The sequence below is a fragment of the Populus euphratica genome, unplaced genomic scaffold, assembly GCF_000495115.2.
Source record: "Populus euphratica unplaced genomic scaffold, PopEup_1.0 scaffold103.1, whole genome shotgun sequence".
Taxonomy (NCBI): Eukaryota; Viridiplantae; Streptophyta; class Magnoliopsida; order Malpighiales; family Salicaceae; genus Populus; species Populus euphratica.
The window spans coordinates 635,272-698,115 of NW_011499891.1; the positions used below are offsets into that span (position 1 = coordinate 635,272).

The 62,844-nt window shown below is 33.0% G+C and overlaps 10 protein-coding genes and 1 long non-coding RNA gene across 15 annotated transcripts; 4 read left to right on the forward strand and 7 right to left on the reverse strand.

Moving 5' to 3' along the window:
- Positions 1–299: 299 nt before the first annotated feature.
- Positions 300–2,735, reverse strand: LOC105131213 (probable WRKY transcription factor 39). Its single transcript, XM_011034084.1, has 3 exons — positions 1,382–2,735; positions 1,174–1,299; positions 300–759 (listed from the first exon to the last, which is right to left on the reverse strand). Exons 1-3 carry the CDS (start codon positions 2,170–2,172, stop codon positions 612–614), a joined length of 1,065 nt encoding a protein of 354 aa, XP_011032386.1. The 5' UTR covers positions 2,173–2,735; the 3' UTR covers positions 300–611.
- An 8,151-nt stretch (positions 2,736–10,886) lies between these two features.
- On the reverse strand, positions 10,887–13,802 carry LOC105131214 (receptor-like protein kinase ANXUR1). Its single transcript, XM_011034085.1, has one exon. It carries the CDS (start codon positions 13,800–13,802, stop codon positions 11,190–11,192), a length of 2,613 nt encoding a protein of 870 aa, XP_011032387.1. The 3' UTR covers positions 10,887–11,189.
- Positions 13,803–16,617: 2,815 nt separating this feature from the next.
- Positions 16,618–18,475, forward strand: LOC105131216 (uncharacterized). The gene is made up of 2 exons (XM_011034086.1): positions 16,618–17,636; positions 17,839–18,475. The coding sequence occupies exons 1-2, from the start codon at positions 17,120–17,122 to the stop codon at positions 17,916–17,918; spliced, it is 597 nt and encodes a 198-aa protein (XP_011032388.1). The 5' UTR covers positions 16,618–17,119; the 3' UTR covers positions 17,919–18,475.
- Positions 18,476–19,078: 603 nt separating this feature from the next.
- Positions 19,079–20,425, reverse strand: LOC105131215 (uncharacterized). 3 transcript variants are annotated; one of them, XR_843392.1, is made up of 3 exons: positions 20,318–20,425; positions 19,468–20,154; positions 19,079–19,414 (listed from the first exon to the last, which is right to left on the reverse strand). It is a non-coding gene; the product is annotated as an uncharacterized LOC105131215 (long non-coding RNA). The 3 variants fall into 3 exon arrangements; XR_843391.1 differs by having other exon boundaries at positions 19,468–20,227; positions 20,318–20,422; XR_843393.1 differs by having other exon boundaries at positions 20,289–20,419.
- A 255-nt stretch (positions 20,426–20,680) lies between these two features.
- LOC105131217 (ankyrin-1) lies at positions 20,681–27,940 on the forward strand. Its single transcript, XM_011034087.1, has 13 exons — positions 20,681–20,897; positions 21,086–21,148; positions 21,292–21,462; positions 22,315–22,446; positions 22,629–22,768; positions 23,211–23,297; positions 23,976–24,101; positions 24,508–24,657; positions 25,068–25,139; positions 26,194–26,295; positions 26,825–26,995; positions 27,079–27,158; positions 27,561–27,940. The coding sequence occupies exons 1-13, from the start codon at positions 20,876–20,878 to the stop codon at positions 27,613–27,615; spliced, it is 1,371 nt and encodes a 456-aa protein (XP_011032389.1). The 5' UTR covers positions 20,681–20,875; the 3' UTR covers positions 27,616–27,940.
- Positions 27,941–28,315: 375 nt separating this feature from the next.
- LOC105131219 (PRA1 family protein E-like) lies at positions 28,316–29,596 on the forward strand. The gene has a single exon (XM_011034088.1). It carries the CDS (start codon positions 28,589–28,591, stop codon positions 29,231–29,233), a length of 645 nt encoding a protein of 214 aa, XP_011032390.1. The 5' UTR covers positions 28,316–28,588; the 3' UTR covers positions 29,234–29,596.
- Positions 29,597–31,665: 2,069 nt separating this feature from the next.
- On the forward strand, positions 31,666–33,153 carry LOC105131220 (Acyl-CoA N-acyltransferases (NAT) superfamily protein). The gene is made up of 4 exons (XM_011034089.1): positions 31,666–32,141; positions 32,246–32,298; positions 32,548–32,694; positions 32,785–33,153. The coding sequence occupies exons 1-4, from the start codon at positions 31,725–31,727 to the stop codon at positions 33,005–33,007; spliced, it is 840 nt and encodes a 279-aa protein (XP_011032391.1). The 5' UTR covers positions 31,666–31,724; the 3' UTR covers positions 33,008–33,153.
- An 87-nt stretch (positions 33,154–33,240) lies between these two features.
- On the reverse strand, positions 33,241–36,090 carry LOC105131221 (probable prefoldin subunit 4). The gene is made up of 3 exons (XM_011034090.1): positions 35,908–36,090; positions 35,686–35,796; positions 33,241–33,730 (listed from the first exon to the last, which is right to left on the reverse strand). Exons 1-3 carry the CDS (start codon positions 35,914–35,916, stop codon positions 33,470–33,472), a joined length of 381 nt encoding a protein of 126 aa, XP_011032392.1. The 5' UTR covers positions 35,917–36,090; the 3' UTR covers positions 33,241–33,469.
- Positions 36,091–38,636: 2,546 nt separating this feature from the next.
- LOC105131222 (E3 ubiquitin protein ligase DRIP2-like) lies at positions 38,637–43,908 on the reverse strand. The gene is made up of 7 exons (XM_011034092.1): positions 43,544–43,908; positions 42,214–42,313; positions 41,400–41,718; positions 40,770–41,266; positions 40,607–40,657; positions 39,941–40,013; positions 38,637–38,986 (listed from the first exon to the last, which is right to left on the reverse strand). The coding sequence occupies exons 1-7, from the start codon at positions 43,656–43,658 to the stop codon at positions 38,783–38,785; spliced, it is 1,359 nt and encodes a 452-aa protein (XP_011032394.1). The 5' UTR covers positions 43,659–43,908; the 3' UTR covers positions 38,637–38,782.
- A 4,432-nt stretch (positions 43,909–48,340) lies between these two features.
- On the reverse strand, positions 48,341–51,632 carry LOC105131223 (E3 ubiquitin protein ligase DRIP2-like). 3 transcript variants are annotated; one of them, XM_011034094.1, is made up of 6 exons: positions 51,293–51,632; positions 50,663–50,790; positions 49,924–50,023; positions 49,126–49,396; positions 48,786–49,005; positions 48,341–48,705 (listed from the first exon to the last, which is right to left on the reverse strand). In XM_011034094.1, exons 1-6 carry the CDS (start codon positions 51,493–51,495, stop codon positions 48,674–48,676), a joined length of 954 nt encoding a protein of 317 aa, XP_011032396.1. In that variant the 5' UTR covers positions 51,496–51,632; the 3' UTR covers positions 48,341–48,673. The 3 variants fall into 3 exon arrangements, with proteins under 3 accessions (XP_011032396.1, XP_011032397.1, XP_011032395.1); XM_011034095.1 differs by having other exon boundaries at positions 48,341–49,005; positions 49,156–49,396; XM_011034093.1 differs by having other exon boundaries at positions 48,341–49,005.
- Positions 51,633–56,827: 5,195 nt separating this feature from the next.
- On the reverse strand, positions 56,828–57,885 carry LOC105131224 (pathogenesis-related protein PR-4-like). The gene is made up of 2 exons (XM_011034096.1): positions 57,271–57,885; positions 56,828–57,149 (listed from the first exon to the last, which is right to left on the reverse strand). Exons 1-2 carry the CDS (start codon positions 57,709–57,711, stop codon positions 56,985–56,987), a joined length of 606 nt encoding a protein of 201 aa, XP_011032398.1. The 5' UTR covers positions 57,712–57,885; the 3' UTR covers positions 56,828–56,984.
- Between the last annotated feature and the right edge of the window lie 4,959 nt (positions 57,886–62,844).

Genomic DNA, 62,844 nt, shown 5'->3' on the forward strand with positions numbered 1-62,844 from the left:
TTGATACCAGGAAATTAAGGAAAAGCTTTTAAATTGCCACACTGTTGTTAAACAGGTGAATAGGATCCCTGGTTTTCTCTTTATTTCACTGTAAAGTCAGGAGCAACTCTTCTTTTTATTTCTCTGTACATGTCAAGGGAATGCTTGTCACAGATAAAACAGCATGTATTAAGTTAATTACTTCATAAAAAGAGCCGAGAGACGCTGACATATGAAGATCACCATGCCAATAATATAAGCCAAAATTATACTCGCAAAGCATCCTGTCATGTTTTGCATAAAATTAATGGAAGAAAACCTGGCACGGAAACAAACTTAGATTTGCAAATGCAATGATCAAAATAAAACTTGGATTTTGAAGGAAGTACAGGTTTACAATTTGTGATCCCTATTCTATATAAGAGCAGTTCAAACCAGGCTAACCCTAAAGCTAAATACTTAAAAACCCTGTCAATGAATGACAATCTGTTCCATCATATCCCATCTCAGGTCTGAACAACATGTTATATACATTAGTAATTCACAAAGAAACTCCAAATGGTTCTGGTTGGATTTGAACTATTGGAAGTCGAGTTCTTGAAGTGAGATCAAATGAAGAGATCAGCTATGTTTCATGTATGCGCAGACTGCGATGAGATCAACCTAGAATGGTTATGGTCACCTTCATAGGTTACAATCAGCATTGACGGTTCTTCCAGGCATCTCTCAACGTGCTTCCTCGCTGGGCAACCTCTCAGACTGCTACATTTATAGTATCCCCTGCATTACAAATATTTTTGAATAAACCAGGTAAAACATGCTCATCTAAACTATTCAGACTTTAGCAGCAAACACTGACAATTTCTGATTGCTAACCAAGGCAAATGTAAGTGATGCAAAACATTCAAACTTTTTTAATAGCATAAACTACATGATACTTATTCTGCAATTAATCAGCTACCTAAAAGACAGCAATCTTTGGAATTTATTTATCGGCTGGTTTTTCCAGAGCACATAGTTGTGCCGGATAGCGTTGGCAAGTGAAAGTGAAAAAAATCCTCCGACTCGTCGGAAAGTAAATTGTCATCACATCAAAACAAAGGAAAACTAAGACAATCTAACATAATGATCAACCGCAGATCATAAAGCTAAACAAATAGGAGTATATTAGAGCGAAGCTTAAATCAGATATACCTAGGATGTGGAGAGCCCTTAATTGGCTTTTGTCCATACTTCCTCCATGAATACTCATCAGGAGGAATGTCTGCCACCTTGTTGCTAATTGCAGGAACTTTAATGGATCTCTTCACCCTCAGTTTTCTAAAGAAAAAAGAAAGGTGATTACAATCAAAATCAACAAAAAAATCAATCATAGAATATAACATGGGGATTTTGATCTTACCTCCTCTTTGAGCAATGACATTTACCACCACTAGCACATTTCGCATTCCCATCTTCTCCTTTACCAGAACACTTCCTCCTTGTTTGTTGTGAGATGTGATCAGATGAGTGAGGCATGCCAATCAAATGGAATGAATCTCCATCAAAATTAGACACAGTACCATCCATGCTCAGAGATGAAAGGAATGATCTTGTGGACGACATGGTTGGTGTGCAAGTAGACCCATCAAACTTAAGGTTTATCCCACTATTACTCCTAGAATACACCCTATCAGCCTGATACTTCATTTGTTGCTGCTGTTGCTGAAAGTGCACCCTCTGTATCTGCTGATGTTGTTGGAGAAACTGAAAGTTTGGTGGTGGTTTTGTTTGTGCAATTTGTAGAGGAGGCCTGGTGTTTGAGTTCAATTCAAGTACTGGGTTTTCAAGAAACATTTTCTGGGCAATTTGCACAGGAAGTTTAGACTTAGCATCCATGTCACCAAGTGGGATTTCGAGAAAATTTGGAGGCACCATCTGGAGAGGTTTTGGTGCTAAAATTGTTTTGCAATTAGGACTATCTAGGAAGATGTTTTGAGGCAAAGATGATCTAAACTTCTTCAACTTCCTTACTCTTCCATGACCTAAACCAGTGCTCAAAAGAGATATAACTCTCTTGAACTTAAACACAGTCTCTCCAGCTTCCACCATTAAGTTCCTACCCTGAACTTGATCCTTTGGCTGACACAAAAGGCCAATAACTCTATTGCAGCTCTCGATAGCTGCCTTGTGTGCCTCCTCAACCTCCTCCATACTAACTCAAACTCAAAGAACCAAGATTTATCTGTCAAAACCTCTTAAACCCAAGTTCATCACTTAGTTAAAACAATCACCACAACACAAAATGGCACATACCCAAATAATGAGGTATTGCCAACAAACAAAAGCTCAATACTTGTGCACCATTAAAAAGTTGCTCAAAACACAAGCAACTTGAAGACCAAAGCATCATCGGAGGTACCCGGATTAAAATTAAAACCAGCCATTCTAATTATCGCTAATTCTGGACAGGAACCATGGCTATTCAGGAAAAAAAAAAAAAAACAGGCAACAGCTTCAAAAACAAAAACAAGAAGATCAAACCTTGTCAAATTTGATAAGTGATAGTGTCATTATAGCTTAAAGCCATGTTGATGGTGGTGTGAAAGTGAAGACACTCGAAGTCTCTTTCGTTAAAATGACCCAAAAGAAAACAAAGTCTCTCTTTAACTTGAAAACAACTACTGACTGCTACATAAATAAATCAAAAGAAGGAAAAGGAAAAGAATCTAACAAAGAGAGAGGAGAACAGAACTGTTCAGCGGCAGGGCTCAACATGGAAACAGAAAAAATGAAACTCGTGTCCCCGTCAAAGATCCTAAGCGGGTTCCACTCCAAAAAAAAACATAGTCATTCATTTTTACTAGCTTTTAACTTAGTTTCCGAATTTCCAAGAGAATAACAAGTTAGTCCTTTTTCTTAAAGAAATTCCATTTTTAATTCCAACATTTGTAAGAAAAATTGCAATCCAGGCCCTCCGTTAGTCTTCTTTTTCTAATATTCTATGCTTTTTATTCAGATTTTAATTGATAAACTGATACATCATTAATGATTTGAAGGTTAAGGGATTGGTTTGTGATTTTATAAATTGAGAACACTTTTTTAACAATCGTTAAACATATAGGGACTAAGATATAATTTCGTCTCTCTTTTGTTTTCTTCTTTCAACTTTATTTTATTTCTTTAATAAGAAATTTAACGCCTTTTCTACCTTGAAATTATTGTTATTATTATTTTTTGGTTCTGCAATTCATAGGAATAACCTTTTCTTTTTGTCAAAATGTCTGCCAAAGGTGGGCCCAGAAGTCCACTGTGGACAGTGCATACATGCATCCCAAGATAGCCGTTGGAGGATAGACGTCCGAGATTGTGCCACGTGGATGTACAGGTGACACTTGTCCCAAGAATTTTGATGGATGCAGCCCTTTCGCTGTCTGTAAACCGGTGAGGTTAAGAGAAAAAGAGGTTTCGGAGTTTGTGGTGGGGCCCCTGTCAGGACAAAGTTGACCTCAACAGAGATTCTCTCTGCTCAGCTGGGCCTGAAACCATGGATGATTGGTGCAAGGAAATGAACCTCTCCATACCCTCCACGATGGATAATGGCTGGTTAATGATTAGTCTTTTTGATGCGTCATATTTTATCAAACAAAAAGGGCCTATTTTGGATAAATAAAAGAGAGATGATTATATTTCCATTTCTTGGTTTTTAATCGCAAATTCACCTAACTTTTATATATATATATAGAATCAATTATTGTTGTAAGATCCTCAAAAGTTGACTAGATTTAGGATTGACAGGTCAATTTAAATTATATTTTGTTTTTTTATTAAAATAATGGTGTTTTAATAAAAAATTAAAAATAAAATGATGGGTTTTGAGTTGATAAATTAATAATTGTGCTCAGGATTATTTTATAATTATCATTATAATTATGTGTTTTATTTCTAGGGAGGTTTCTTTCACTCTAGGTGTGCAATATTCAAATAAACTTGAATTTTCAAATTAAAGTTGTTTTGATTAGTTAGAATATGATGTTAATTTTGGAAAAAAAAATATTTTTTTTTAAATTTAAAATCCAATTAGTGTTGCAGTCTATTTTAGTTTTGAAAGTCAAATAATGTTTAGATAAGTTATTATATAAGATACTAACTTTTTTTAAAAAAACAAATGAGTTGATAATTCATATATATATATATATATTAAAAAATTTAGTTTTTTGAATAAAAAATCTAAAACAGTATTATAGTAAAAGATCCGTTCACCCAAAGCCGGGAGCACAACACCTCAGGAATATATCTTCAGTTCTCTCAATAATATACTTGGTATGTTGCTGGAAATTTATTATTCTTTAACTTAGAAGCTCAACTTGAATAGCTCTAAACTCAAATAAACTATGCGCCCACAATGTCTCTCTCAGTTAAATTTTCTTTTTAAAAAAAAACCTAAAGACCTTTTGGGTTTTAATTAAAAAATAGTTAAAATTCATTGGAAAACTAAAGTTGAGGAACAATGTAATGATATTTTTATCTCTTTACTAAAAACACTTAATATTAGCTATTGAAAGTATTGAGATCTTTCCATGAATAAATCTTTTTATAAAACTTAGTTTTATCACAAGACCATTTATCATTATCAAATTAACAGTGAATAAATAACTTTTTTTCTTTCTTGATTGCACAATAAAATGACCAAAACAACTATAAGAGGGATAAAAAAATAAACCTAGCATTAAGAGATATTTTTATAATTTTACAATAGTTTTTTATTACTAGAATTTTAATAGATGAATAATTTGAAATTTGATAAAAAATAAACAATAAATTAAAATGCATTATGAAACTACAAAAATACCTTAAAAAAGAAAAAAAATCAAAACTAATATTAAAAGTCTTTTTTATCCTTTCATAATTTATTTTTTTTACATAATTATTAAGTCTGCCCATAAGCAATTTAGTATCTGACTAAATAAGAAAAACAGACACATGTTACAGACTCATTTGCTTAAAGGAAGTGTTCATGCTCGTTTGACGACATGTGTGACACCTCTCAACATACAAAAATATCTCTCGTTATGTTATTGAAAACATTATCATGTCCTCTTGCATGTGGAGTGAAGCATGTCGATTTTGGTAATCTAGTTTGTCTTCAATGTGTCTTCTTTCTTACTTTTTCTTTAAAATTATTGCCTAACCATCTTAGTTGTTGGAATTTAAATTTTAATCTTTATTCTTTTGATTTTTAATTTTTATTCCTAGCCTTTTTATAAAAATTTTATTTATTTTTAATTTCATCATTCTGTCTTAATTTATAATACCCTTTCAAGATTTATTTATTTTTTTATCTCATTTTTTTTTCAAACTTGGTCCCTACTCTCTTGATTTTTAATTTTATTTTGCATTTTTTTTTAATTTTATTTTTCTTTTTAATTTTTCCATTCAATTCAAAATTTGATGATATTTTAGATTTGATCCTCAATATTTTTATTTTTAATTTTTATTGTTTTTTTTATTAAATTATATATTTTTTTCAATTTCATCCTTGTATCCATGATCTTGATTTTTATTTTTATTTTTGTTGAATTTGGTCCTCATGCTCCCAATTTTGTTGTTCTTTTGTTAATTTGATTTTTTTAAAAAAAGTTTTTCCTTAAATTCAAAATTGAGATTATCCTTTTATTTTTGACTTTAAATGAGGCCTTTATTCTATTAATTATTTTTTTACCCTTAAATTTTTTTTATCTCATCATTCGATATTTGATTTATTGAGATTCGGTTTCTGTGGTTTTTTTTATAGTTTTTATACCTGACTCGGGAGTTGATCCTAAATAAGTACCGAGTTACGAATTAAGTGGGCTGACTTGAGTGAATCCAAGTCAATCAAATCTTTTTATTTTATAAAAAAATAATATTATTTTAAAAAATAAAATAAAATAGTCAACAAGTTTTTAGTGAATTTTTCTTAGTTAAGCGGGGCATGAGTAAACTTTTTGATTGTTTTACACTAGACTAATTCTCCTTCAATTTCTTTTGAAACCTGACCCTACTTAAGCCTTGAATTATGGGTTAACCTGTTAGGTCAAACCGAGCTTTAAAATAGTAGTTTTTTAGATAGGGTACTTCTAGTTTAATCACCATTTAGAGTCACAAGTTTGAAAAAGTCACACTTATTATCACTGTTTTTTTATTGCATTATTCATTTTGAAAAATAAATTACATTATTTTCTTTAATTTTCTTTTAATTAGATTATTCATATCACATAATCTAGGTAGGAGTTTTAGTAAGGTGACTTAAGTTTTTTCTAAATAAATTTTTTATTTTTTTTTATTTTGACTTTCAAAATTCAATTTAAACTTCATCTTTTTATGTTTAGCTTTTTATTAGATTATTTTATTTGCATTATTCTACTTGTAAATTTTAACAACCTCACCTAAGTTTAGTTTATTAGTACTTTGTTTTTTATATATATATTTTTTGTATTTTATCCTTTTATATTTTAATTCTTAAGACTTGTTACTTATATTTTTATTTTTATTTTTATGATACTGGAGTCGTGATTTTTTTTTAATACACTTATAACACTAAGCTGCAACAAAAATCAACCCGACCCCACGATGAATCACGAATCACCCTGTCTAAGTTCCTAGATAGGTAGTGAAGCAAAATGTTCTTCGTCTTGGAATTTATGAAAATGGTAATAAGCTTTTGGTAGAGGCTCTCTTTGGAACTATCAACAGCAACTATCAATTCAAATAAATCGATTAGCCACGAAAGTCAAAACTCGAAGAATATCATAATAGTTCATGATAATAATTGCTGAATTAATTAATTTTATCATGCTTGACCAATAGCATAAATATATTTATACACACACACACATGAATGACTTCCTCTCAAGGGAAAGTCACATTTTCAACCATGCCCATCCACAACCGCTACCAAGATCATGATAGGTTAAAGAAATAGGCAAGCAGCCAAGATCATGAACCCTGCTTTGCTTTTTCCTTGTTAAAAGCTTGTAGCATCCATTTGGGAACTTACAGCTCTTGCAGCCAGAAGATTCAGCATGATCTTGATGGGATTAATTATAAGATGCTTGTGAGTGTGGTAGTAGGTATAATTTAAAGTATTTTTTATTTGAAAATATATTAAAATCATATTTTTAATTTTTAAAAATTATTTTTGACACCAACATAGAAAATAATACAAAAATATATAAAAAATAATTTTAAATAATTTTTTTTTTTAATATAGTTTCAACCACCACGTAACCAGAAGAATTTAGCACAGTCGATGTCAGGTGTAAACACCATTGTTCTTGTTGACGCTTGTCACATTAACAGTGTTCAAGGTTTCTTTAAAAATTCGAGGATAGCAAGCAAAAGCATTAGGATTAGATTCAATCTTTGAGGATTTGGCAGCACTAGCGAGGTCCCAATCCCATATCATGACCCCATTAAGCTTCAATTCTTGATTTGTTGTCAAATGGGTTAATCATTGATCATATATTTATCCAATTGTTTGCGATTAATTTGGAAATCTATGCAGCCTTTAATGATTCCTTCCACTAAACAATGACGAACGACCGAGTTGATGATAAGCATGCTTTACATTTTATAAACTTTCAGCAATTCCATGGACTGCGTGTTCAGCTTATAATATTATTCAAGCTTCTTATCATGCTTCTCTTTTTTTTCTCTAGAACATATTAAGATCATTAAAAAATAATTAAAAAGATGCCAGTTTGATATTTTTCGAATAAAAATCTGTTTAAAAAACAATTTAAACAGCGGGTTGAATGGGAAAAACAATATTCCCAAGTCATTTCGTCATTAAAAATTGTGAATAGTGTGTTCATCTCAAATACTAAATTAGCCATCAATTAATCTAGGGTTTGAGTTCGGTTTAAGTGACATTTGCACTAATAATTCAATTACATGACATGTTTGCCTGACGTTTGATGACTAAATGTCCACTACATTAAGCGAAGATACTATGAACTATCTTGTCTGTTTTTTGGTGCTAATCCAATTGTTCATCTTCTAGAAATATAGAATTCATCATTATAAATAAATAAATAAACATTTAATTATTAAATTTAATTCTACAAAGAACCTAATACGCAACTATGACTTTGCTGGATGCAAGCAATATTTAATACATAAAACATATTTATCAGATAAGATTAATCATATTACTACCAAAAAGTGGGTCCCCAAGATGTTTAATAAGAGATTAAAGCTTGATAATTTCTTCTTAAATCTTTTTGAGAATAATTAATTAACTATGAAGTTTGATTAATTAAATGGCAGTAATTGTGTGCGACACCGTACTTCATGGTAAGCTATTTTTTTTTTTTTATTAACGTGGGTGTTCGGGCCAGCTTACGCGCATCACGACTAATCTCACGGTCCACTGGACATCCTGCAAGCCTCAGTGAACAGGTTAGGCACCGCGGGGGCGACAAGCGTACCACACAGCAAGGAGTTAGCAGAATCAGGAAGGACACCACTAACCAACCCCACTCCTACTGGAACTCGAATCGAGGTTCGAAAGAAGGCGAGCAGCGCCTTACGCTATTGAGCTACAGGCTGCTTGGTTGGTAAGCTAATCTTTGTACAGTTAAGGAGATATTTCGAAGTTTAATACGTCAATGGCATGGCAGGGAAGAAAATGAAATGAAGATATATTTATATATATTCCACTGGTCACCAATTCAATACTTAGAAAGATGTTTTATTTCTTACAGATTTTTTTTATAAAGTGACACATGTTGGGTTGATCTTAAATCAATTATATCTAGTTCTTGGTTAGTTCAATACTAGGGTATGAGTATAATGTGGGCTGACCAAATTTTATCTGAAGTTAAAAAAATATTAAAAGGATACAAGCATTAGAGAAAAAAATAAAAAATTAGAGATTCAGGTCATTAATTATACTAAACTTAATAATCTCTATTAATTTAAATAATACAAATAAAAAATATAACTATAATAAAAAAATAATAACATAAAAAAGTATAAAAAAACAAAATAAACTCATCTAAGTTAGTATACTAAATTTACGACCTGATGGCGATATTAAAATAATCTTATAAAAAATTAAATTAAATTATAAATCTCAATTATAAAACATCTTAATGTTCAAAGAAACGAAAAAAAGTAATTTTAAAAAAGTAATAAATAAAAGATTTATGTTAATCTATGATAACTTGCTAATCCAATAGAAGGAAAAAGAAAAATACAAAAATACAAAAATTAATTCTTAATCAATCAAATATTAAAGGATAAAATTAAAAAATATAATTTAAATTTTTTTAAAAAAAATTAAAGTTAACTCGTGTTAACTTTCAAAACATGTGACTTTAGTTATAATCCTGAAAACAACCCTATAGAAGGTAAAAAAAAAAAGAAGCAAAATTATAAAACAATAAAAAGCTAGAGATGAAATTGAAAAAAAAAGCAATAAAAAAAGTTTATAAAGCAAAAGAAATAACAATTAAAAAATAAAAACTAAATTTGATATAAAAATAATTTGAAATAAAATATTGAAAGGTGAAATTGAAAATAAAATTCAATCAGGAAGGGGTAAAAACAAATAAATAATAAAAAAATAATGATAATCAAATTTAATATACAAATCTAATTAAAACAAATGATGAGAGATGCAATTGATTAAAAAGCTATAAAAATTAAAAAATAGTAATTACAAAATAAAAATCAAATTAAATACATAAAATAAATGAAATGATACATATATTTAAAACTCATGACCATGGTCATGAGCTCAAAATCAACTCTATAAAGAACAAACCCTAAAGAACAACAAAACAAATTATAAAACAATAAAAAGCTAGATATAAAGTTAAAATACAAAATACAATAATGAAGTCTAAAAAACCAAATAAATAACAATTAAAAAAATGAACCAAGCCGTTCATTGGTTGAACCAAGTTTGTGTCTATGTACACAATATTTTCTTTATTTTTTTAAATTTTTTTAATAATCCAATCTAATTTTTTAATCGTAATTTCATGTAAGTTTTTAATAAATTAATTATAAAAATAATTTATATTTTTAAACTGGACCAATTCTAAGTTCAATTCACCTGATCATTAGCTGAACCAAGTTTTAATAATTATAACAAAGAATCATGAAAAAAAGAAATTCAATAATTGGTTAAAAAAATTGAAAGCATGCATGTAGCAAATCCAAGATCAAAGTGTTATAACCAATGGAATCATGTAAATTGAGAAATCCTTCGTTATGAATCAACATTACACATCAACGTTTAATTCAAATTACAATCTACCCCATTGCTTGTAGTTCATAAGTTATGCCAATTTACTGGTTATGACATCTCAAACGACATACCAGTTGGAGCTGTTCAAATGACATGTCGTTTGATTCCTCATAATTCTGATGGCTGCTTGGACGAGGTCTTCTATTACCTCCTCCTGCATAATGCCTGGAATTCTCCTTAGACAAGTTCCGTTTCTGGAGAAAATAACTTGAGTGAATTGGTTCAAGAAGACATGGAATTCGATAAAGAAATCTTCTTGTTACAGTGACAAAAAAAAAAAGTAGCAGAAAAAACAAATTCCCAGGATCATCTTCCTCTAGCCTTCATTTAGTCATGACATGACCTATCAAGTTACATGCTTCGAGGTTGAAACAAATTAACATTAAGAACATAGAGAGGCATGATGTTCCTTTCATCTAATCAGAATGCTATCAGACTTGATAATGAGTTGTTGCAGAACTTGATATGTCAAGAGAATTTACATTGTATGTCAAGTTGTTTTTCCTTCATCATTTTGTTTTCTTGACAAATGTTTCAGCAACATCGATATGAAGCAGAATTCAAGCATAGAGAAAGTCTAGAAACTAAGATAAGGAAAAAAAAAATAGATTCAAAATTTTATGAGATAATACATCTTTAATACACAAGTTAAATGGTAGATTGAGCAAAACATATAGAGTAGCAGGCTGGCTTGGAGATCATGACTCCTTTTCTTGATTCTTTATGTAGAGTACAAGGGCTATGAATTTAAACAAGCCTCACCATTATGTAATAATACTAATAAAACACAAGTAGAGGATATCCACCAAATAGGGAACAAAAAATGATCACCCTCTTAAGTGACCAAGAAAACTGGATTTACATGCTTGAGTTCCATGGCCTCCACTGATCCCCATTCGAGGTAGCTGAGCGGTTCCCAAGAACGTTATGTTCATCGCCCTTTTGGATTGACAATCTGAGAGAAGATATCGCCAGAGTCTTCAGATCCTCCACTCACTTCACTAATGCTTCCGAGGCTGAGATTGTTATAATGCATTTCCAAGTTGCGGTTTCTTATACTTTCTTCAGAAGTTTCACTTCCCTCGCCTTGTGATCTATCATTTGAACCTTCAGGGTTGTCCTGCAATTGGAGGGAAAATTCAAGATTCCATAGGACATCACCCATGTTAGGGCGTTCGGGTCCTGATTCAGCCAAGCACTTATCAGCTGTCTCTGCGAACTTTTTCAGGCATTCAGGGGTAATTTTTCCCTTGATGTGAGGATCAATGATGTCCTCAATAATTCCTTTCTTTTGACAATGAAGAGCCCAATCAGCGAGACTAACTTGTTCTTTTGGTAGGCTAGGATTGAGAGCAGGCCTTCCACACAGAGCCTCGAATAGGACAACTCCAAATGAGTAGACATCAGATTTCTCAGTCAATTGTTGCCTCCTAAAGTATTCAGGATCCAAGTAACCAAAGCTGCCCTTCACCACTGTACTAACATGGCCCTTGTCCATATCAGGACCGGTTTTCGAGAGCCCAAAATCAGAAACCTTGGCAACCCAGTTCTCATCCAACAGAATGTTTGTGCTCTTGACATCCCTGTGAATGATTGTGTACTTAGCCCCAGTGTGAAGGTAGTGAAGTCCCCTTGCTGCTCCAATACAAACCTCCAACCGTTGCTTCCATGACAGACGAGGTTTCTTGGTATTGTAAAGATGCTCCCTCATAGTTCCAAGTGCCATGTAGTCATAAACCAGGCACATCTCACCATCTTCATCACAGAAACCGATCAGTGAGACCAAATGCTTGTGTCTCAACTTCGAAAGCATCTCAATCTCAGTCATGAACTCATTAACTCCTTGTTCTGATTGTGGATTTGATCTTTTAATGGCCACTTTGGTTGCTTGATCTATAACACCTTTATACACCTTACCGAATCCTCCAACACCAATGACATTAGACTCATCAAAATTCTTGGTTGCCCTTTGCATCTCTGGAAGCGTAAAATGGCGACAAAGACCTTGAGCCAGTGTTGAAAGGTGACTGCTTTGAGAACTCTTGCCAGAGATTGATGATTTGCTTACAGTATGGGAATTTCCATAGACTGGTAGCCAGGTGGATGTATGTGAATCAAAGCCAGGAATTCTCTTAGTCCTTTGGTAAACAGCAACGCAAACTACAGCAAACAACAAAGCGCCAACTCCACCAACAGTTCCCATCACAGCTTTACTGTCTGTCTTAAATGCCTTAAGGCTAGCTTTAGCCATGTGATTAGCAAGCATTTCTGATAACACAGGGTTATGACCTGCCAAGTTGTTGTTCCTGTCACTCATCTTGAATATCTCTATTCCATTGAGTGACGCGTCATAAAATTCAGGTTTCGAAGAGGTTGATGGATGCAAGTCCACCCGAATTTCTTCATCGCCTTCCCTGTCCTTGACAAAAACTGCGTAGTCTTTATATGATGGCACTCCCTTTTCTCCTGTCCACCCAATAATATCGGCTGCATTAGGATCAGCCTGGGCAGTTTGATTGTTGATGTAAATGTTAAAGACTTTCTGATTGACTTTGCTTAATTGGAACTCGCAGAAATGCAGCCTCACAACATATGTGAAATTGGCATCAGCCTGAAACAACCATGTCAAATTGAATTTCATGTTGAGGTCCTTGTTATATCCCATACTTCTTGCCGTTCTGTAAACATCAGGTGGTGCTACAGACTCTGCCAATTCTCCATACCGGACTTCAAAGCTTTCATTACTCTGCAAATTAACCCCAGTTGCCGCACTAAATAAATATGGCGCATCATTATACCAGGTTCTTGTAAGATTACCGGAGTCTTTGGTTGGTGAAATATACTGCCCTGCTACATTCAATCTATACATTGTCTGCAAATTTCCATCCGTGGCGTCAAAAGTTTGGTCAGAAAACCCCACCATTGTCCCTGATCCAAAGAGATCAGGGATTGGAACCAACTCTATAGCATTGATAAAAGCAAAAGCCTCAGGCTTATCTGCTGGTTTAAAGGTGAGATTGAGAATATGAGAATTCATGGGAGCTAGAGAATACTCTTTAACGAGGTAAGCCTGAGTGAGAGCCTGCGCTGTAATCGAAGCACTGAAATTGTTCAGGAGAGTAATCCCTCCTGCGACGACAGAGAAATAGGAGTCTGATATATTGAGGCCAGAATATTCAGAAGGATAAAAGGAGAGCCTGAGCCAATAACGCGTTTTCTCTGTGATAGGGAGGTTATAGGTTGCTTCGGATGTGAAAATCCTGGCATCCATGTATGGAACCTCAGAAACAATTGAAGAATCTTGGTATTGAGCTCTGGCTTGTGGATGATTTCCAGTGATGTATTTGACATCCGATTCCCATTTTCTCCCGTCACCATCCGTGCCACCATTTTCTGATCCACAGTTCAAAGACAAGCTCTGTGGCTGAGGCCCAATACCGGACACATAAAGGGCATTGAAAAGAAGAGTGAAACAAGCTAAAGAAAACAAAAAATAAATATTAGCATGCATGGCTGAAAAGAAATGGACAGGGAGGGCATGCATTAGGGCGTACAGGAAAGAAGGAACAGTTTTTTCCTGTACACCGGGACTATTTGTTTTTCTTTCTGAATGTTTATGGAGGGTTAGCTAGCCTAAGCCGTCTTTAATCTCTCATGGAGACTCATGCCTGGATCAGAGGGGATCAAACCAGGCAAGAAGAGGTGATGAAACTTTCTAAGAGTTCTTTTCTTCTCTCTTCCTTTTGGGGCGCTAAACATCCATTGTACGGAACTGGCAGGTTGTTGGAAACTGATGAAGGGGAGAAAGAATCGTTGATTCTATTGCTTTGATTGGTTCTAAGACAATGCTATATTTAGCATTTGTAAGTTGAGTTCTCTAGGGCTTGATGCCCTTGGGACAGTTGTTTCAGGTTGTCGAAAGAGCCACTGAGCTAAATTGCATAAAAATCAGAACCAAGCATATTTTGCTTATAATTCAGACAACTGTCTTGAGTAGCTGACAAGCCCTCAGATTTTCATGCCGCATAAGAATCTGCTGGATTGCCAAATATGTGTCTCTGTAAATATATCAGAAAAATGGCTAGCCTTCTAGCGGGTCTCGACTCTCGAGGTTTAACGACATTGCACAGCAAGAACATAAACAAACCTAAAATGTTATTTAGAAAGATGCATGGATGTGACTCTTAACCCATAATTTTTGTGATCATAAGGGCTGATAACTTATCTAAGCTAGAAATTATACTTTATTATAAGGTAATTATAAGGTTTGATGGCGGTAATACTTTCCCTTTTACCTCTTCTGCTTCTTACTCTTCCCTTCCTTCCTTCTCTCTTCAAGGATAGAGATTTGTCATTGACGGTTCGTACACTCTGAATTACTATATTTTTTTTCCTTGGCGTTGATTTGCCAACGGAATTATTAAAAAAAAAATCCTTGATTAAAAAATCTAAATTTATAATGTTCCGATCCAATTTAATTAGAAACCTGGCTCCGGATAAATTTGAGTCATGAGTTTTTTAATTTAACAAATTAAAAATATATATTTTATATCAATATATATAGTTGGATTTACAAAATTAACCCAAAAAAACCTCTCTAATTCATAAATAACAAATACTAAAAGATTAAGAAAATATCAAATGAAGGTATTAAAACAAAAACTAAAAAAAATAAAAAAATCATCATGTATGTACATAATTTACTGTGGATTTTCACAATAAAATTATCATTTTACCCTCTATAATAAAAATAATATAACTTGTTTATAAAGACAAAATTATTTTTTTTATGAGATCCATTTATCATTATTATATTGAGTGGGGGTAGAAAGATCTTTTATTAAATTTGTATATTTATTTAGGTAGAGGTATTTTTGGTTTTCTATCTTTATTAACACAGTGGAATTACCAAGGTACACTTATAAGCACAAAAAAATAATAATCTACATCTTAGATAAAGGGGTTTTTTGATTTTTGATTATGGTTTTTTCATTAATATTACGTGAGGTTACAGGGGCACTTAAATTTTTTGATAAACTAAATAAAATAATTATTGGTATGTGTAGTGCACACACCCGCATATAGAAAACATCTGTACTCTTTAAATGATATGTGCGATGCATTTTAGACGCCAACTGTTATATTCACTAACAGATTACGTGGAGGCGCATCCAAAAAAATAACACATGTAAAGCGTCTCGTAATATTTAAAAATTGAATTCTTTTCCGCCTTCTTTAGCTAGAATTATAGGTTGTCCCCCATCTTCTTCTTATTTTAATTTTGACATTTATTTTTTGATTGCTTTTTATTTATTTGAATTCTATTTTTGATTAATTTTGATTTTTGATTTTATTATTTAACATTTTGTTCTGCTTGATATTTATATCAAATTTAATTCTTATTCTTTTTATTATTCTTTTTTAATTTATTTTTCAATTTTATATCAAGTTTTGCCTTTATTCTTGTAATTTTTTAATTTTTGTATTGTTTTTTTTTTAAAATTGGTTCTCTATGTTTTTTTTTTTAAATTCATACTTTAATATTTAATTTGTTTACAATTGAATTTCATTAATTATTTCGGTGTGATGATCCCAGTCTTATAACTTGAGTCATGAGTATAAGATTTTAACCTGCATTAATATTGGTTTTTTATGTCTTTTTTTACAACAATTTTATTTTTTGACTTCATAATTTAACATCAATTTTGTTAAAAATTAAGTTTTATTTATTTATTTTTCTTTCTATGATAACAACTTGGTCTCATAATCTACGTCACACATTTATCATAATAGCTTGAATTGGCTTAGAGCTTTTACATCTTTATTATTATTATTATTATTATTATGTAAAATTTGTTCATAATTGATTTTTTTTTTATTTTAAGCCTTCAGCAGTAGATGGATGAAGATTGAGTTTTATTATTTTTTTCGATGCAGTTATTCTTATCTTATGACTTGGATCATAGATATGAAATATTAGCTTGAGTTGATATTAGTTTTTATTTTTATTTTTTTATACTTATTTTTTTTTTTAATTTCAACATTCAACTTTAAATTTATTTTTTTCTATATATTTTTTATGAAAATATCCTTGCTTCATGATGTAGATTATAAATTTTTTATTTAATTTGGATGGGGTCAGAGCTTTTTTTTTTTCATTTTCTTTTCATCTTCATCTTTTAGGAGTGTCTGTGTATATATATATATATATAATTCTAAAATACACTAACAACATTTTACCATTGTTTTTTAAAGTTATAAAAAAAAAATCAAGTCGGTACACGCCAAAACGGATGCGATCTATCTAGTTGATAACAAAAATGAAGTGGATGTCAGTAACAAAAATATATTTTCTGTTGGTGACATTACAGAGGAATGTATAAGGCGACAATCATAACACACAGAGAGGCAGAGTAGCTACATGCTAAGAATATGTGAATATGTAGCTAGGATAGTAACTCATCGAATCCTCCAAAATAGACAACACAAAACCAAAAATGGCCAGCACAGCCTCCAAATTTAACTAAAAAGTCCGGTAAATGACAGTTATAAATAAATGGCTAGCAAATCCTCCCAACGGATAGGCGTGACAGTCGCCCTCCTCCCCCCCCATTTTCCTGTGTGCTCTCTCCTCTCACCCATTGAAGCCTTCTCAATCAAATCCAGCTTCACCTGGTGTGGTTGGTTCCTTTTTGAAAATACTTGGAGAAGAGCATTTCCATAACTTTTCAGAGACGCCCCCGCCCCTGTCCCGCATTGCTCCCATTTGGTGGTAGAGCGACAGTTTCCTTCTGTCGCTGCTGCCTCAATATCGTTTTGCCCACTTGCCGTGCCTGCACTCCCTCACCTGACATTTATAGAATGAAGAACTGTCATGAGCCTAAGGCTCAGAAGGTGAATATTCTATCGTCTTCGTCGTCTTCATTGCCATCATTGAACTCCTCAGATTCCGAAGATTTGGAGCGCATGCCATTGGCACCACTTGTATTGAAAAACAAGAAACTATTGTCCAAGCAACTCTCAATGTGCGAGACTCGACGTGACAGAGCGTGGGAGAGACGCCGCCGCCAAATACTAGTGCAAGAGAGGAGAAAGAGCGGGCTGCTAGAATCTGATGACTTGACAGATGAAGACTTGCATGAGCTTAAAGGGTGTATAGAGCTTGGATTTGGATTTAAAGAGGAAGAGGGCAATCAATTGACCAATACATTGCCAGCATTGGATCTCTATTTTGCAGTTAACCGGCAACTCTCACCAAGTCCGGTGTCCACACCGCAAAGTGGCGACTTATCTTCTTCATCATCTTCAGCAATGGGCACACGTTCATCTTCATTTGGGAGCCCCATGAGTGATCCAGACTGGAAAATATGCAGCCCAGGTAAAGTTTCCATATCCTGATCAGCATTACTAATTGCATTTCGTCACTTTTGATTATCATTATTAGAAAAAAATTGAACTTACGAATTAACCAGCCATTTCAAATTTAATTTCATATACTTCGGAAAAAATAAGAAGAAAGATTTTCTGTATTCAAGTACAGAATTACACGAAGCTGGACATTTCTGATTATCTGCATGCAGGTGATGATCCAAAGCAGGTTAAGACCAAGTTAAGGCACTGGGCACAAGCTGTAGCTTGTTCAGTCATGCAGTCTTATTGATCAAAGTGCGGGATAAATTGTACAGAGCTAGAGAGAGAGAGAAAAAAAAAAATTCAGAAAGAGAAAGGAGAGGGAGGGCTGGCTTAAATTTTCACTAGGTATTGATAGAATTTACTACCAATATAGAGGCCAACAAACATGGGGTGACATTGATTATGGGTTCTTCTACAAGGCCAGTGGAGTAGTTGTTCATTGGTTCTTGATAACTTGGTTAGAGATTGACTCATTTCTGTTTTATTTCTTCTTCTTTTTTTATCAGAGTTTCCATGAAGCATGCAAATTTCATTATTTGCTGTTGGAAACAGAGCCTATAGAAACTGTAATTTGGCCTCTTTTTTTATATGGAAATTCAAATTGAAGGCATGCCTCTCCTGTTACATCCCCATTGATGACTACACAGTTACTCCTGTACATAATTCTTTATCTTCTTGGATGATATGCATGCGTTCATCATGGCTTGCCATGCATAAGAGTTCGAAGCCAAGGATAATTAATTGTATTTCTTCGAAGAAAATATGGATATTTACGAGAGGTTTTATACTGTTTGAAGCATTGATAAAGAAATATATTTGAATATTTTATTTTTGTGTATTTTTTTAGTTTGAAAATATATTAAAATAATATTTTTTATTTTTTAAATTTTATTTTGAGATTAACATATCAAAATAATTTAAAATTAAGCTAATTTTTTTTTTAAAATCAACTACATGACTAAACTAAACTTTAATGACAAACGGTGCCCTTAATTGTAACCCAAACATCTTAGGGAGTGCTTTTTATTTTCACTTTTAAAAAAATTTAATTTTTTTTTGTTTTGAATTAATATATTTTTAATATTTTTAAATAATTTTAATGTGTTAATTTTAAAAATAATTTTTTAAAAATAAAAAATATTATTAACATACTTTTATAAGTGAAAAACACTTTAAAAAATAAACACAAACATACTTAATCTCTGTAAAAAATATGTGTTTAATATTGTAGTTTATAGTATTTTTTTTAAAAATTAATTTAAAAATATATCAAAATAATTTTTTTATATTTTATTTTTATTTTTATATCATCACATCAAAATCATCAAAAAAAAATAATTTAAAATACATTAATTTGATATTTTTTTAAAATAAAACACACTTTTTAAACATAACCAGAAACAAAAATTATCATACTTCCAAACATTCACTAATTCCAAATACCCCCGAACCTAAACTTAGGATCCTAGACTCAACTTCGTTACCACCTAACCTAATTAGTGACTTGAGTATTGAGATTTACTGAGTCCTATAACTATAACTAAAACATGTCCAGCTCATCCAAAGCAATCCTGCCCCAAATAACATAAAAAGGATGTTGTTTGGAGGAAATCTCTCTCTATCCTTTGTAAAACGTGGACTGCCCTGCAATAGTCCATAGATTATTCTGGTGGCAACGTGATTCATTTTTCTTCAGGCGTAGCCAGTTACACACCATATTGGGTAAAACTTGAGCATATAACCCTGCAGTTTTTTTTGTTTTTAAATTCATAATATGCAATAAATGATCAAATTACCTCCCAAATCACAAACCAAGGCACTAACCAATAGCAACACCGTGGAAAGCCAACACAAAAAGCATAGAAGCAGTGCATGGGAAAAAAGAGAGAGGGAGAGGGATAAGAAACCTTCTCTCAGGCCTTTTGACAAACACCAAAGGTGCAAGCATGAAACAGCACAATGCTCAAGAAACCCTGGGATGTACAACAAAACAAAGAACCATCTTCGGACGTAAAAAGCCAAAAAGAAGAAGCAATAACAGAAAGAAAATCAGCAGAGGGCAACCAGACACAGGAGAACCACACAAAGCACCTAAAAGAAAGAGAACCTGTAAGAAAAAAACACCAGCTAGAAGCAGCAGAGGCAAAAAACAGGTTCAAGCAGAATAACCATAGCAAATGAGAGAACCAGGGAAAAAAGACAACCATAACAGAAGAGAGATGATGCAATGCAAAATATGGGAGATAATCCAAAAAAATATAATCTTTTATACCCCAAACTCTCCCGGCACTCAAATGCACCATTGACAATAAAAAAAAAAAAGGAAAAAAAAGCCAATCACACACAAAACCCATAGAAGTGAAAGTTCCAAAGCCCCACAAAATAGAAAACCAACCAGAAGGGTTCTAGTTACTTATCTAGCTGCATCCAGACGAAATCGCAACGGCACCCAAGGCCAAAGAAGCAACAACAACCGGAGAGACCTGCAAGAGCAACAAACAAAGTCAGAATCCACTAACCCAACCACAACTCTCCCAAATGCACAAGAGATAACAACTAAAAAAAGGATAAAAAAATAGAATCAAAATGACAACGCAGGAGACCCATCATAAAGTACCAGAAACATGAGAAGAAATAGAATCAAACCTCTCACGAGATCAAATGAAATTTTGCGCGAGAAACACTGTTTGAGTCCAGTAAAATCACTCACAGTGCATGGTAAATCTTTTTTTTTTTTAAAAAAATTAACTTAATATGTTGAGGTGTTATTAATATATTTTAGTAGAAAAAAATTAAAGATGTAATATTTAATATAAAAACATTTTAGTTATCGAATAAGAAGTAATGGTAAGACTATAAATAATTAAATATTTTTTATTGATTTTTTATATATAATACTAAATATTAGTGGGTGTATAAAATTTATAATATAAAATATAATTTTTTAAAGCATGATAGACCAGTGTAATTTTGACTTAAGGTAATTTTCCCAAATATTTTATAGTTTAAGTATTTGTTTTTTATACGAATAAAAACGGAGAACCCCGGTGGTAAGCTGTGAACCCTGCTTGGGAGTCTTTCACTTCTCCTTTCTTTTCGCTCTGCAAGCAAAGCATAAACTCCGGAATCATCTGCTTGTTGTCTTTGCGGTGCACAACAGTACACTTTTAAGGTTATTGAAACAAGTTATCTGTGAAATTTACTATGGCTTCTGATGCACTTGCAGGTCACGTATCTCTCCCCCTCTCTTTTATCAGTGTTTTTTTTTTTTTTTTTGTAGTGTAAACACAAGAAGCTATAGAGATGCAAAACTGTTTGATTTCGGAGAATTTAGCGATATCTTTTATAAGGGTTCTCTTTTTGTCTCGATGCAAGTTCGTGAATTTGTTTATCTTCGATTGTGAGTGACTGCAGTGAGGCAGAAAGTTCAGCAATTTCTTACTGCTGCTTGTATTGGAAATCTTGATCTTCTTAAGAGTAAGTTCTTTTCTTTACTTTTCATTCTTTGGGCTTACATTGACTTTTGGTGGAGAAGGTTCCTATGCATTTGTATTTTTGTTGTTTGGGATCTTTTTTGTGTGTAAATGTTTAATTTTGATGGTTGGGGTTTGGTTAAACAGATATAGCAGCACAGCTTGATGAAGGGCAGGGAATGTCAAAAACTGTGGCAGAAATCAAGGATGCTAATAAACGAGGGGCACTTCATTTTGCGGCAAGAGAAGCACAGACTGAGGTTTGCAAGTATTTGATTGAGGAATTGAAGCTTGATGTTGATACCAAAGATGAAGATGGTATATATATTTTTTTATCCAAATTGTTCCTCCTTATGGTGTTGAGAATACTCCTTCCTTATTGTTCGTGAGAATCCCTTAATCTTATTTAATTGAGCAACCAGGGCACTGTTTTGCTTGAGATAAATGAAGCTGGACTGGTACGCATTAGGGAGACCAGCTTTTGATTTGACTGGCCGTGTAATAGAGTAATATGAGGATTCATATGTATTTTTTTAGATATCAACTTTGCAGGGACAAGTTTTTGAATATTCTGTTGCTAGGAGAAAATTTATAAAAATTCTTATCAATCCTGATCCTGGTCTAGTAGTTTCGTTTGGGTATCACTGTTGGTGGATGTTCGTTTAGATAGTGGAACATAGTGAGCTGGCAGCTTGGCTGTTTGATTGGGTGCTTAGTGAATTTAATTCTCTTGGTTGTATTGTTTATTGTTTATGTATATTCAGAAGTAGTACATGAACACATTTTCAAAGCTCTACAAGTTTTACCATTTTCATCATTGAACATGGTAAAGCTATGAAAGGAATAAGGTCTTGAAAAGTGCTGTTAGATTAACTTCTCTGTGATTGGACACCTAAAAGAAACTGAAGAGAAGAAGAGCACCATATGTATCAGGGACACTGAAAAAATGTATGACAATAAATTGGGGCATGGACAAAAAGTTGAAATCTTTCTCCTTTCATCTGCTTATTTGAAAACTAAAGTGAAACCATGTTCTTATGATTTACATTTATGTTTGCATCTCTTTACATGTTTTTTTTTTCAAAAATTTAGATGGCATGCATTTGTCAGTTGCAGTTACCAGTATCTTGCTGTTATAGATCATCTCAAGGAACTTGTTACCATATGCAGGTGAGACTCCTCTTGTTCATGCTGCCCGGCAAGGACATACTGCCACTGCTAAATACCTACTCGACCAGGGTGCCAATCCTGCTATACCAAGTGATTTAGGGGCCACAGCATTGCACCATTCTGCAGGAATAGGTATGTTTGCGGTTTAATGGGGGCAAGTCTTCTGCCTTTGCGTGGTTATGTTGCGTGCATGATCTTTCTAATGATATGCACTGTCATGCTTAATGCAGAAATATCAATTTTATTCCTAGATACATTCCATCTGCCGCTTCTATTGAGATTTTTGCTTCAGTGCTTTGCATGCTTCTTTGCAGGAAATACTGAGTTGATGGAGTATTTGCTTTCTAAGGGTGCTGAGGTTGAATCACAAAGTGATGCTGGCACTCCTTTACTCTGGGCTGCTGGGCATGGTCAACTGGATGCTTTGAAAGTGTTGCTGGAGCACCATGCAAATGTAAACCCTCCCCTCCCTCCCTATTAATTTATTTACTATCATATTAATGAATGCCAAATTTTAAGAGCAAATCAGAGAGAGCGAGTTACAGCTATGAATTGTGTGTAGTGAGTGAAGCCATTTGAAATTTGGCAGATGCGACAATCCAAATTGAACATGCAAAATTATGGCTGCCTAAATTGATACTTGACAATCTATATTGAACATGTATAATTGTGTCAAAAAGCCAGCCCGCTACTAGTATCGAAGTTTTTGGGTAACAATTATCACATCCTTTTTCTTTGGGTAGTTATTCATGTAAAGAATATTCCAACAGGTTATTTGCTATGTTCCAGCACTTCTACAAATTTATTTGAATATTTTTTTATTCAAGACAAGCTTTTATCTTTCTCTTGATTGTTTTTCTATGGTGTTATTTATATTTTTTGACATTCTTTTGCAGCCTAATGCTGCAACTGAAGATGATGTAACTCCATTGCTATCAGCTGTAGCAGCTGGTTCATTAGCATGCCTAGAGTTGTTGGTTCAGGTATCTCCGTCCTCTGATTATGTTTTGTAAATTTTTCATCTTCTCTGGGGTGCCTTTATATGCAACATATTAGACCACTTGTTTTCCCCAGCATTTGAAAAAACCTAACTTCAAAAAAAAAAAAAAACACTAGGTTTTTCTTAACTAAACAATTTTGCACGTTAACAGCAAAGAGTTTTAAAATGAGTTAATTTCATATGTAGACATCTTTAATACCTTTTGATGGTAGTGATTATTTTTCCTTCATGAGTGAAATCATGAAAAAAAAAATTTGTACGTTTAAAATTCACATATATATTTTTTTTAACTATAATGGAAAACAACAATGGTGCAAACAACAACAGGTGGTGTGGCTTGCAGAGGTGTTTCATTCAAATGGATCATAATTACAGGGGGCAAAGTGAATATGGCTCCAGCCAAGTAGTGGTTCTATTTCCGTTAAATCACTTACTACTTTGCATATGGTTGTTAAATTTCTTGAATTTAGTGACTGTGTCACTGGTTTTGCTAGCAATTTACACAGTGAACCGGATATTTCCATAAACCAAAGCTTGGGAATTTTGTTCTGGAGATCATGTCTTTTGGTGCTGAAGCATCTTTTATCTTATTTTTTATGTTTATGTGCATATCACTTTGCGCCATTTTATGGCTCTGACTTCTGTGTTATCTTGTGTGCAGGCTGGTGCTGACGTGAATGTGACTGCTGGTGGAGCAACACCACTGCACATTGCTGCTGATTTAGGAAGCCCAGAAATTTTGAACCGTTTATTAGAAGCTGGAGCTGATTCTAATGTCACTGATGAGGTGAGGCTGTTACTGCATTCAGTTATTTGAGGGAGAACTGCTTTCTTTACAGTGTTATCTCTTGTTTGTCTATATGATTTTACAAGTTGGGGTTCTCTCTTTGATGTATATTATCATTTATTTTGATTTTGAATACTTTCTTATGGTTGAGTTTAAAGCAGAAATGGAGTAGTGCCAGATTGCCTCCATAAATTCAGCGTTTCTCCTATTCCCTTGTATTTCTATCATATCAATCAATGACTAAATGTATTTTTCCATAGAAATTTCCTAAGATCTTAATGTTGCTATTTCATGGTAAATGTTATTCATGGGAAAAAAAAAAATGTATATGGTGGTCACTTTCATGTAATTATTGTTCACCTTTATTTTTTACTGTGAATGGTTATGAATTTTCTTTGCTTCCCAGGATGGTCAGAAACCAATACAGGTTGCTGCTGCAAGAGGCAACCGTGAAGCTGTTGAGATCCTCTTCCCCTTAACAACAAAAGTTCAGAGCATTCGTGAGTGGACTGTTGATGGAATTCTTGCACACATGCTGTCTGAAGCTAATAAAGAGGTATTAAGATCCTTAAAGATTTGTTATGAACTTTATAAGACTTAAGGTCTCCGACTTTTCCTAAACCACAAATACATGTGCTCCATCTGCTGTCACTATCTAACAACTACTAATTTACATTTTTCTGTGTCACAATGAGGGGGTCAAAGTTTTGAGTACATCCATACTCACATGAGGATTCGTGGTGCTATTTATGAATGAACTCTTGATCTGTTGTGCATCCGGACACATTTTCTATTGCCAAGAAAACGAGATTATAAAAGGGAGATTTTTTGCTAAAAAGGGAGAAATAACAAGTGGATAACAGACTAACTTGACCAGATATTGTTATTCTACTCGCAGCTAATTTCATTTTACCCTTGGTAGTTTCTGTTATTAATCCCCTTTTTTGGATTGGAAATTCTTCGCAGGAAGAAACTAGGATAGTGAAGGAAATTGATGCTTCTGAGAACATGGATATGCCTAAAAGAGATCTCCCTGAGGTACCACTTATGCTATAATTTAATTTTCTTGCCAGTTATGTGCTGCTTTTGTTCTGATTTTCATGTCAGGATGCTTTATTGAGTTATTCCTTGACAATGGATCTTTTTTCCTTGCTCTAGTACCACTGACAAGCTTACAATTACCAGTTACATGCAGCTCCCTCTCATTTGGTCCAATCATGTTAGAATTCAGTGTTGTTTCACCTGTATAATTGCAGTCATCCATAAAAGATATTTCTAATGATAAACAGTTGGTTAATTTGTGTGAAATTGTTTTTATTTTTTGCTTGCTGGTTGAAACGCTTCAGTTGTGCTCCTGACTTTGACCGTTCTACTTTAATGAGAGTTCTTCTTCTCATTCCAATCAAGAAATCATGCTAATTAATCTTTTTGCAGCTTGCTTGCAGTGCTATTTAAGATTTATGTACTTGTTATGTATGGGTCTAAAACCAAGTGAGTTGGATCAGAACTGAGTTGACCTTATTAACCCCAAAGGTCCAACCCAATATTGACCCTGAATTTCAGATTGATTTGGCTCTCTGTTCTCCTTATTCTCTGATATTTAGCATTTTCATAAACCATCTGCGCAAAGTTTATATCTTGCAACCTCCCAGTCTGTTCATTGCATTTATGCTGCATCAATTAGCGAAGGAAGAATACATTCAAATTATAGATACATATAATTTGTACATGTCAAATTCCAACCTGATCATTTCACTAAGCCTGTCAATAAGTTATAGGGTTGGGTTTGCCAGGCAACTTGAAGCCTTATCCCAAGAACCAAACTCAACTAAAATCAAATTCAGAATCATAGTGGTATAACATGAATCAGTTCAATCTACCCCAAAGTTGGTTGGTTTCCTTTCCTGAATTGAACAGCTTTATGCTAGCAATAATAATGTTTTTTAGGGGCTTGTTGCAGTTCACGTGGACATTTACCTTGCTTCATGGCTTGTCTTTTGTGTCAGGTCAAAGTAATTCCACAAGTCAAGCAATTTGGCTAAAATATGTTTCAGTATATTTTTCACAATAAAAAATGTTCTAACTTGTTCAGGTTTCACCTGAAGCAAAGGAGAGAGCTGCTGAAGCAAAATTAAGAGGAGATGATGCTTTCAGAAGAAAGGAATATCTTACTGCAGTGAATGATTATACACAAGTATGCCTTTGAGATTTAGAGTTTTTATTCTGTCATTTTTCTTGTTCTCTTACTAGAACATTGGGTCCTTATGCGTGATTTGCCTTTTCAAGTAACATGTAGCATTTGGAAACTAGCTTTCTAATGACTTATTTTCTTTCACTAGATATTTTGAATTTTTCCCAAAACTCATTTCATACAATGGATCTTTTGACACCTATATGAGTCACGACTGCCTAAAGAAATAGGTGTTAAAATCTTAATTTGCATTTCCCTGTAATATTGAAAGTAGTTACACTTGTTTGTAGGAATGAGATATGTGTGAAGATGGGAAGGTTAATGGAGCAAATTCATATTTGAAGGAATTAAGCTTAGATTGAAGTGTTAGAAGATCCAGAAATACACAAGAACGTGTTTCTTTCTAGGTGTTTGCTGTTAACTTTTTGATACCTTATCCTTGAAATTGAAGAATTCCTAGGTGTTAACTAACTATCATTATTGGATAGCTTGCTGGATATTAATTGAATAAGAGGTTGATGTGCATTTGCAGGCAATTGATTTGGATCCCACTAATGCTACCGTGCTTTCGAATAGAAGCCTGAGTTGGATGCGCTTGGGGCAACCTGACCAAGCATTAGCTGATGCAAGGGCCTGTAAAGAGCTTAAACCGGATTGGTCAAAAGCTTGGTACCGGGAAGGCTCAGCTCTCCGCTTGTTGCAGGCATGCCTTCTTTTTCCTTTTGTTCCATGGGTGTTATGGTGATTTATGTTGTGTAGCATTTCTTGATTGTCTTTTACTTGCAGAGGTTTGAAGAAGCCGCAAATTCCTTTTACGAGGGTGTGAGGCTTGACCCTGAAAATAAGGAGCTTGTGAAATCCTTTAGGTATGTGATAAAGAGCTTTATTACAAATCATTGCTTCTCTGATCCTTTAAACTTTGTATTCTTTCCATTCAAGTCAAGATATTAGTGTATCAGCTTATGGAATCTGAATCCTTAACTGAGAAAATTGACTCGGTAACTTGCAGAGATGCAAATTACTTGGCAAAAACTGCATTAGGACAGGAAAAAAACTGTTTGAAAACCAGTTGAAATTTCAGCTCCTTCGTGTGATCAGTGAGGGATGGAGGTATGAATTTGTATGATGAACATAGAATACAAGCACTTCTGATTGTGATTCAAATGGTGTCTCTGCAGTATATTTTTTTTACTATTTGGGATTTGATACTTGTTTGTACTTATCTGGTTAAATTTATTCGTAACCATGCAACTTGCCTCTTCATTCAGGGAAGCAGTTGATGCTGGGAGAAAGTTTCATGGTACAGACCAGGGAAAATCATAATGTGTGCCCATAGCAAATACATTTAGTACTGTGAAGGACTGCAAAAGTAGTAGATGAAAGCTTTGCTGGAATTTCTCTTGCCTGAATATTCTGCAAGAAGCTGCAAATTAGTTGTATTAAATCCCTGTGGGGGAGAAAGCAAAACGAAATGTAAAGAAAGAGTAGAAATGGTATCCCCAGACAAACTGATACTTGGGGCATAAATTTCTTATGTTGAATTCTTTCCGGTTTTGTTATGATTCCATGCGATTTTGGTAGGGTTTTTCTTTGTAGTTGTACGAGTTTTCTAGCTGAAATTCAACACTATCAGAATTTTCTTTTACCCTTTCTTTTGCAGACAATTTTCTTCTCCTTGATTTTCTCCAGAAAAAAAAATTCTCTCATTCCCGATATCATGTAGCTGACGACAAAGAATAAGAAAGTGCCACCTTGATGCATGGTTTTTTCCGGTGCTCCGGAATAACTATTTTTTAAAGTGATTTTATGAGTCTTGGATTTGATTATTTTTTATTAAAAGTGAGTTTGGAGAGTAATTATTCATGTTTACTCAATTGAACTGTAAGTTTCCAAAACTTAAAGTACCAAACTGAAAACTAAGGAGTAAAAGAAGAAGCAGCTTGTCAATTTCCACAAAATTTGGTGTCCATGCTCGATGGTGGATTAAGCTCAAATCCTGGACCTTCCACGAAACTAATTATTGGGTCACAACTGTAATTAAATAAAACCATCGTTTTGAACATGATGTTCTTAGTTTCTTTTTCCCTTAAGAAAGGAAATTCATTCTCTCTGCTTTCTCAATTGTCTTCCCAGAAATTTAGAATTCTACAGAGACCCTAACCCTAAAAAATATGCTGTTTTACCATAAAGTTGTCACCTTTCTATCTCTAAATTAAAACCCATCGTAAATTTCTCTCATAAAGTTCCAAATACTTTCTTTCGGTCCTCAAGATCCAAACAAAAACCCTCCACCAAAATGTCACGAAAAGCACAAGCAGGTTATGGCACAATCCCCTCCACCATGAGCGCAACCACAACCACCACCACCACCACACAATCCCCACAATCACCAACCACCCTGACATTCATCTCACGCGTCAGCACTTCAACTCAAACCCTCATAGCCACGCGCCGTCCATGGCAAGAACTTATAAAGTTATCATCTTTCATTAGCCCTAACAATTATAATGAAGCCCTTTCACGCATCAAATTCAACGTCAATTACTTTCGTGTGAATTATGCAATGATATGTCTTGCAATCTTGTTTTTAAGTCTTTTGTGGCATCCAATTTCAATGATTGTGTTTATTGTGATATTTGTGGCGTGGTTGTTTCTTTATTTCGGACGTGATGGTCCTGTGGTGGTGTTCAATAAAAGTCTTGATGACAGAGTTGTTTTGTGTGTGCTCGGATTGGTTACTATATTGGCGTTGGTGTTTACTCATGTGGGTTTGAATGTTTTGATTGCTTTGATTATTGGGGTGGTGATTGTTGGAGTTCATGCCGCGTTTAGGGGCACCGAGGATTTGTTTCTTGATGAGGAAAGTGCTGTTGAAGGTGGATTGCTTTCGGTTGTTGGTAGTCAGCCTTTGCGACCCACAATGGGTTATACTCGGATTTGAGTGTTGGTTCTGGTGAGTGTTGGTCTGATTTGAAGCATATATTGTTTTGGTGGACTCTTGATCTGAATCGAGGTTTTTTGCACAAGACGTGGAGGATGTAACAGTGGAATTGGGGATCAGAGACTCGGTTTATGTAGTTTGGGATTTTTGATTTGTTGTAACTTCTTAATTGTGTGACATTGCTGGTTGTTAAAGATCAAATTGGGAACGTGTTGGTTGGTTCCGTTTACAAGGAGGTGGTTTTTGTGTGTTTCTGGTAGAATTTTTATACTTTGGTAATTAACTTTGCTGTAGTCGTTCAAGTGTGATTACTAATTTGTATGTTTCAATTACTGTTTATGGAAACTTCTATTTCTTCCTCTAGTACATTGTGAATCATCGAGATGATTAACCAGCTTAAAAATTCTTGTCTCTTGTTCTTCTTATATTGGAGTATTTGCTTAGACTTGTTATATCTGATTGTGGCCAGTTGCAGTGCTGTGATAGTTTCTTGATTTCTTTGTATGTTGGTCATTCTGCAAGATTGTCATGGCTTCTGCTCAAAAACATTATAAGAGCAAGATCTCTTTGAGTAGCATAACCAGGTCTTTACTCATAATACTGGGTTTTAATGCTTTTATTGAGCTAGAGGGAAAGCCAGTTTACTTCCCTATATTATTTTTCACGGTTCTAGTTACCAGGGGATTCTTGTTCTCACAACTGGATCCACAGGGACCAGAACCTTTGGTTTGGGGGCCCAGTCGTCAACGTGGCCAACCACATTTTAAACTGCTGCAGCTGGCAATATAAAAAGCATCGATTCTTTTTGCTTTTTGCGCAGGCAACACGGCTCAGAAGTTCTGTTCTTTGGCTGAGGTCTAGGCGCATTAGCCCATGCCACTTGCAACAGAGTTTACAATCCAAATGAGCAGAAAGTGGTCCCCGCGGGATCAAGTTTTCCCTCTGAAAGGTTCAAATTTATGGAAGTTAGTAAATTCCGTCCCCGCCCAAAGTGGTCGGCATGTCTGTATCCGCCGCAATAATTCCATGTTGTGGTACAGGTTGGCTTCGAGTTGACCTCTTCTGAGATGGTCTAGGTTGAGACATGGGGGCATAATGATTCTCCTGCTATTTCTAGCTCACAACGTGAGAGGGGCCACTTAAATAGCCCAATTAGCTTCATCCATTTCTATCTCCAACCTTTGATAACTTAAAGAACAAAGCATATCATCCCAAGCAAGTTTTCTATGTTGAGTTGCTACTTGCTATCCTTATGAGGTTATTTGCTAAGGATAGGCAAATTCAGAGGGGGTAAATATGTGAAACCATATTTCATTTTCTGCCACTTGAGTTAAATTGAGGGGTCAGCTTTCTTCAGTTGTTCTGTGTTAAGACTAACCTGGAACTTCAATAGAGGAAAAAAAAAATTAGAGGGGGGAAGTATGCGTTGGCTTCCTGTAATATACACGGAGACATGATGGTTGGCATCCAGAACTTAAAAGAGAACTTTTCTCTTTGCTATCTTACACGTGCTCTTAGGTTCATAGTTATTAAATTCAGTTTGACAGGTTGATACTTAATCTGATGGGAAAAAAAAAATCAATTCAGAATTGATTGATTAACTTAAGATTTGATAAAAATCTAGTTTGTTTTCTTTGATTGACTTTGATCAATTTGAACAAGCCTAACCCATAACCTAAATTTCATGTCAAGTCGAACCATGAGTTAAGTTTAATATCAATTTTTATGTTAACCAGGTTTGAGGAAAACAAAAGGGCATGGGGGAGAAAAGAACAGTCCTTTCTGAGTTATTATCTGCTTTGAGGTTGAGTTGAAGGTAATATAGTGTTTACCCAACAATTTCATAATGTTCAACTTTTATAACATAAAATATGACAATGGGATTCTCTTTTGTCAAAGTAATCTTGAAGTCTGCAACAGTTTAATTAACTTGTTGTAGCTACTACAATCTTGAAGTCTGCAACAGTTTGATTGGTGCTTCAGTTGTGAATGATATATGATACAGGCTGGGGTGTGGGTGCAGATATTCCTCCAGCTATTTGTTAGCTCACAGTGATGATTGTTTGCTGGGAGGGAATGTGGGCCCAATTAGCTCGATCCTATCCCATCTCCTACCTCGAAAAACTCGAAGAACGAAGGTGTCTCTCGGGCGTTGGAGCCATTGCTAACCACTAATGTCTTAGGAGTCGTAGCTCGCGCTTTCGAGGCAAAAAGGCTGTTGTTAATGAGTAATTACCACAAATTCTGCTTGTGCAAGAAGCCGTTGTAGTAAGTTGTCTGAATTGGGACAGGGATGGCTCTCTCTGGATAGAGAGACCAATCACTTGGCGGCAAATCTTAAACGCCACGTGGTTGGCTCAGGTACTTCCACATGTAATATACTTGTATGGTTCCAAACAAACAAGCTCTTGTAACCAATTGTGACTCTTTGGCTCTTTTTTTCCTTCTTTCGCGACCGCATTCTCTCTTTCTCTACACAAATGAAAAAAAAATGGCTAATTTGCGCCTTTGCTATTTGCAGATTTCAAACAGTCTATGTAATGAACCTTGGTATGCCGGTAAAGGATCCAGGCTTTATCATGGAAGTTGGAAAACTGCGAGCAACAGAAAGAAAGTCGGCCAACCGATCGACAGACATGTGGGCTGGAGTGGTAGCTGTATCGTTCATTGTCGTAGTACATCTTCAACTACATCAGCTGCGGAAGCAACTGAGCAAGTGTTTCTCGAAGATAGGAGTAGTGTTGAAGAAAAGAAGCAGCAGTTTGAGTATTTGGCGAGTGAGTTTGGATGGAAAGTAAGGAGGTTAGCTGAGAATCGAGATGAGATGAGGGAAGTAGCTCAAATTCAAGCTGAAGCATTTCACACACCAGTGGCTCTCTGTGATGACCTTTTCTTCGAGTTCTTCAAGGTTTTTCCCTGTCCTTTTAATTATCATTGGAAGAACGAGAAAAGGATAGCTATATTGTTATTATCCTTTTTCATAACTGCTGTGTTCATTGCTGTACCACGCAGGCTGAAGTGCTCTCGGGGCTTCTTTACAAGCTTAAGAACTCACCTCCAGACAGGTAAAACCACTGAATCAAGAAATGATAATTACATGGAACAATATGTATAAGTTTGTAATGATGAAACATTGCTAAGAAAGGATTTTAAGCCCTCAGAATGTGAAATCCATTTTTAGCATGCGAACCATTCAAGCCTTGCAGGTGGTTAAAGAATTAAAACCTTTCTTTAATTTTTCTTTTATAGGTCAGATTGGTGCTTTGGCTGATTGATCGCCAGAAAACATGATGATTATCTTAACATTAACACAGATATGCATGTTTGGTCGCTGAGGCTGAAAGGATACTGGTGGGCATTGTGGATGTCACAGCTTTAAGAGATAAAGATGTCCTACAGCACCTTGAAGGAGCAGATGAATACCTTTATATTTCAGGGATAGCTGTTTCCAAAAGTTTCAGGTTCTAACATTCAATCCCGTCAGGGATCTTATCATCTAATAACTGCTTTTTCATGTTATGGCAGTGGCTAACAATTTCTTATAATAACAGGCGGCAGAAAATAGGAAGTGTCTTGCTAAAAGCCTGTGATGTACTCTCCCATCTATGGGGTTTTGAATGTCTTGCCCTCAGGGCATATGAAGATGATATGGGTGCTCGAAAGCTATACACAAATGCAGGTTACAAAGTGGTATCAAGCGATCCCCAATGGGTGACTTGGATAGGAAGAAAACGCCGTGTTCTTATGATCAAACGGTCCAATATGCTTGATTAGCATTTTCTAATATTTTCTGTTGCGGATGTAATCTAAGCATGGGCATGCATCAAGCAATATAAAGGAAGATTCTGCAAGTCTCCTACGGATTGCCTAGCAAGTCCCTAGTCAATAGTTTGTTGCTAGAAGGATTCTTGAACTTCAAATTTGTTGGGACTTGTACTACTCTTGAGCAACCCAATGACTAGCAAAATACGAACCAACTTAACATAAAGGAGACATAAATATCAAAATTTGAAGAGAATGGATCACTTCATAACAGATGCATCTGAATAAGAAAAATACAGCATCTATACTCAAGTAGCTTACACAACAATCTGAAATATCCAACAAAACCATTCGAGGAATTTAATTTCCCTGATATTTCACCGATGAACAAGAGACTTCTTCCATGGATAACATAGTAAATCAATAAGAAAGCTGCCGAGGAAGAAAAAGGATAGAAAATAAACACCTACCTCATTAATCCTCCTCCAAGTTGATGGATTCCCCAAACTTTCCATACAAAATCTTCTTTAACTCAGCCATTTGTGCAAGCACAGAATCTTTCTCTTCCTCAAGTTTTTCCAAGTTCTTACCAGTCACTTCTTTCATCTGCTCTATCCTGGTCTCAACCTCATCCTTTGGAACATGAGCAAAGACTTCTCCAATTTGGAACCGAACCACCTCCTCATCGGTAAGAATCAACTCATTGCTTGCATCCTCCAGATTATCATTGGTTTCCTGAAGAAAAGGAGCTATTGTATTAGTAAAGAAACTAAGAATGGAAGTGACCAGGATACAAAAACAAAATTATACATCCACAAATGCGTTTATAGAACAGGTGCGATGTGGGGCACCTTAGGTCCAAGAGGTGGGTTACACAACAAGACACATCATTTCCTCCCTTCAAACCCTCCCATCCCAGATTACATGGGTGTCAATTCCAGGTATTCAAGACAGTGGCAAATAAATTTACCAACTAGGCTAACTGTAACCCACAAGGCCAACATAGATAGCTTTTCTCCCATTTGCTAATGATGGCCTCACTCTTTATAATCCATGCTGTTGCACTACTAATGGCAACTTGACAGCAAGGAAAAACAATGCTAACACTTGTGTTTTGTTTATTTACAATAAATTTCAACAGCTACATGTATAATTAAGTCAAGGAAATGGGTAAAGAATAAAAAAATCTGTGAAGGGAAATGATATAATCCTTTTTTTGCACAAAGCGTATTAGACTGGATGGACCTTGGTGGTAAAGTATCTGAACAGCCCATTGGAAATTTGAGGAAAAGTTTCTGGAGTTCAGCATTTCTTAAATCTTATAACAGCGTGTTATGTTTAATTTCAGAAACAGGAAGCAAATGAAAGAGACATGTTGGGGAAAGAGGCAAGAAATTTTAACATTTTCTCCGCTTGTTTATGAAGAGTGTCATAACTTATTTTTGGCCCCCGCATGAAAAATAATAAAATCAAAAAAATCAAAAAATATTATCAAAAACATGAATAGTGAAAAAAATGATCTCAGCGCGCCCTAAAAATGGGTAAAATATTATCTTTTTCCCGGATGGTGGACGATCACTGTGACGCCGCACATGTGCGACAGAGAGAAATCTGTTACAAAGGTGCAAATCAAAACATAGAGAATGCACCTTAATCTCTGATGTGGAGTTTACCTTTCCTTAAAAAATTTCCACAAAATCTAATACATGTTGGATGGAAAATTTTTGCACAGCCAGAATATTATCATAAGAAAATAATTATTCCAACTTTTCTTCCTTTCCCTCCTTGATTTTAAAATAAATTATGGAACAAAGAGGAAGATTGGAATTTAACTTTACTGTTTCACTAACTTTGGTTTTGGCCTAGAAGAACAAGAGTCCGCTTGCTCCGACTTAATTTTCTAAGAGCACAGTCTACTGCCATGCTCAACAAATCAAAGAAAACTGAACCAAAAGAGATTCAACAACTTGCCTGTAATACATATTTCAATGCTACAACAAACCAAACCACTCAAGCTCGGATAAGATAAATACGAACCAATAATTCCTTAAGAATCTTCACAAGCTTAGTCTTAACTTCAATTCCCATTAAAAGCACGTGCGAGCGCACAAAGAGAGAGAGAGAGAGAGACCCAAACCCACACCCTTCAGGCATCCATCAGTGTTGAATTTACCAACCTTAACAATCTTTACTCAAAATAACACATTCAAGTCCATTCATTGCAAGATAAACGAGGCAACCCCAACACTCATTAACATTCAGCACAAGCTCAAGCAGCTCACTTTAGGTTGCAAGCACAAGACGTTTTTGACCTGAAATTTGCATAATCCCTTCTACCGTAACAAGCAAACACCACTCTTAATCATGAAAACACCAAGACAGAAAATCGGGCTAACAATTCATATTCAAATCAATCATATTTACCCCTTTAAACACAAACTCCATTTGCTGGCCGCTCTAATTAACCAAAATCAACAATCCTTCTTTTCTTTTTTTATCTACCAATAATATTCAATAAAGATATTAACCTCTTATTCAAAACAAAAAACAATGATAAAACAAACCCATCGATTAAAAACACAAAACCAAAGCTGCCCTTGTTAATAATTCTGAAAACCCATCTCCATATAAATGAAAAGAGTTAATCAGAGTAAAATTAGAGGCATATAAATATACAAAAAAGATGGTACCTTTGCAATCTTAATTTCGTCTTCAAGCTCGTGGAATCTGTTGTTTAATCTGCCAAATTTGTTGATATTCTGTTGATCCTCCCAAGTCACCTCCTTGCCAGATCCACCACCCTTTAACCATTCAACTCATTCTTATTTACTTATTTATTAAACCAAAAAAAAAAAGATAATTAAAAAAAAGGAGGCTGTGTAGGGTTTTGTAGGGGTTTTTCGAATGATTACCTGTTGCATGTTTTGATTTTGAGGAAAGGTTCCAACTTGCAAGCAGTCAGATCACGGGTTGATGAAGTCACTAGTTGCCCTTCAATCTCTCAACAACGCCGGTCTGTAGACAACACACTGAGGTTGAACTTTGAAGATAATTGGTCGCTTTTTTTATACATTTTTTAACTTAGTACTTATAATTTTGCAAATGATGAATTAATCCCTTTTCCAGAATTGATTGGTAACTTCTTCTTTTTTAACAAACCTCAGATATACATGCAAAACCATTGTGGTAGTCTTGTAAATTTATTTTTTATATTAATTTTAGTATTTTTTTTAATAAAAACTCTCTTAAAATCATTTGATAAAAAATATCAAGGTTTTTACCAAATAATATTGTTTTTTATATTAAAAAAGGGTACAATTTGAATGGAAATATGGATGAGAATTCTTCAAAATAAATAAAATTCCTTAGATTTTTGAGAATTTAAGAGTTAAATCAATATAAAAAATATCAATAATAATAAATTTGAGACTACCTATATAGATGGATGGTATCTTAAGATACGTTCTTTATTACGTTTGAATTTCCCTTGTTAATTGTGGTTCTATTGTATTTTATTTCGGTAGTTGATGTTCTAAGATATAGAGAAAATTAATTAGAGATATGAAAGATTTAAGAATAAAAAAATTAAATAAAGGATTAAGTTGCAAAACAAAATATAAAAATATAGGAATTCAATATTGGTTTTTTTTAAATGAAAGGACTAACTAATGTTTCTTATTCAAAATATTAGATTTAATAACAGTTTGATGTTATGATTTATGAAAGCTTTAACTACCGAATTAGTAAGCTGGAGCAGCAAAGCAGTGTCACTAGTAGCATAAGCTTGCAAGCAGTAGCAGTTCGAGGTGGTTTGCAGCTGGAATGAATTGTATAAAACATTACAGAGAATAACATGTTCATTAGGCAATAAGATTGAACAATATTTCTGTACAAATTGTTAACTCTATCTCTCTCAATTTCTTCTACTCTCTTCCTCAAATCTTCTTAAAACCCACTATTTGTTAAGGCTTAACAATTAGTATTGGAGCCAACAATCCCTGACCGATCTTTAAGAATCTATGTTTATTAAAGAACAAGCATGGTGGAAAACAACATGAAAGCTATGGAAGAACACAACAAGATATTTGAAGAACATCTGTGAGACATGTATTATGAGCTTAGAGAAATCATTGTAGTGATTAAGAAAGAAGAAGCCAATAATCAGGACAAACCAAGTCCAACTTCTTTCAAGGAAGGCTGCTAGAAAATGACTAGACTTTTCAAAATTATCCATGTTTGCAATGTGGGGCATTAGATTTCTGAAATGACATGCTTTAGCTATTCCGTCCTTGCAGGTTTATAAAAAAAGCTTGTTTTGCTTCGTGCTGAAATTAGACTCTCCTTCAAATACAAGATATTATTTGGGTATCAATGCTCTCAAATACCATACAAATGTTCATCCAACTATAAGAGAAAGGAATGTTAATGTTTAGTTCTCATCACATCAAGAACTTATTACAGTAAATCAAAATACTTTTAAGGAGGTAAATTTGTTTTCTTTAAATTAGTTTTGGAAAGAAACAAGAAGTGGGTTTTCAAAAAATTAAAGTTAAGTTTGATTCTTTCAATGAAAAAGAATGTTGCTTATTATTAATTGGTTTTTGAATCTTCTGAAAATGCAGAGTTTGATGAAAAGACTGAGAATTCTAGCGTGATGGTGCAATAAGCTGACACCTATGTGGATGACGGATCAAAGAAAGAAGAGGAGGGTGATGTTGAGGAAGTTGACGAGGAAAAAGAGACTGGATCCAAGAGTAAGAAGATCAAGGAGGATTCTCATGGTTGACAGTTCTGTAACAAACATAAATCTATCTGGCTGTGCAGGCATGAAAAGATCACCAAGAAAGAGTATATTTCTTTCCACAAAAGCTTGACGATGATTGTTTGGTTGTTAAACATTTCTTTAATTAAGGTTAAAGTGGAGTTCAAGGCTATTCTCTTTGTGCCAAAGAGAGCTCCATTTGATTTGTTTGCCAAAAGATGAATAACAGATGAAGGGTCTTCATTATGTACAACTCGCAATAAAATTCTCATGTTGTCACGAAGAACTCAATGGTCAATTTTCATATTTTTACATGGATTTTCGAAGACAATAATCTCTTAAGGAAAGGGTATTGTTACGAAAGCTCAAACTACTGGACTAAAATAAAAGGTTAAGGGAACAAGCTGGAGCCATTCTCTGTCTCCCTCGAATCTTCTTAAAACTTACTGTTAGTAAAGGAAGATCCTTGAAGTTATTTGGTATTTTATTAATAGTTATTTTTTAAAATATTTTTATTTAAAAATAAATTAAAATAATATTTTTTAATTTATTTTTGATATATTAAAATGATACAAGAATATCAAAAAATATTAATTTAAAAAAATTAAAATTAATTTTTTTTAAAACATACTTTTAAAATATAAAAATAAATACGCTCATAAATTTAAACCCATTTTGTAAGAGGAAACGTTTTGAAGTCTCCTACAAGGTTCAACAACTTGCCACTCTCAAAAGCTTATATCCATCTTCCTACGTGCAATTTTCAACCGATCTTGGCAACATTCAAAGAGAGATATGGTTAAAGATCATTAGAAACTTCAATTCAGGATCATTGGGGGACATTTAGAGAGAATACAGACCGTAAGTGATGTGGCTCTCTAGAATAAATGAAATCAAATATATTCATTCGTGTAATCATATGCATGATTCAAAGCAGTAAGCAAGTAATGGATTTGAAGATCACAGTAAGGTTGCAGATGTTGAAAATCCAACAAGATATATTTTTTTACTGAAGACGTAAGTACTCAAGAAGGGAGAGAGATTAGATGTATATTTTGTGACTCTTGGACTTTTCGACAATATGACAATTCCATCACGAAGTCCTTTGCCGAGGAACCCACGGATGCTGATACTTTTGTTGGCGTTGAACCAGGACAAAACCACAAGTTTACTAAGTTCTGCAATCGCAAAGTTGGGCTGACGGGCTGACCCCGGCACATTATTTCCAACTACAAAATTAGAGCCACAGGGAGAGAGACAGAGAAAGCAGTATTCATCAATTATAAGCACACAAAACACAAGCTGTGATATCATTTCCAAAAACAATGACTTCATTAAATATTGACAAACAATTTATCAAATATAAACTAACAATTTTAGGGAAGCAATGAACTGTCATGCAAAAAGTGGTAGGCTTCCAAGAAAGTCCATTGCATAGTTCAGATTACCCCCTCCCCCAAGAACATCAAGCAAATAAGTCAGTAGTTATTACGAGTTGAGTAGATTAGATTTTTATTCAGCAAGCAGAGGAAGTGCTTTCACATTGTCATGAGAAAATGGGAGTTGAGGTATAAGAGTATGAAATATGACAGTGTCCACTAAGTTGATATAGAATTATCTAAAAACTAGAATTGTTTTGCATCTGGCCAAAAACATCATTGATCAAACAAAAATATTAGGCCACATGACATGCACACCTCTGGATACCTGTTACCGTCACTTATCATTCATCAATATATGTATCTCCCTTTGTTCCAGTAAAATTACATATTACTTGAAAGATAGGGTTTAATGCCCGTTGATTGAAGATAGAGTATATTTAAATTTTCCTAGCAGATCTTGGTATGGGAAATATTCACCTTATGGACACCTGACAAAGATGCAAGATTCATTTTGATTCTTAAAGTTTCAGGAACCATTCAAATCATTCCAACCAGACTTCCTAGGATTTAAAAAATTGCAGCAGATGGATGTTCCTGTGAAAAATTAGGAACCATTCCAATCATTTTGAGTTGGCATCCTTAGGCATATAGAAGGATAATTCTATAACAATTTAATTTCAAGTGGCTCAGTACAGTAGTTACAAGCTCAAATCTGTTCTTGATCTTTTATGCTTTCAGGGCCATAATAAAGGGCCGGGGTGAAAAAATAGAGCTGACACACTTGAAGAGAGATGAACTCACCTCAGTTTCACTACCAAGATCGAGTTTCTTTATGAGATACTTCTGGATGAAAGACACGGGCATTTTACCATCCCTGTGATGAGAAAGTCAAGAAAAATTGAACATTTGGTAATTGAGGATAAGTTCTATGTCAATCGATGGCTTCATCATATTTGACCTAGAATTGATCAAAGTCACAAGTATAACCATCAAGTGAACAAGGCAAAACAAAGCCAATCAATGATGAGAAACAGTTTGATTTTCAAATACTAAAAGCACAGTTAGACCAACCAGGTTTTAGAATACAAAACAATAAAATCCGTACACTTACTGAAATAACCAACATATGAAAGGCCTAATATTTATCAATTGTAGCAGATGGATAAAATATGTAAATATTTCATCCACATTCTGGGAAAACAAATGCTTGGACCATAAAATCATATAATCTCATGTAAAAACCTTGATGCCGTTTCTGTTTTGCATCTTCAAGCAAAGAACAAAGACCCACTTTCTTAGCCTGTCAAAAGAGATTATGAGATAACATGGTGGCCAAACTTCAAAGTTACCCCTTCAAAAACTGAAATAGTTTTCAAATACACAAATGAAGAAAAAAATGATATATATAATGCAGAATAAAGCAAAATGAAATAAAGTTAAGAGGGTAAGAAGACTAAAGAAACTCACTTAATCCTCAAGTAGCATGTGGATATCGGTGGCAAGGAAGCATCTCTTTTCCTGGAGACATTTACCATATAATTAGTGACAAACATTGAAGCAGTCAGCAAACCAAACTTAACAAACTTAGATAAAGTAACATAAATTAGAGACAGCCTGAGAAGCAACTTACTGGTCTTCAGAGGCAACCAATGAGAACCATATTGGACCGTTTCTTCTATTGCTCTTAGCTCCTGCAGCATCTACCATTGCTTGAGCTGAGGCACTCAACCCCTCAGGCACAACTGCCCTTTTTTGTGCTGCTGTTAACCTTCTTCGCTTCACTGATACAGGAAGCGAATTTGTTCCATTCTTGTCATCTAGGACTCTTATTTCCTGTCCATGCTCATTTTTTGTTTTAGCCATATATATGTCACTGTATTGACCATTGGGTGATTCTGCTCTGGATTCATACAGTTGAGGTTTGCTATCAGGGCCATCAAGCAGGCCAAATTTGGCTAGAGACAGTCCTTGTGAATGCAACTTGGAGGACTTGGTTCTGTTAGCAGCTTCAACAAGACAATTCAAGGGCGTCCATAGATCAGCCTTCCCTTCAATCATTTGAACATCATCATCCTCACCATCATCATTAGGTCTTTGCTCAGTAGAAGGTTCAGCCACAGAGGAATCCTGCATTAATTTAACAAGGAAAAAATTATTAATATAGTGAAAATATTTTTTCCAGCAAGAACTAGCTTGCACAACTTCAAGGTGGAATTTCAAGTCATCCAAGCACAAAGAATGAAACAATTGTCTCCTTTACCAGCCTTTTCTTTTGAATACTTTTGACAGGGAACCCTGGTGAGCTCAAATTATCTTTGGCAGAATCTTCATTCTTGGATTCCTCAACAGTAAAACTGCATCCTCGTAATGCAGCAGCCTTTCTGGCACCAGCTTTATATCTCCTTCCTGTCAAGCCAGTTTGAATTGGCACTTTGGAAGTGCTGACCACCAATGACGATAATGATCTCTCCTTTCTTTTTGCTGGCAATGCAATTGAAGGAATAATTTCAGGAGCCTTAACTTTTCTTCTCTTGAAAGGAAATATTTTAGCCCTTATATCTTGCAAATTATGGTCTGCCCTGCATACAAACATGAAAATTCCAGTGCAAAAAATCAGTTTTCTATAAACACGAGAAAACTTCATAACATGCATTCTGAGCTAAATGTTTTCCAGGAAGTTTGTCAAAATGCATGTCGTGGCCAGGAAGAGTTGTTTAACTAAAACACCATCTTGAATTGAGCAGATTTCTTAAGTTAAGAAGTTTTGCTCCATCTTTAAGGAAGATTTACCAAAACAAATCAATTTACAGTTGTTAAGGTAAGTAGAATTACAGTTAGTGAAGCTAAAATCATGTGAAAGGATTTGCAGAGAGCTAGTCTATATTGCCAAAAATAATATGTAAACCATATCAAATTCAATCAAAAAGAAATTCACCATAATAGAAGTCTGGCGATTTGTGGCACTTCATAATTTATAAAGATCGAAAGGAAAAAAAGTGCCTGTAACTGTGCAAGTATGTGTCAGTTCATCTTTATGGGTGTGTGACTTGGTTATAATTTATAGAAGGACTAACCTGAGTTTGTCTACTGGAAGACAACCCAGATTCATATTGCATACAGGACAACAATCTACCACTTCATCCGAGAGCTTTTCATATATGCATTTCCTGCAGACTGGGTTGGAATTCAAAACTAACTCTTCAGAAACAGATCACTGAACAACCAAAGATTTCTAGACTGAAAAGGAATTAGAGGGTATAGCTTGTTCAAGACCAGAAGATTGTATCTAACATCTTAGATAAAATAATCAACACGAAAAAGTATCAGAAGGATGCACCAGTACTAAAAGTCAGTAACAATAACAGTTCAAGATAACATGCATCCCAAATGATTAAACAGGGAAAATTATCATAGTTAAGCACAGTTCCATTGAATTTTTTCCACTCCATTGTAATTCGCATGCATAATCTTAATATTCTCAATTAATGATAAGAGTAAATTTATTGATGTAGTCAACAAACAACGACCAGATTGTCCCTTCAACACTGGTATGAAATATATTGAGTCCTACTCATATCAGCATTAATCAACAAAACACCCATGGTGAACTCAGTCAATTGGGGAGTACATGCCCATCAGTGGACTTTGACAGATTTTAAGATTTTGTATGAACTTGAAGTTTATGTTTATTTAAATAACTGACAGAGGACAGAATGCGGCAATATGAAGTTATTATTAATCATTGCCCACAAAGGTACAACAAAAATTCAAATTAATTCACAAATGTATTTTATACTTTAATTTTCTATCGGAAACTGAGATCAACAAGAAAGAAACCAAAGCTTTCTATGTGGTGCAGAGCATGCATCACAGAACTTTACTACCTCAAGCCTAAAAGAACAGACTAACAGAGAGTATTTGGATATTCCTTCCACCCGATGCAAGATAACAAATTCAAGTATGCATATCGTTGTCATGATATTATGCATGCACTGTACAAAGTTGAAACCGAAATCATCAAGAAAACACTATTCAGCACTACGTGGCTAAAGGTCATTAAAAAAACTCAAAGCTATACATGCATGAACCAAAAGCAAGAATACACAAGTTTTCAGAGAAATGGGAATCTACAACAATAAACACCAGATAAAGAATATAAACGCAATTAGGATTGCACTCCATATCCATTGATAAAAATCAAAACAAACCCCTTCTCGACATTGAATTACCAAATTGCAACATCCATACAAGCCATGATAAGCAAAGCAAACACGAAATTGAAAAACAAGAAAAACCCAGATCAAGAAACAACAACTCAAATCATACCAGCCAATTCCACAAGAATCCCAACAACCCCAGATCAACACAAAATTTCACACAAGAGGGGGTAAAAGAAAAACTTACACGTATGGAGACACGAAAAAATCGTGGTAGCTTCTTTTAAGAGCTTATTGCAAAGGGGGCATGTCATGCATGCCTCTAATATCTCTCTTTTAACTTTCACAATCTGTCCTGACATATCCGTTCTCTGTGTCTACGCTAATACACTCAGGGCTGGAAAAGACTTAATAAATAATAACACTAATAATTAAGAAAGATCTAAAGACAGAAAAGTGAAGAAGTAGTAGTAGTCGTCGACGTGTGGGGTTTCTTTTTGTTGGAATTTTTAGGACACGAAAAGGGCTATGAGTTTGAGTGTTTTCCTTTTTGCTTCGACGAAATCACATGAAAGGTTAGGCGGAAGCAACGAGTGTGTGTTCTTCTTGTGTTTTGTTTTGTGTCCAGCCTTAGCTTGTTTTAAGTTGATCCACATAAAAAATATTAACGTTGACTAGACTTGAGTTGATTAATTTAGATTAACTTGGTGGTTTAAATCTGTTTGAGTTAACTTTAAATAATTAAAAAAAAATGATACCGTTTTTAATAAAAAAAAATAACAAACCTTGATTGATTTATAACTCATGAGTTTACTTAATAATATAGTAACTTGTGGATAGTATTTTTAAACCGGTTTGGTGGTTGATTTATTTTAAGACTTGTGTTGTGGATTTTGATCTAGTCATTCAAGTTAATTTTAATTTTTTTTATAAATTAAAATAATATTATTTTAATAAAAAAATAAAAATTATCAACAATTTATAACAGGATTTTATCATATCATATGAATTTTTAACTATCCTTATTTTTTTACAAACTTAGTCAAGTTCTAGTCTCGGATCAGCTAGATTTTAGATCAACTCGTTGAGTTGGATTGCATTTTAAAACTATATTTTTAGGTTAATCCAATAAAATAATGTGTGTTTGATATTGTGTTATATAATATGTTTTTAAAAAAATTAAATTTTTATTTTTTTATATTAGCATATTAAAATCATAAAAAAAAAAAATATTAATTTAATATTTTTTATATAAAATACACCTTTAAAATACTTACAAAATTAAAAACTACAATACTCTCATCAGTAATATTGATAACTATATCTACTTAAAAAAAATAAGTTAATTTGGATTGATGCTACCTATAATATTTAAAAGAAATGTGATTGAAAGGAATGTTTTATCTTTCTAAAACGAGTTCAAATTAATAGTGGAATTGCTAAATAGGGTAAAATACAGAAATATAAATTAAGAATTGTAATGTGAATTTGGGTCAAAATATTCTATCGATGGTGGAAAATATTCCGTTTGACTCACACTTGAGCCTCCCGCCTACGAACCAAGGTGTCCACGCCCTTTTGTCGGAGGACGATCACGTCCTCCTCCCTGGGGGATGTCAGCAGTGGCTTCCACATTTTTCACATATCTTCCATCATGTGCACCAATTGAGAGAAGAGAACACTGCCATTAATCTCTTAAGAGTTTTTATTGTCTTTCATGGTAGCACGAGCACCTCTTCGTTAAGGGTGCTAAGTGTTAAAACAAATTCAATTAACACAAAATAAATATATCATTTAGCTTAAACATAAAAAGTTTATATATAGATTAAGTTAAAAATATTATTTTACTTTTAATAAATAAAAAAAGATAAATATATTATTTAATATCTTCCCTCAAGTTCATGATACGATAATTACAAGTATCAAGAGTTTGCCAACTACAAAATAAAAACAAGAAATGAAATGCAACTTGATAAAGAAATCTGCAATCTGCAAAGAAAAAAACAAAAAGCAAAGTAATGGTGTTATACTTGAGATAATGACAAGTAAGATAACAATCAATTTCAATGTGCTTAGTTCGTTCATGAAAAATCAAGTTGTGAGTAATCTAAATAGAACTCTAGTTATCACAATACATAGGAGCAAGATGAGAGAGTGAAACTCTCATATCCGCAAATAATCAATGTAACTAAATAATCTCTTTAGTAGTGGATGTCATAGCACGATATTCTGATTCGGTTAAGGATTGAGAAACAATAAATTATTTCTTGGTCTTTCAAGAAATAAGAGAATTATCTAAAAAATACAGAAATCAGTAACCGATTTGCGATATATAAGATCACTGTCATGATCAGCATCAGAGTATGTATACAGCTTCAAGAAAGAGGTGGATGAAAGTACAATACTATACCTAAAGATATCACAGAGTATGAAGAACAGTTGTCAAATGAATAGTATTAGGAGAAACAACAAACTGAATAACAATATGAACATCATATACAATATTTGGATGAGTAATAATGAGGTATACCAAACTCTCAACAATAATATAATGTAAAATAGGATTTGTTAAAGGTAAACCATCAAAAGAATACCTTACAGTAACTTTAATGTGAGTGTCTATAGTCTTGTTATTAGTAAGTTTAGTCCGCTCAAGAATATATGCAACATATTTTGACTGATAAAGAAGGTAATTTCTAGATAAGTAAGCTACATTGATACCTATGAAATATCGAAGACAACCCAAATTCTTCATTTCAAACTATCTAGTCAGCTTTGTTTTCAAAACTGAGATACCATTAATGTCATCACCAGTAATAATCATGTCATCAACAAATAAGGATAAAATGATGCGATCTGCATCAATGCATTTAATAAAAAAAATAGATTCATGACTACTATAAATAAATCCAAGAGATGAGATCACAACAGAAAATTTCTTAAACTAAGCATGAGATGCTTGTTTAAGATCATATAACGCTTTTTTGAGCTTATATACATACCCAGAGTCATGTGAAACACCAGGAGGAGACGTCATATAAATTTCTTTTTGAAGATCTCCATTCAAGAAGGTGTTTTTAACATCAAGTTGTGAGATATATTATTGACGAATCGAAGTTACAACAATAAGAGTACAAATAGTAGTTATTTTTACAACAGGGACAAATATCTCCTCATAATCCATATCATACTGTTGACAGTATCATTTTGCAATTGTATCCCATCAGAATTAGTCTTGATCTTGTACATCCAACGACAACCAGCAACATTTTTACCAGAAGATAGAGGAACTAAATATCAAGTATCTGTTTTACATAAAGCAAAAAGTTTCTTATCCATAACTTGTTGTCATAGAGGATCAAGAATTGTTTCTTTATAGGAAGAGGGCTCAGAAAGACAATAAAACTAGCTGTGTTTGAGATTAAGTCTCGGTCCTCATTCCATAAAACCAACTCCGAAACTATGTTAAAACAAATTTAATTAACACAAAATAAATATGAATATGAAAGAAAGGAAGGCTAGAATTCTTCTTTATTAATTTGTAAAAAGTATATATTATTTAACTTTTTAACTTAAATACAAAAGGCTTATATATAAAATGAATTAAAAATATTATTTTAATAAATAAAACAAAATGAATATATTTATCACTAACCACCTTTAACCACACCTTCTTACCAAAAGTATCTTCGTCTTCTAATACCAAGAGGCGCCCCTCCTCAACCCGGGAGCTTGTGCACTAACTCCTCTCTTTGTATTCTTGCCTGCATTAATTACCCTTGTTTTTTTTCTAGAAAAGTATGGCATGACTCAAGTATTCCACTTGGACTGTTATTAATCAGCATCCTCGTGTGCTTCTTTGACTCCATGAATTCTAGAGTCTATATAATGAAAATCTTTGTGAATGGAACTCTTGTGATTGCTTTTGACAAATTCTAGATAATACACCAACCCTGAGAAAGAGAAGGCCACAGGTGGGGATGCATGGATTGGAATGGAAAGTCAAGATCGGCACCTACCGTAGTTTTTCAGATTATAGTAGTTGTTATTTTTTAAAATAATTTTTTATTTAAAAATATATTAAAATAATATTTTTTTATTTTAAAAAATTAAATTTTTATATTTGTATATTAAAATAATTCAAAATCATAAAAATTTAATTTAAAAAAAATATTCAAAAATATTTTTTAAATATAAAAATAAACTCAAGCTAAATATTTTTTTGCAGGAGCATAAGTCAAGTCCAGCACTTGTGTTGTATCATATAGTTTATTAATAATTTTGTTTTTATTATTAATATAGATGTTTAGATAAATTTGTATCTGCTCTCAATTAATTCCTTAAATTCTTAAATTTAAATTTATTATTACATAAACCTTCATCCACAAGTTCTTAAATTTAAATTTACATGCTCTCAGTAAATAGCATTGATGTATTTGAATTTAATACTCTAAAATTCAAATTTTTTAAAAAATATATATTTTTCAAACACAAAAATATACAAACTTTTAATTCTAAAGCACTGAATGTTTAATCCGTTTTGAAATTAATGTATTTTTTCAGAAAGCTGAAAGTTGGTGCATCAACATTGTAAAGTACATGCTAGTAAAACCAGAGCAAATTACAAATTTTGGACTAAAGTACTTGATTTAAAGTTTTCAAAAAGTTGGCTCACTTAAACGGTGTTAAATTAGTGTACTAATAATGTAATTATCCCAACAGAAGATTTTGAGGAAAAAGAGAGAGAGATTTCTCTAGACGAGGTAGCTTAGAAAGGTTTGAGATGCCCTGAAATAAATAATAGTTGTTCCAATGGAACCTTTTCTTTTTCCATTGATATGCTATCTAAACGATGACAAGTATTGAGATAAACAATTAGGAAAATGGTATCGAACATAGGTTGTAAGGATGACAGAGAGTATCGATGAAGTGTCTACTAATAAAAGGGTTTCAAGCATATCGAGTGAAGGTTTTATTGTAGACGCATATAATTCATTCATTTGATAATAGAAGGCTGGAGTCAATATGTCCTGCAGAGAATCTGTTGATTTGGCTTCAAGTTGATGTAGAGAATCTTGAAGCTTCTTCCATGCAGAGGCATAATGCAGCTTCTAATTGATCTGGATTGAACATTTGCTTTCTCCAGATAGGAATTAGTTATAGCTGAAAATATTTCTGAATGACTTAGTTAGAAAATCTGTAGGCTTGGAATCACGAGTAGATCAATGCAGATACAAGAGATTAAGCACAGCAAACTCCAAAATGGAAGTGAGATTGTCTTTGGAGTGTTTTGCCAATTCCTCAGTGATGAATCTCAAAAGTTGTGAGATATGGAATTGATTGTGGAGGTTGAGTTGAGAAGAAGATAACATGTTAGCTAAAGATTCAAACTCAACTTAAGCAGGACCCCTTGATCAAAGGCAATTGAATTAGTTAAATAATGCAAAATGGAGAATGTGAGAAATATGTATTTATTAATGCATTTGAACCTGCAATTGGAGAATTAGAAGCTAGAGGAGTTGTGTTGAATGCTTCGGAGTTGGAAGAAGATCCATTCTTGTGTGGTTCTGTGGTGGTGGGGATATCTGAAACTTCATTAGGGAGTGCAAGAGAGCCTTTTCCTGATTGAGAAGCTACATGCGGCACTAGTCCAAGGTCTCGAATAGATTCTTCTGATTCAGGAATCACTTTGGAATCTTGTAATTCTTCCTGAGAATGAAAATTAGAAACATTTTCCAGATCCAAGTTTTAAGTAACATTCATTAAAAGTCCTCTTGATTGAGGCAGACAAAAAAGAAAAAACCCAACAGTTAGATGAAGAAAATTAACTTGTACAGGAAAGGATGGATCAAGACTCGCCTCCAAAGAGATGGAATAAGCAGTAAACATCTGGGACCCCAAGGACTCTCCATCATCCTGTCCTCGTACTCGGGGAACTAGGTCATCTGCCCTAGAAGTTTGGAGATCCCGTGCCCGCTCTCTCTGCTCTCCTTTCCTTTTTTTGGGCAACGCAACTGAAGGCATAACTTCAAAAGCTTTAACTTCTCTTCTTTTAAAAGGAAATATTTTGGCCCTCATATCTTGCAGATAATTGTCTGGCCTGCATGCAAACACGAACATCCCAAAACAAACATTTTATTTTTTGTCCTTTTTAAGTAGACAATAAAATCTCATTATTGTCCTGATCCAAATGTTTTCTGGGAAGTGGAAGAAAATTCCAAGCAGGACTCCTTGAATAAGAAGTTCAGCTCTTGTCTACTGCAACCAAATAAATCTATCTACTATTGGTTAGGGCATCAAGCAATACAATCAGTGAAAACAAAATCATGTCAATAGGGCCGCGAGTCTATGTTGCCAAAAGCAAACATCCACAAACCAAATCAATTTCAAATGAGCCAATCATCAGATCAGAGTATATAGATTTAACAAATAACAGTTACTATATATTACTGATCAATAACCAACCTCAATCACAATCTTAAAGTTCAGGGAGCCAATACTGATAGATACTTAGAGATCATATAACCTTTTCAATTGTGCTTTAGAAGAAGTTACTTTTATGCCATTTTGGAACCTAAAAGATAAAAGTAGTGCCCCTACACACAAGTGTATATACCAAAAGCTAACCTGAGTTTCTCAGTCGGTAGACGACCTAGATGCATATTGCATATGGGACAGCAATCTACCTTTTCGTGAGTGAGCTTTTTGTATATGCATTTCCTGCAGACTGGTATGCATTTCATAAACTCATCAGAAAGAGATCACTGGAAGAGAAAAGATCACTCGATAGAATAGGAAGATTCAAGATTAGATATAACACCATAGATTCAAATAATCAAGAAAAGATGATCAAAAGGATTATATCTCAAATACAACATAAAAGGCATATAAAATTATTGGCATAGTCATGAAGCTTTGGAATCGATGGTTATGTCATGGGGTAATGTGTACGAGTAGGAAGTTCTTCTTAAACAGTGTCCCAAACTGCCCACAGTTATAAAGATTAGTAAGTATGATTAATTATCTCTGCAGCGCTTGTTACTAATATAGCATATGACCTAACAAACAAAGTTTTCTATTTGGTATAGAGAATGCATTGCACCAATTGTGCCAACACAAGCCTAAAGGAAAGGACTAACAGAGTATTTGAAAATTCTTCCTTGATGTTTTTATAACAGATTCATGTGTACATAAACAAACAAATCAAGAAACGCAAAGCAAGGAAGACCAGATCAATAAACTGCAAAGCAACTAAAGAAATAACCCAGATTATTATATTTATTTCCACTGCAACCTTGACAGCTTCAGATTGAGAAAAAAATCAATCACACAAGAACAAAATATAAAGCAAAAGAGTAAACCTTACAGGTATGAAGACACAGAGAGATTGTGGTAGCTTCATTTAACAGGTGATTACAAAGAGGGCATGTCATGCATGCCTCTAGGTTCTTCCTCTTCACTCTCACTACTTGTTCCACCATCTCTTTCTCTTGACTATAGAGATAAACACAAGTGCACAACATTATTTTCATGCTAAAATAATGGTGACAATCACCTAACGTTTTAAGAGAAAAAGAAACTAACATTCTTCTTCAACTGAAAACTACTATTGACAACAGTCAGAGAAACAAAAATCATAATACCAAGTCATATTTGACTGCCAATACGAAACAATAAAAAAAAAATTGCAGTAATGACAGAAAAGAGGAGAATACAGGGATCACATTGTACCCATTAAAGCTTAAAGCTTTAACAGCTCCATATTTCCAAAGAAACAAGCTTTCGAACTACTAAAAAAGACAAACCATCACAGCTAAGCAACGAAACTGGTCTAAAAACAGGAAAAATTCAAGACCCTTTAAAGAAGGGAAGGAGTGGAAAAGCAAAACGCAAGCGGGTATTTCTGTGAGACTGAATTGAGTTTTAAGGGGAAAAAAAGTTGAAAACTTTTCCTTTTTCCCATATTTTCTCAGGAACCAAACAAAAAGAAACAAACCTTCTCTCATCCATATCTTCAAACAGCACAATGTGAAAAAAAATACAATAGGATTCCGGTAATTCAATCTTCAAACTTGTGTCAAGAGTGCCAGTTTCAATTTCTGTGTTCAGAGGGAAAGTGAGGAGTAGAGGTTTGTACTGATTTGGGATGGTGGAATACAGAGAGTACTGGCTCCGTTGCCCGCGCTCGGCTGTGGGCATGTACTCGAGGTGTCAGCAACGATCTTGTGAGTATATTTTTCGAAAAACAACAGGTGTAAACTTGTAATGTACGACCCGTTCGAAATTAATATTTTTATAATTCAATTTTGACCCTTTAGCTTTTAATTTAATTTTTATATGATTTAAAATAAAAAATTAAAAAATCAAAGATTTATTTTGATAAAAAGTATAATTTGTTAACTTTCATAAAAATTAAAAACTATAATATATCTTTATCATTCTAGCTTTATTTTCAAGATAATATTTACCTTCAAGATAATCCCTATCTTTTTTAAGATAATCCTTACTTTCAAGTTAATCCTTACCTTCTTTAAGATAATTCTCAAGATAATGATAGTTATCTACTTTTAAATTCGATTTTAATTTAAACTTAAAAAAAAAAAGAGTTTAATTGAGACTTTATTTTCACAAGGGAATGAAACTCTTATACTATAAATACAGATCTCAGAAAGAAGAGAAAAAAAAAAAAGAGGGCAATTAACCCAAGAAAAGAAGAGCAAAACACAACGAAACCAGAAAAATAAAAAAAATCAGAGAAAATTAACCTAAACACAACCCAAAAACAGAGCAAAGGAGAAACACAAAAAAACAGAGCATAAATACAGAGAAAGAAATAATACACGGGGAGTCAGAGAGAATAAAAGAGCAACAATACACAGAGACGAGTATTGACTCTGCCATTGCCTTCGCCCCTGCAAACAACGAAAATCAAGATCAAAGCAAATTCCCAGCAGGCCGGCCTTTTCATCATTTTCTCAGTTTCAAAAGTTGCTGTGAAAACAAAGAGAACACGCAGACAATTGAACACAGAAGGAAGATAAGGGGAAGCAATAGGAGAATCCATCAGTGCTGCACGCATCAGCGTCTCTCGAAGCAGGTACGCTCTCCATCAGTGCTGCACGCATCAGCGTCTCCCGAAGCAGGTACGCTCTTCCCTTTCTCCTTTCATTCCCTGCATATTGAATTTGAAAACATTGTGCGAAGGTAACTTAATTACCTTCGCATAGTGCAGCACGCGTGAAGTTACTTCACGCGTGCAGGACTCAGCCTCACTGGCTTAGGCCAGTGACCGGGCTAGGCTGGCTGGGCTGAGCCCAGCCCCTGTGGGGCTGACCTGAGCCCAGCCATCAATATATATAATGGGCTGGGCTAAGCCCAGCCCAGTCAGAAAATAGAAAAAATAAAAAGTAAAAAATAAAAAAATAAAAAAGTAAAAAATAAAATATTTCAAAGTGCAAAAATTAAAAAATTAAAAAATATAGGCATGAATAAAAAATAATGTAAATTTATTGGTTTATTCACTGACGCCAGAGTCAGGAATAAAAATACCAGTTTAAATTTATATTATTTTTCATTCGTTATTTTTAGCTAGAAAAAAATAAAAAATATGTACATGTATAAAAAATAAGTTTATTTTTTTTCATTTTGTTCACTGACGCCAGAGTCGGGAATAAAAATAACTGATTTAAATTTATTTTATTTTTTGTGTGATGCGTAAAAATAAATTTATTTGATTTGTTTATTCACTGACGTCAGAGTCAGGAATAAAAAAAATAACTAATTTAAATTTATTTTATTTTTTGTGATGTGTAAAAATAAATTTATTTGATTTGTATATTCACTGACGCCAGAGTCAGGAATAAAAAAAAATATATCTGATTTAATTTATTTTTTTTTTGTGATGCGAAAAATTAAATTTATTTGATTTTTTTATTCACTGACGCCAGAGTCAGGAATAAAAAAATAATTGATTTAAATTTATTTTGTTTTTATAGCTACGTGATATTTACCAACGCCAGAATTGAAAATATTTGTAGTTAAATATTCACTGACGCCAGAGTCAGGAATATTACACGCAAAACCACCATAGCATAAACTAACAAAACATTAGCAATTATTGACAAAGTCAGCAATGCAGCCTGCCTTAGGCAGGACGCTAAAAGGGGTGATAATATCTTCCCTTTTGCGTAATCAGTCTCGAATCATAGAATCTCTGTTGACCAGTTAGGGTTCCTAGTAACCATAATACTATGTGGCGACTCCTTAAACAAAGATCATTCACCATCAAAGAATTGGATGCCAGAAATCCGTTCTTTCCAAAAAAATTATATTTTTAAGGCCGTCGCGATGTCAGGGTGTGACAAATATGATTAAAAAAGATATATAGGACGATAATGTTTCAACTTTGTTTTTCAAAAAAAAAAAATTAAACTATGTTTTTTTAACGTTAAAAAAACTGTTAAAAAAATACATAAAGTAAATAACTTAATAGTATTATTAAATAAGTTTTAAATTTTTTTTTTATTATTAATATAAGTATTTGAATTAATTACTAATTACATAAATTCTAAAATTAATAATTATATTAATAATTATATAAATCTTTAATAGCTATGAGGTTTATAAAATTTAAACTATTAATTTTTAAAAAATAAATATAAAATCTGATCATTTAAGTTATATTCTTCAAAATTATAAATATTTAATTTTTTACCTAGTAATGTTTTAGTTGTTATGATATAATAAAATTAATTTGACAAATTTAAAAATAAATTATATAATTAATAAATATATAGATTGATTTTTTAACAAAAATTAAAATAATATTTTTTAATATCAAAACAGTAACAAATTTGACCAATCTTAATTAACCTTGATTAATATTTTAAATTTAATAAAAGTTACAACCACAATAAGTTATTTGTATAAATTTAAGACTAAATTAAAAATGAATTAAAAAAATTAATAAAAAAATAAAAAATTATTTGACACATGTAATTCATGCCTCCAACATGTTTGCAAGGACACCGCATTAGAAAGAGACGTGTTTGGCTTTCTTTGAGCTTTAACGATGACGTTAATGTCATTGAAATCATCTTGGTGATGACACATTTCAAGGCAGGGTGGCGAGTTTGGGTGGAGTCCATTGAGTCGGCCATGGTCATGGTCATGGTCATGGCTCTTGGGTTTGGCCACATTGCTTTTTTCTTTTATTTTATTTTAAAATATATTTACAATTTATAAACCAGAAAATGGCAAGAAGCAGTCATCTGAATTTCTAAGGTGTCTTGAGTTTTTCGGAAGGAAAATCAAAGTCGCTGTTGTCTACATACATATAGGGATTGCTTTGTTTTTTTGTATAATTAGATTTGATAATTGTTTAATTAGCAATTCATGAAGTTCAATCTTGATTGAGAATTGCTTATATTTGATGTTTCAGCTTTTGATTTTAAAAATAATATGTATATATATGTTTGAGAAAGAAATCGAATTAATTTGAATTAATATTTTAAAATGTTTTAAAATTTCTTTAAATTAGCAATTATTTTCTTTTTCATTCATCGACATTAGGGTTTTTATAGCGACATTATACGTATTTTGTCAAATATTTGAGTAAATCATAAATTAATCTCTAAATTTTTACAAAATGAATCAAATATCCTTTTGGTTTAAAAAATAATCGATTAGTTTCTATATCTTTAAATCACTTGATGACTTGATTATTTCTGTGTATTTTATATTTTATTTTATTTTTTATTCCAAAAAACAGAAAAATAAATAAATAAATGATATAAAAAGATTAATGAAAAAGATATTTTAATTTCTTGGAATAAAAAATAAAAAATTAAGCATGATAAACATTAACTAAGGGATTAATTAATTAATTAAAAGTTTAAAACTAGAAAGATTATTTGATTTCTTTTGAAAAAGGAACTAATATTTACAATTTTCTCCAAATAATTTAACCCTCAAGTAAGGACTAGATCAATTATAAACTTTAATTAAACCAAAAGATTAATGCCATTGCCCTGCCTCCTGAAAGAGTTAAACACATCATCTAATCAAGTCTCATCATAATAATATTTCCCTGCACTAGTTTGTGATATTAATTATTCACAAATTCATTTGATAGCAGAAAATTCCTAAAGAAGTTTTTAAGTAGAATAATAATTGTCCATGATCACGAGGAAATCAACTTGACAATTATTCCTCGTTTAAAATTAATGATTGAGAGTTAAACTAGCACTTTAAAATCTATGAAATAATATATTCCATATTCCTCATGTCCAGACTTTTTATTTTTTCACCTACCCTTTAGTAATATTTTTTTTATGAAACAAACCTTAATAACAAATTCAATTGTTTGTTAATAATCTTAAATATTTTTTTTTTAACATTACCTCATGCAATTTATTTTAATAAATGGTTTGAATTTTGTCATTTTTTGGATATATATATATAAGAGAACAGTTTAATACTTATATAGACTTCTTTTGGTCCATAAGATAATGCAATGAATTAATTGCTTGTTCTTACTTTCCGGGAAATATTCCCATAAGGATTAGGTCTTAGATTTTGCTCTCTTTCCTAATCCAAAAACTATTGTCATGCAAAATATTTAAGATGAAAACGATTTTTTTTTTTTTTGGGAGCCCAAGGAGATAGAATACTTAGAGGGTACGATCTTCATCCATTTATTCAGAGATAAATTCATTAATTGTTGTGTGTTTGTAGTATAAAACAGAGTGTTTTTAAAAAGTATTTTTAAATTAAAAATATATTAAAATAATATTTTTAATTTTTTTTAATATCAATAAATAAAAATTATTAAAAACATAATGTTTTTTTAGAAAAATAAAAATAAAAAATACTTTAAAAAGGTTAAACGGTATTAGTATTGTCATGTCATAATTGTAATAACTCAAATTTAATTTTTTTTAATTTTATTTTTAAAAGGGTTAAAAATTAAATATTAAAAAATTAAAAATTAATTTCGGTTAAAAATATGATTTGTTAATTTATAAAACAACTAGAGATTATAATATATTTTTATCATTCTTTCCTGATCTTCAATTTAAAAAGATCATTAAGATAATTTTAAATATTTTTGTTTTAAATTTAATTAATTTTAAATTCTAATCAAATTTAAATTAAAAAATATATATATTTAGAATTTTGTTTTCATATGCTATGAAATTCCTGTATTATAAATACATATCCAGTAGATGCAAAAGTGAAGAGGAAATATCAAAGAATTCGAGAGAAAAGCAGATTAAAATCACCACATTAGGGTTTGATCGTAAAAGAAATACCAAAACTTGTCTCCTTATTTTTTCTGGTTCTTCACTGAACATAAAACCATAAGCATATAAACCCCACACATTTTCATCACTGTCAAAATCTCATCTCTTTTGTTAATTTCATCTGCTCGATCGCTGTGAACCAGCATCACACAATCTTCCCCGTTTTTTTTATTAAAAAAAAACAGGTTGAACGGTGAACGCAGGTTATTAGTATTGTCGTGTCATCAAACTGCAAACGAGGTTCATAGATTTTATTGCAAAAATCTGGGTTTACAATATCACCCGCTTCTTATTCAAGAAAAGATTAAAAATTTATTAGTACTTGGAAATCAACAAGCTTATTGAGTTTTCATCATAACATTGGAAGAGGATGGTGCCTTTTGATCAGCAATTCACGAACTGGTAGTTTACAATAAGGTGGCCTTGAGCATTGCCTCTTCCATCAGTATCTATTTGCCGGAATACTCCTGCATCCAAGTCGAGACCTCCATTGCTGCATTGGTCAACAATCCTCACTGTTGCTTGTGCTCCAGTCCCAGTGTTTGTCACCTGCAATACATTTATGTGGGAAACTATATTTAGTTATTTGAATTTGATCTTGATGCTCAGCGAATTCTAATAATTAAAAAAGAAATTGTTCTTCATTATCGTCTAATTAACTTTTACGTACCCTCAAGCACCTGCCACAAGAAGCCTGGCCACGGGGTCCAACTGGTCCACAAAAGGCAGTCCAACCATATTGTCTACGCCAAGCCAATGGTTTATTGGCATCCCATGTAGAACAATAAGCACTTACAGCGTTCAAATCCCATCCATTTTGCTCAGGGTTGTAGAAATGGTATGTAGCTCTAACATTGGAAGCACTCTCGCCACCTCCACTGCTACCACCGCCACCGCTGCCACCACTGGCTCTACAGTTGCTTTGACAACTCTTGGAAGGTGAACAATGGTCATCACTCGTTCCACAAAAGCCCCACTCGCTACAGCAAAGATTGTTAGCACAAGTCCGGCCTCCAGCTTGCCGGCCACAATTCTGGGCAATGCCAGTAGCTGCTAGGCACAAAAGGAATACGATCAACAAGCTTAACCTCTCCATTCCTGGTGGTTGCATGAAGTAATTATAACAAGGTGCTGGATTTATAGAGATCACTAAGGAGGATGTCACAGCCGTGCAAGCTCAACTATCCCTTGTGTGTTCCGAACAGCTTGGCACGGCATTGAACGCAGCGTATACATTTGACTCTCCATCTCATATCTTTGACTTTTACTGGCCTCTAAATTGTCCTCTTTGACTCGACCGATTCAAGAGTAAATCCCAGCCAAGTATGTTAATTATCTTGTCCGTAATCGTGTAATTGTTGTATATCTCGTAATATTATTACTAGAAGTAAAATTTTTTTACAACCTTTGAAATCCTCAAAACAACTCTATATGAATATATATTAACTTTGATTTAAGTAATTTTTGTCGTGATTTCAAGTGGCCATAGCTAGGTTACATATTTTAGTGCCAAAACAGCTCTAATCCAGATTAAAAACAAAACGATCGGCTTCAAGGTTTGATCTTTGGAGAATGGCGATAATCAATGTTGCTAGAAGCCCATGCAGCAGGCACCGAAGACCAGAGACATTTATCGGAGAGTCAAGAGAGGCAACTATTTTGTGTCCCATCTAGAACTCGTCATGGGGTGGGACTTGTCTCTGAGCAATTAGTGAGTTCAATAAAAAATACTTAAGTCAGTTCATAAATAAATCCTTTTAAACATGGACGATTTATGAAGCATCCAATAAAAAAAAACATCATGTTAGCATGTAAAATTAGAAAGAAATTCCAATATTGTTAAAAAAATAATAAGAAGAAAAGTATCTATTTAATTATAATTATCAAATTTGTTAATTAAAAAATCTAGATTATGCTGGATTTATAATTCAATCATTCGGATCATTGATCTACTCATACCACATCCATGACAAAATTAAATTGATTCTTTTCACTTTTTGATTATTTTTTAACTATATATAAAAAGAGAGAAATCCAACTTGTGATACAAGGCATTTAATTTAGTTGACTCGTATGGGGTTTCTCAGGAGCATAATCTTTACAATCCGGTGGCTGAAATTATCCTTCCGCCGTATGCATGCCATCCTAGAATCAAAATATAAACACCTCCGAGCTACCGATTCACAAGAAAAGAGATAAATAATTTACCACAACTTTGGCCAAATGAAACTCTGACCTTGATTAGATCACTCGAGGCTTATCAAATTTCAATGGTCACATATATAGATAACCACAGGATCTTCATCCTACAGGGACATATAATGTATTGATCATCGACGGTAGAGAGCAGAGGCTTAGCCCTGTTGATGGAACCACCACGATTAACGAGCTCATTGTTCACTACGAGGTGACCTTTGGCGTATCCATCTCCATCAGTGTCCAAAAAGATCACGAGGATATAAAATAAAAAATGATAATAAAATAATTAGGGTGAAAATTAAAAAATAAAAAATAAATTAGAGGGTAACTAAATTTTTTTTATTGAAAAATTAAATCTAAAAAAAAATGAAACAATTAAAGAATGAGAAAAAAATTACACAATATAAACTTGGTTTGAAAAGTGGGATTAAAAACCAGTAAAAATAACTTGGTTTGAAAAGCGAGATTAAAAACTAGTAAAAATTTTATTAAAAAATTAAAGAAAAAAATTCAAAAATTAAGGATCAAATAAAAAAAATATACATGAAAATTTGAAATTGAAGTACTAAATAAAAAAGAAATAACACCTATACAAAGGGGCAAAGGATGAAAAAATTAAATTTAAATAAAAAAAGGACATAATGTTTTGTTTTGAGGTTAAATTAAAGAGGAAAATAACTACAATGAAAAAGAAAAAAATAATAATTAATTTGAAAACAATAACACCAAAAAATCTTGGATTGAATGGTAAAATTAAAAATATATATAAAAAAAAGGGTTAAACAAAAAAAATAAAAATTTAAAAAATAAGAATCAAATTAAAAAATATAATATATTACAATTGAAATTAAAGGAGTAAATTGAAGGGAATGAAACTCTTGTTAAAGAGCTGAGGATAAAAATATAAAAATAATTAAATTATAAATATAAAAATATAAAAAATAATAATAATAATTTTTATACGAGGAAAAGAGAAAATATAAAAAGAGGTTCGCTAGCTACAAACCACATTTTATTGTTAATATGCGCTGCACCAGCTAAAAAAAATGCAGCAGTGCATTTAATTACATGACGGATAATTAGGTTTAATTATAGGAAAAAGCATGCGCCTTTTAAAGTACACATGTGCCTTCTATGAATATTATTTTATTATGTTAAAATACAATAATATCTTTAATAAAAAAAATAACCAATTAGAAAAAATATAAATATTTTTTACCAAAAGTTTGATTGTTTTGACTTAAAAGAACATTTTAGTAATTTAACTGTAATCTAAAATATAAAAAAGGGGTAATACCCTGGATCGAAGACATAATATTTTTAGTCTCCAAAGGTAGTTTAGTATTTTCATTATTCATATAAAACAAAGGGACCATTTATTATTTGAACAAGAAACAAATTAGTAATTTCTCACTGCATAACAGTTAACAATGAAATGTTTACGTGGCTACAATAAAAAAAATATTAAAACCCTCCTTCGTTATTGCTACATTGATCCATAATGAACTAAACTTGTCCTAATGAAATTAATTAGGACAATTTTACTTCATTATTTACTTCTTCCATTATTATGCAATAAACAGTAGCAGCTAACTGTAAAAGTTCAAAAAAAAAAAAAAAGCATGTTCATATACATCTTACCCTCGAGCATTCCCACAAGAAGCCTGTCCACGAGGTCCAACCGGGCCACAAGAAGCAGTCCAACAATGTTTGCTCCGCCGCGAACAAGGCTTCATAGCATCCCATGGAGAACAATATGCACTCACTGCGTTCAAATCCCATCCATGTTGTTGCGGATTGTGCATGTGGTGTGCGGCATGCACTTTAAAACCTATTTAGAAATATAATTTTGGTTATTTTTTAAATTATTTTTATTTTAAAATATATTAAAAAAATAAAAAATTATTTTTAAAATAAATGCATCAAAATAATTCAAAACACATAAAAAATTAATTTTTTTAAAAACACAATACACACCATGTTCTAAACGGTGCCTTGCAATCTCGCCGCAGCCTTCCGCCACAGCCGCCGCCTATGTAATTGATTTGGCTATCCATAGATGGTGAACAGTATTTCAGTGTGTCCACACCGCTCATATTAGCCACCAAATAGGTTGTTGGGGCAAGTCTTACCACCGGCTTATTGTTCACCAAATGCATCTCCCATTAGACACAACAAAACAATAAAAAATGTATTACTAATTCTTCCCATTTATTAAAACCCACCTAGTTTTTCTTAAATCATGGCCTAACCTTCGTTATAATGAATTAAAAGAAAAAAATGAAATGAAAAGATGATAAAACTATCAAGTTTTAATTTCTTTTAAAATTAATGATGGAATTTTCTTCAATAATTTGACATGTTAACAATATCAATAAAAAAAAAATTAATTCATCACCGTTTCCTCCTGAAATTAATAACAAAAATTTATCGTTATAGTTTTCACAAGTAATATGCAATATAATATTATTTTTTTAATAATTCGTTAGATCAATATATTTGCCGATTGAAACCTAACCTAAATTGTAATACAAGTCATGAAATATTTGGATAAAAGCGTCAAATTTAATAAAGTTTAACAACTATATTACTAAGCGAGGCTTACCAAGGAATGTCATGCAAACAAGATACCATGGACGAAAACTTTTTTCAAACGTTGTATTTTATAAAAATAAAATAAAATAAAAATATCAAATACTTATACTATGTATATCCTTTAATGCTTGATTGAATTTGGAAGCATCGCGAAGAAAATGAGGATGTGACGTGTTAAACTGATCTACGTAGCTGGAAGTACTATTGCTCTTACTATTTATGGTGAACAACAGCAAAATGCAAATTGCCTGGTCCGAACCATCTCTGCCGAAATAAAAAAGGGGATTGCTAGACCGAAGTGTTCACGTGCTTCGTCACCGTTTGTCTATGTTAGCCCATATGGGCTGTAGCGTGGCCCGGGTTCTAACAGGCTCCCGGGTATCCGTATTTAGGAGCCAGACTAGGTTTGTCCTCATACGGAAAAAGAAGAACAGAAACGGAAGGAGAAAGGAAAAAATATACTTGGCTGACGAGATAAAAATATAAATATAAAAATAAATTTATTTTCGAGTTACTTTTGAAATAAATTTTTGTATATTTTAAATAGAAGGTATATTAAAGATGTCTTGAGATAATATTTATTATTTCTAAAATATTTTTAAAAAAACTCTCAATTCAAAAATTATTTAATTAAAATATATAAGAATAAAAATAATTATCATAATAATTTTGAAACCCAACTCTAAGATTGATTCGGGACAAAGTCTAGGTTACTGGTTAAGACATGATTCATGAGTTAGTTTCACCTGAAACAATATAAAAATAAAAATAATTATTATTTTAGTTTTAAAACCTAATACAATGATCGATATTGGGTGAAACTCATGTCAAAATGGGGTTAACTATTATTAACTAGAGTCAATATAAAAACAAAAATAATAATTATTATTGTTTTAAAACTTGAGTTGGGGGTTGACTTGGAATAAGACTTGGGTCACGAGTCGAGAGGGTCAAAATGAGTTGACCTGTGTTAATATATTAATAAAAATAGTTATTATTATAATTTTAAAAACCGATTCAGGAGTCAACCAGAGACAGGGTTTATGTCATGGGTTACCCAACTTACCCTTAAAAAAAAAAAAACAACCTTGTTTTGACTATTTTTTTAAATAAAAGTTAACATGTTTTTTTATCACATGATGACCTGGGTTTTTTATTGGATTAAGTTGAGTCAATCATTTTTTTATTTTTTTAAAACTTAGATTAGTTTAGATTTCAAATCAACTCATCAAGTTAGTCTTAGTTTTATAACTAAAGTTATTATAATATTATTAATTTCAACACTTAATATAAATTAAAGTAAAAAATATATAAATTTAATAGCAATATATATTAAAGATAAAATAAAATTTTTCATATTTTATTTTGTTTAGCTCAACATAATCTAACATGATAAAAAAGAGTCATTTTATCTTTTATATTATTATCAAACATATATATATATATATAT

Coding starts and splice junctions, on each gene's coding strand:
- LOC105131214 (XM_011034085.1), bottom strand. CDS start 13,802: ATGCATGCCCTCCCTGTCCATTTCTTTTCAGCCATGCATGCTAATATT.
- LOC105131224 (XM_011034096.1), bottom strand. CDS start 57,711: ATGCAACCACCAGGAATGGAGAGGTTAAGCTTGTTGATCGTATTCCTT. Junction 57,150..57,270: donor CTTGTGGCAGGTGCTTGAGG/GTACGTAAAAGT, acceptor AATGTATTGCAG/GTGACAAACACTGGGACTGG.
- LOC105131221 (XM_011034090.1), bottom strand. Junction 33,731..35,685: donor ACGAAATTAAGATTGCAAAG/GTACCATCTTTT, acceptor CCTTTTCTTCAG/GAAACCAATGATAATCTGGA.
- LOC105131216 (XM_011034086.1), top strand. CDS start 17,120: ATGAAGAACTGTCATGAGCCTAAGGCTCAGAAGGTGAATATTCTATCG. Junction 17,637..17,838: donor CTGGAAAATATGCAGCCCAG/GTAAAGTTTCCA, acceptor ATCTGCATGCAG/GTGATGATCCAAAGCAGGTT.
- LOC105131217 (XM_011034087.1), top strand. CDS start 20,876: ATGGCTTCTGATGCACTTGCAG. Junction 21,463..22,314: donor TGATACCAAAGATGAAGATG/GTATATATATTT, acceptor TACCATATGCAG/GTGAGACTCCTCTTGTTCAT. Junction 26,296..26,824: donor CAGTGAATGATTATACACAA/GTATGCCTTTGA, acceptor GTGCATTTGCAG/GCAATTGATTTGGATCCCAC.
- LOC105131213 (XM_011034084.1), bottom strand. CDS start 2,172: ATGGAGGAGGTTGAGGAGGCACACAAGGCAGCTATCGAGAGCTGCAAT. Junction 1,300..1,381: donor TGTCATTGCTCAAAGAGGAG/GTAAGATCAAAA, acceptor TTTTTTCTTTAG/AAAACTGAGGGTGAAGAGAT. Junction 760..1,173: donor AAGGGCTCTCCACATCCTAG/GTATATCTGATT, acceptor TTTGTAATGCAG/GGGATACTATAAATGTAGCA.
- LOC105131220 (XM_011034089.1), top strand. CDS start 31,725: ATGGCTAATTTGCGCCTTTGCTATTTGCAGATTTCAAACAGTCTATGT. Junction 32,142..32,245: donor TTTTCTTCGAGTTCTTCAAG/GTTTTTCCCTGT, acceptor TGTACCACGCAG/GCTGAAGTGCTCTCGGGGCT. Junction 32,299..32,547: donor AAGAACTCACCTCCAGACAG/GTAAAACCACTG, acceptor ACATTAACACAG/ATATGCATGTTTGGTCGCTG.
- LOC105131222 (XM_011034092.1), bottom strand. CDS start 43,658: ATGTCAGGACAGATTGTGAAAGTTAAAAGAGAGATATTAGAGGCATGC. Junction 40,658..40,769: donor TTGGTTGCCTCTGAAGACCA/GTAAGTTGCTTC, acceptor AAATGTCTCCAG/GAAAAGAGATGCTTCCTTGC. Junction 40,014..40,606: donor ACATGCTACTTGAGGATTAA/GTGAGTTTCTTT, acceptor TTCTCATCACAG/GGATGGTAAAATGCCCGTGT.
- LOC105131219 (XM_011034088.1), top strand. CDS start 28,589: ATGTCACGAAAAGCACAAGCAGGTTATGGCACAATCCCCTCCACCATG.
- LOC105131223 (XM_011034093.1), bottom strand. CDS start 51,495: ATGCCCACAGCCGAGCGCGGGCAACGGAGCCAGTACTCTCTGTATTCC. Junction 50,791..51,292: donor GAAGATATGGATGAGAGAAG/GTTTGTTTCTTT, acceptor TTATCTCTATAG/TCAAGAGAAAGAGATGGTGG. Junction 49,397..49,923: donor CTACCGACTGAGAAACTCAG/GTTAGCTTTTGG, acceptor GTTTGCATGCAG/GCCAGACAATTATCTGCAAG.